Source organism: Dendrobates tinctorius, unplaced genomic scaffold, assembly GCF_039654945.1.
Source record: "Dendrobates tinctorius isolate UK_male_01 unplaced genomic scaffold, ASM3965494v1 ptg000047l, whole genome shotgun sequence".
Taxonomy (NCBI): domain Eukaryota; kingdom Metazoa; phylum Chordata; class Amphibia; order Anura; family Dendrobatidae; genus Dendrobates; species Dendrobates tinctorius.
The window spans coordinates 5,273,002-5,345,090 of record NW_027361715.1 but is presented as its reverse complement, the minus strand read 5'-3'; positions in this window follow the sequence as shown (position 1 = coordinate 5,345,090).

Here is a 72,089-nt window from a genome sequence, read left to right as displayed (position 1 = left end):
AAGCAATATGATATTGATGCATATAGAACAAGCAATTAGATGGTCACATTTTAAGATCACCTAAGGGAACCACAAAATATTGTAAAAGTAAATTAAAAATTAAAGTCTGCTATCTTAAACTTTAAAATTAATTAACCCAATCGTAAATGTCATAGTGAAAAAAAATTAAAAACTACAGAATCCTTTGTATATTGGCCAACTGCAGAAACACAAAAAATGTTATAAGAAATTATCAAAACAGCGTAATTAACCCAAAATGGTATTAATAAAAAGGTCAGACCAGTGCGCAAATCCAAGCCCTCACACGGCGCCATTATCTAAAATTTGAAAACGTTATGGGTCTTGGAAAATGGTGATACATGCCTTTCTTTTTTACTAATTTCTTATTGTATTTTCACCATTTAAAAAAGTTGTGCATGTTTGGTATGGATGTAATTGAACTGACCTGTAGATTCATATATGTCCAGGACATTTTAACAAAAATGTCCTGAACATATACGAATGCAAAAATGGAAAAATTATCAGTCGAAAAGGCGGTTAAGGGCAATGGAAGGCTTTATAACGGTTTTTACTAGTGGTAAATAATATTTTCTGGGAAATTTTGGCCAATATAGCAAATTCGAATTTCAAAAGATTCACTCATCTCTATTAAATCTACACAGGAAAAGTATTCCATCGGGTCAAAAGAGAGGTTTTTTTACCCTATTATGAAAAATTATCCACCTATGATAGGAAATTGTTGCTGATTTCCTTTGTGAATCGAACGTCTAAATATTGATTTTATAGGACGTGTCTTTTTTCAACCTGAATAACTATGCAATGTAAATGTATTCCCACTGTTTTCTACTATGTGGTTGATTCCTTTTTTATTTTTTTCTGTACGCTTTTCCTAAATGAGCATTGGCCTGGAGTAAGTATTTTTACAAGCACGCCTGGTCAATCTAGCCATCAGCCTCCATAAATAAAACAATGATGAAAGATAAGGAGTGTACAGATTAATGGTATAAAAAGGGGTGATAACATGTTTTTCAAATGAGTTTGATCTCGCACACAAAGATAACTGATCTCTTATGGTTAACGGGGTAGAGCCAGTGAAATTCTTCCTCTGTCACTTTAGTGTCAACAGTTTTAACCTCCCTTCCTGTAAGTGTGTCATTAACAGCTGCTCTCTGCCCTTAGGTGCCAAAGAAAAGAAATTTAGAAACCAGACTGGTCAGTTCCATTAAGTGAGCACCTTTATGTTTAACAGTATCTCAAAGGCTTTCGGAGAGGAAATAAAACATTTCCTCCTCTACATATAATCCCTGGATGTGGGGGCAGCTAGGGCCCTCACTGACAGATCTGTTGCTCTGCTCCACAAAGAACTTGTGTTTGATGTACAGGGAAGTAGTTGAATAGGGGGAGTGTAGGATTCTCTTGAAATGTATTGCTATAAAAGAAAAAAAGTATATTACTGATGAAATGAGAAAATCAGACAAAATTTGAATTTGCCTATTCGCATGGATTTTTCCAAGAAAAACAATTTGCAGAGAAGTTATTATGCTCTGGGGGTCACCACAATCATAATTGCTAAATGTTAAAAAGCAAATCCTCAACTCATATAGCTCAGCGTTACCTTGCTGGTCCTCACCATATCTTCTTATTAACGTTACTCACACTAAAAGGCCCAGGAGGGTTCTGCGCAAGCACATGGATGGTCCAGATACTTACTGTCACCCATCCGGTCATCTCCACATCTTCCTATCACTCTCAAGAGCTAAGATATATACTGTATCTTTGTACTGTGTTAGCCAGTAGATAGAAAAATATTTAGAACATTTTTGTCTCCCTGATCACAGGACCATGAACATGAAATTACTTGTATTAAAAGGTAACTTCGACTCTTAGAGAGACAGGAGAGTCTGGGAGTATAAACTCATGACAACCTTTCTTTATTTCTTCTTTATTTTTTTATAGCGCTAACATATTCCGCAGCACTTCACAGTTTGCACACATTATCATCACTGTCCCTGATGGGGCTCACAATCTAAATTCCCTATCAGTATGACTTTGGAATGTGGGAGGAAACCGGAGAACCCGGAGGAAACCCACGCAAACACCTGGAGAACATACAAACTCCTTGCAGATGTTGTCCTTGATGGGATTCAAACCTAACCACTGAGCCACCGTGCAACCTTTGACACACTCAAAAAGGAAAGGAAAAAAGTTTTAATATGAGAGCCCAGATCTGCCACAGATCCAAAAATGGATCGTGACAGTTATCATCTTTTCAGTTAGCAATTAAAAAGCATCAACCACTGAGGACTCTCAATTCTTTATATTTTGCCTCCAGAGCTGAAATTCTTGGACCTCTCTTACTACCTTAAGACTTATAAGTCTGATAAGGCCCAGAAGAAAGGTCATGAGATAATGATGACAAGTAGTGTGGCTTGACTTTGTGCATGCTGCATAGAACTGTGCCAAACCTCATCAGAACTGGAAGACCTGACCTAACGCGAGAGGCCCTAGGATTTAGGAACTCATTGCAGTACTGAAGATGCAACAACCACTGAATTGGTAACTGTGAGGAGAGTAATTTTATTTTTCAATCTTTTGATGGTCCCTTATGTCAGCTATTTTGCTGAATCTGTGTTGAAAAGAATAGAAAAGATACTCACTTTGGCAAATGTGGATTTTTTTAGTACAATTAAGCAAGTGGCACTGTCTATCCTGCCCATGGCTCAGTGCACAGTGAGCATGCGCACATCACTGCTGTGGCCATATTGTAGAAAGGAAAAAAAACACAGTTGCCAGAAAATAAAAACAATGCTGATACAGGTTTATGTAACAAGATGACATAAAAGGGAATGACAAGTTGAGGATCAAGAAAGCACTTCTGAGCAACTGCGCTGCTACAGTGACACGAATTCTTCAGAAATCCATATAAATATTTCAAGTTCTTTATTAAATGTACTAGTACATTTAATAAAGAACTTGAAATATTTATATGGATTTCTGAAGAATTCGTGTCACTGTAGCAGCGCAGTTGCTCAGAAGTGCTTTTCTTGATCCTCAACTTGTGATTCTTAGTGGACGTTTCCACCTGCACGAGCTCTGCAGTAGCTATACAACTTCAAAAAATGTTGTGAGTGGTTGTGTCTGAACACAACCCATAAAGGGTGAGTCCTTCAGAGTACTTTTTTCATTTTCATTGATTTAAACCAGGTGAAGCCCTATGTCTGCGCCCCCTCCCTTGTTTTTCCTTTTTAAAAGGGAATGAGGAATATAGAGAATATAGGTGTTTGTGAAAAGGGAAAGGTGGAGTGGGTGTGAAGTGTGGGAAGGCAAAGTACATGTATGAATAAAATGTTAATGAAAAAAGATGAGGATAAAAAATGCAAAAAATATAAAGTGATGGAGTAGTCACTGGGTGAGTGAACCCTAGTCGTGTCGTTAGCCCACGTCCCATGACATGGAGTGATCAGATGACTTGCGACCTGTAAGTAAAGCACTGCAAATTTGCTAATTCCCCTTATTCATCAAATGTGCCCTGACTTTCTACGTCTCCTCTTTCTTCCCCACCTCACTACTCCCTGAGGAAGGGTTTGTGAAACATATGTGGTAGGGTGAGGTGGAGGACACACAGCCAACATGGAGATTGTTGGTCTGTATTGACTGATCTATTGCACTGTATTGCAGTAACTTTTATAATGATGCATTCTTAACGTAATTATCAATGGTATGATTTTTGGAACAGTGCCCTTTATTAGTAGATTTATATTACCATCTAAGTGTATATATTGCTGCATACTTTATTACTGAGCATTACATTTATTTAGCTTCCCATAGCGTGTCCATAGATGGGTCCCAGTCCTGCTCGACCTTTTTTCACATTGAGGTCATTTTTGACACATGATAAGGTTTTGATACTGGAGGCTAGGACTGTCCCGATTGGTTAAACCTTGGTGCTTTTGTAATTGCTTTTATGCTTTTTTGAGCAGAAACAGTGTTTACTAAGTAGCAAATACTATTTATAAGCAGTATTGATATTTACTTACTTACAGCAGGGTATATGTTCATTTGCTTCTATTTTAGGTTTTGTGCACTTTTCTACATGTATAATAATTGCTACTATCGCCATACCCATTATTCTTGCGCAGTGTTGCTCTGCCTACTATTACTTTAATGTATCTTTTTGTGCTTATTAACTGTCTTGTGCCAGTTCTCTGCTGGCAATAAATTTATGTATTGAATATTCCAAGAGAGCAGCGGATCACGACAAAGGGGCTAGGCAAATGAAAGGTCAAGGCAAATCCAAGGTTGATCAGCACAGATCTGAATACAAGACTAGAGATGAGAAAACTTGTTCAGAAAATGTTCTCCAATCTCAAATTCGGCTTGAACATTATCCATTTGGATTTGTGCTTGCTGCATTTTTCCTAAAAATCGGCAAAAGACGGTCAAAGTATGGTAAATGACCAAGTTCATTAAGGGCTCTTTCAGATTCAGTGCTTCCGATAGCAGCACATACACACCGATGACACACTGATGACATCCCTGTGTCATTAGTGTAACACATACCGGCACAGGATAATAAGCGGTACTGTTCGTGGAATTCCTCGGCACCAGGTGCTGAAGTGAAGACAGCTCATATCAATGTCCCCTGCCTGTGCTGCAATCAGCACCAGCAGGACGCAATGTTAAGAGTTGTATGCAACTGTTAACAGCGAGAGCAGATCGCGACTATGAGAGTATTCCACAGATGCCGCCTGCGCTATAAATAAGTGTAAAAAATGATGTGGAGTTTCCCTGTATTTTTGATAATTAGCCAGGCAAAATTGACAGCTGCAGGCTGCAACTCTCATCTGTCAGCTTCAACAAGTCAGGCTATCAAGAATTGAAGGGTTCCCATGGTTGCTGTCACCTTTGTATTGTCTGGTGACATCAAGCCCACGGGTTAGTAATGGAGAAGCATCTAGAAGACACCTATCCATTACTAATCCTAGTGATATTGTAAATAAACACACAGCCAGTATAAAGTCCTTTAATTGAAAGAATGACAGACTCCTTTAATGAACCTAAATTAATCCATACTCACGTCATCACGCAGTCCACAGAAGCCATGTCTCCTTTAACAGAAATAAAATAGTAAACCAACTTAATTACAACTTTTCCCATGATGCAAGTGCTGACATCAGGGAGTTGAACTGCTTACTCCCATGACCTTTCTGGCTGCACCACGAGAGTGAGAACTTTCTCATGCTCATGGTGACATCAGTCAGGTCATAGAAGTTCACCGCAAGACACTGAGCAGCGGTAGCACATACTGCTCAGTATCTCTGCTGGATAGCAGACTGTATAGTCGCATCATTCAACAATGCAGCCTGCCATCTAGATGTAGTAGAGTTAGACCCTTTGCGGGACAAATGGATTATTATTTTCTCTGTGGACAGATGAGGAATATTGTTGTTTATTATTTTAATTCTGTTACAGGACACCAAGGCTTCCATGGACTGGGCAATGACATCAGTATGGCTTAAAGGGAATCTGTCACTTTTTTTGCACTATGAGCTGCCGGCATCGACATCAGGGGCTTATCTACAGCATTCTGTAATGCTGTATGTAAGCCTCTCATGTAACCTGAAAGATAAGAAAAAAGAGTTAGATTATACTCACCAGGGGGCGGTCTGTTCTTGGTCCGATGGGTGTTGTGGTCCGGCGCATCCCATCTTCATACGATGCCATCCTCTTCTTCCCTTCCTGTCGTGGCTCCGGCGCAGGCACACTGCTCTGCCCTGTTGAGGGCAGAGCAGAATACTGCAGTGCGCAGGTGCCGGACCTCTCTCGGAACCTGTTCACTGCAGAACTCTGCTCTGCCCTCAATAGGGCAGAGCAGTGTGCCTGCGCTGGAGCCACGACAGGAAGGGAAGAAGAGGACAGCATTGTATGAAGATGGGAGGCGCTGGACTGGACGTGACATCCATTGGACCAGACCAGACGCCGGGGTGAGTATGATCTAACTATTTTCTTATCTTTCAGGTTACATCGGAGGCTTACTACAGCATTACAGAATGTTGTAGATAAGCACCTGATGTCGATGCTGGCAGCTCATAGTCCAAAAACAGGGTGACAGATTCCCATTAATTTAGGTTCATTAAGAGAGTCTGTTTCATTCTTTCAATTAAAAGACTTTATTCTGGCTGTGTGTTTATTTACAATATAAATAGGATTGGTAATGGATAGGTGTCTTATAGGTGCATCTCCATTACTAACATGGGCTTGATGTTACCTGACAATACAAAGGTGAAATCTCCCAGGATCACTGGGACCGGAGCGTGGAGAGAGGCAGGATGGCTGAACGCGACGTCAGAAGGTGAGAATAACTATATTTTTTGATTTTTTTCAGCGATGGCCAGCGATGCCGGGCGCTCGGCATCGCTGTGCTGATCGCTGGTGAAGCTGTCTGTGTGACAGCTCACCAGCGATCACATAGCAACTTACTAGCGATCCTGACACCTTGATATCGGTGTCGGGATCGCTGGTATGTCGCTTAGTGTGACGGGGCCTTAAGGCTAAGTGCCAAATTTGGCACATTTAATAGATTCACCATTTCTGTGGTGGCTGAGAGCTGATGTTTTTAGTTTGGGAGGGGGCCAATATCCATGGCCTTTTTCTAGGCTATTAATATCAGCCGGCAGCTGTCTGCCTAGCCTTTTCTGGTTATTAAGTATAGGCGGACCCTACATCATTTTTTGGTGGGATCCTCCATTTTATTAACCAGTAAAGGCTAAGTATTCAGCTGTGAGCTGATATTAATAGCCTGAGTACCTTTATAAATATTGTTTCTTTCCCAGAATGATAACATCAGCCCTCAGCCATCGGTTTTCCCTGTGCTTATTATGAAAATTACAGGGACCCCCAAGCATTTTTTTCAATTAGTTTGTTAATTGTTAACAAAAACAGTAAGGTCACCTGGGTTCATATCAGCTGTTTCTCTTGATTTGTAAGTGCTGGTGCTGAACTGATAAACAGCCGCGAGTCCGGCACTCGGGCATGCAACAGTTTGGCACTGGAGCTACCGTGAGACCCAGGGGCTTGAACTCAAATAAGCTTCCAGCCTACCAGAGTTCAAAGCCACCAGTTCTGCCGGCAGCTGTGAGGCCTGAAAACTTCATGTGAAACTATGAGGGACATGTTATGGTTATTGAAGTTTCTAGCTGCTGGAATACATGAATGCTGTAAATTAAGGTTACCTTGGGTGTGAATTTTACTGTACTTGTTAATGTACTTGCCACTTTTAGTGATGTCGTCCCTAATTTGAGCCCTTTTGGCAGTTTTTTGTCTCCCCCCCGAAAGTGTTTTCTTTGTGTTTCGTTTTGCCACCCATTGAAATCAATGGGGTTCGGATATGTTTGTTGAACTGTTCATTGGTACGTTTGCCAATTGAACCGAACCTTGAAAGGTTCGCTAATCTGTATACAAGACTAGGAGCACCAAGCAAACTCACACCCCTTGAGCAAAGCTATAATTGGCAGCAATCTAAGGTAGAGAGCTGGCTAAATAGCCAAGTAATCATTGCGAACAGGAGACACATTGAAAAGGCCACGGCACAACCTGCTTGGATGGCTAGACTGTCAATCAAGACACTGAGAGCCCAGCATGCCTCAGCATCTAATTGGACATCTGAGCTGTCAATCTCCTTACTGTCAGCTTAGCACGCCCCTGTCCTATGTCTAAGATTCAACGGCAGAACTGTCATTCACTGCATCATGGCACACTCCTAGGAGGAATCATGAGATAACTATTACATTTATGACATTTCTAACGTCTTGTTCACATTTGAATTCTCATGAATATCTGCTACTTTATAGAGATGAGCGACTTTGCCTTTTTTCGGGTCGAGTCGGGTTTCATGAAACCCGACTTTCGCAAAAGTCGAGTCGAACGCAGTCAGCCGATTATCGTGAAAAGTCGAAGGCCGACTGAAACACGAAACCCAATGCAAGTCAATGGGGAAGAAAAGTCGGCAGTGAGTGGAGGACAGGAAACTCACCTACAGTGCCCATTTTAATGCCAAAAAACGTCAATTCTTATTACTTAAGCTTGTCAACCTTAACTTACTTTATAATAATAGTTAGGCATTGAAAACTGGGGCTTATTTGGCTAAAGTTGTGGGGGGGTAGGGCTGGCTCCAGATTTTCGTAGGCCCAGGGCCAAAGAGTGTCACTGGACTCCTTTAACACATGCCACAATTCATGATCCTCTGATACGGCAGAGAAATAGCGGATAGTGCAATGAAAAATGCTTCATTTCTTACATCACATGACTGATATCCATTTTAAATTCTCCAATAGCTCCAAAAACGGACAGTATATTACTCCATACAGTATTATGGCCACCGCATAGTGTGCCATACAGAGTAATGAAGCCTATATATTTCTCCATACAGAATCATTGGTCCCATATAATGTTCGATACAGTATACGATGAGCTCCACATAATGCTACAGTATATGTTGGTCCCCATGGATGAAGCTCTAGTGTCTTATGGGCCCAAATAATGCTCCATATATAATGGACCCCATTTCTAATGCTCCAGTGAATAATGGGCCCTGTAAATGCTGCTCCAGTGTTTGATGTCCCCCCATTTGGAAAGCTCCAGCATATAATGGGCCTCACGGATGATGCTCTAGTGTACGATTGGTCCAAATAATGCTCCATATATAATCTGCCCCATTTACAATGCTCCAGTATATGATGGGCCCCATAGATGATGCTCCAGAGTCTTATGGGCCCAAATAATGCTCCATATATAATGGGCCCCATTTCGACTGCTCCAGTGTATAATGGACCCTGTCAATGCTGCTCCAGTGTCTGATGTCCACCTTTGGAATGCTCCAGTGTATGGTGGGCCCCATATATCATTCTCCAGAGTATAGTGCTCCCCAAAAATTGCTCCCAACCTTTTAAACAATTAAATAAGTCTCCTCGCTAGGGAATCCCTGTACTCTGGACTCCTCGTCGTCCCCATCTTCCATCTCTCTGCCCTTGGACTGTTTAGGCAGAGGGCGTACAGATGTGATGTCATCGTGCTCTCTGACCAGAATGTCACTGTCAGGAAACGCGGAAGACGTCACGGTGGTGGAGCAGGGAGAGGTAAGTATTTCAACTTTGCAAGTGCTGTGATCCTGAGCAAGCAGGGGAGGCCCACTTGTTGGCGACGGCACTGGCACAGGGCCCCTCATAGTACGGCGGTGTGTCTGACGGTGGGTGGGCCCTCCCACTGGCAGAGACACTTTTGCATACTATGAGGGGCCCTGTGCCAGTGCCGTCGCCCATGAGTATGCCCCCCCACCTGCTCAAGGAACCTATACTTTCATCTGCACCTTCCTCTTTGCCATCGTGTAAGGTGGTATAGTATGTGGGAAGGGGAACCTGAGTTTGATCAGGGTCAGATTCTGGCTGTATAGAGTGCGAGGGGAATGTAGTGGTCTGGGTCAATGTACCAGCAGAATCATCTAGCAGTGGCTGGGCATCAGTGCACTTGTGGCGTCCCCAGGAGTATGGTCACCACAGTGGCATTACCTTCCTCCTAGGGAGTGTGATGTCATGCTTGAGAGCAACGAAGGATCTCTCTAGCAGTTAAACCAACACACAACACAGTTCCCACTCCAGGCCAGCAGGGAGAGCTCTGAACCTGACTGCTGAGGAGCTGCTCTCTGTGGTCGGGAAGAGGGAAGTTAGGGCAGTCTGTCAAGGGAAGGGGAAGTGTGTGGACATGAGAAAGGGAACTGGAGGATGAGCAGAGTTAAGGCTCACTCCTAACTGGAGCGCATGGTCCAGATTCCGGTCTCCGAGTTTGTAGGGACACTGACGGTGCATACACATTAACTTACTTTTCTCAGTTCAGATTTGTTTTTTATTCATTTCATTGTGCATTCAGTGCATATATGGGTGTGACCGCCCTCTTTCTGAGCTGGGAAAGCCATCCAGTCTGGCCTAAGCTGTTACAAGTGGTTCAGCCGCTCGACCCTTATTCACATTCACGCCACTTGGCAAGTGAAAAGGTTTTAAATACTAGAGTAGGGACTGTCCCACAAGGGTTGCCGTGACGTGGCGGGATGGCTTGTACATTATTTTGATCAAAATTATGTTTACTAAATACCCTTATTATTATTATTACCTTTATGCATTATTTGCAGTATATTTTTTACTTTTAGTTCAGGATATTTGTCTTTTTTGCTTTTTGTTTTCTCTGGTTAATGGTCATGTGTTATGCACTTACATTGTACATACACATTAACTTACTTTTCTCAGTTCAGATTTGTTTTTTATTCATTTCATTGTGCATTCAGTGCATATATGGGTGTGACCGCCCTCTTTCTGAGCTGGGAAAGCCATCCAGTCTGGCCTAAGCTGTTACAAGTGGTTCAGCCGCTCGACCCTTATTCACATTCACGCCACTTGGCAAGTGAAAAGGTTTTAAATACTAGAGTAGGGACTGTCCCACAAGGGTTGCCGTGACGTGGCGGGATGGCTTGTACATTATTTTGATCAAAATTATGTTTACTAAATACCCTTATTATTATTATTACCTTTATGCATTATTTGCAGTATATTTTTTACTTTTAGTTCAGGATATTTGTCTTTTTTGCTTTTTGTTTTCTCTGGTTAATGGTCATGTGTTATGCACCATAAATTATGCCAACTGCCGATCGGGCGGCGTTATTCCAGCGACCCTCCGAACAGCGTCCATGAAGGCAAAGTGTTTGATTTACGGGGGCAGTATGGTTGCAAAGCTGAACTTTAAAGGAATGTCTAGAAGGGCACCACCACAAGGAGTGGAGCCTGCGGCTTAATTGGACTCCACACGGGCAACCTCAACCATGCCACTCACGGAAAGGATGGACAGATAGCAAGCTTTCTTGATTCTGTGGGTGGTGGTGCATGGCCGTTTTTAGTTGTGCTAGTGATTTGTCAGCTTAATTCCATTAACGAACGAGACTCCGGCATGCCCCCGTGGTCCGTGTCCAGCTTACTAGAGGGACACGCGAGGCTCTGGCACGTGAGATCGAGCAATAACAGGTCTATCATGCCCTTACATGTCCGGGGCTGCACGCGCGCTACACTAAAAAGGACCAGCGTGTGTCGCTTACAGGTGCGGATAACCCGCTGAACCCCGTTAGTGATGGAGATCTGGGATTCCAGTTCTTCCCTGCGAATGAGGATTTTCCAGTAAGTGCAGGGCAACCGGAATTCTGGAATTAGGCCTAACCGGCATTCCAGAAAGAATGTGCAAAAATTAAGTGTCCAAACCACAGGTGCTGTAGCTTGCTTAACAGCTGGGCTCCTCTGCTGAGTAGCACACAGTTCTCACATAAACAGGTGGCATAGCTTGGTTCACAGGTGGGCAACTCTGCTGAGTAGCAGACAGTCCATACATAAACAGGTGGCATAGCTAGGTTCACGGGTGGGCTCCTCTGCTGAGCAGTAGACACAGGTACTAGGCCCAAAGTATTGACTGGGCTAAATGGAGTTAAAAAATGGTTCTTACATAAACAGGCGGCACAGCTTGGTTCAGGAGTTGGCTACTCTGCTGAGTAGCAGACACAGTTACTAGGCCCAAAGTATTAACTGGGCTAAATGCAGTCAAAAACTGGTTCTTTCATAAACGGGTGGCATAGCTAGGTTCATGGGTGGGCTCCTCTGCTGAGTAGCAGACAGTGCTACAAGGCCCAAAAGGATTTTCTGGACAAGATTCGGTAAAAAATTATTAGAAACACACACGGTGTAGATCCTTGACAGGTGTACTACACCGCTGGCTACCAGACACTGCTACAATGCCATGAAACTGTCTATTAACATTGAAAACCATTATTAATGTGAAAATAAAGTTACGCTTTTGGTGAACGAACCGTTCTCGAACGGAACCTCGAAAAGCCGAATTTTAAGCAAAGTGTTCGAGTTCGACGAACGGCTCGAACACCGCCCAAAACAGCTCGAATTTGAATTGGCGAACAGTTTGACTCGAACACCGCTCATCTCTAATCAGGAGAAAACCAAAAGCAAAACATAAAACAAATATCCTGGAATAAAAAAGTAAAAAAAAAATATATTGCAAAAATTGCATGAAGGTAGTAATAATATTAATAATAAGGGTATTTAGTTAACATAATTTTGATCAAAATAATGTAGAAGCCATCCCGCCACGTCACGGCAACCCTTGTGGGACAGTCCTAACTCTTGTATTTAAAACCTTTCCACTTGTCAAGTGACGTAAATGTGAACAAGGACAGAGGGACTGAACCACCAGTAATAGTATAGGCCAGACAGGATGGATTTTCCAACTCAGAAACAGGGCGGTCACACCCTTATATGCACAGAATGCACAATGAAACAAATGAGAAACTGGGTCTGAGCAGAAAAAGTAAATTAATGTGCATGCAAAATGTAATTGCATATGAACACATGACCTTTACACAGAGAAAACCAAAAGCAAAACATAAAACAAATATCCTGGAATAAAAAAGTAAAAAAAAAATATATTGCAAAAATTGCATGAAGGTAGTAATAATAGTAATAATAAGGGTATTTAGTTAACATAATTTTGATCAAAATAATGTAGAAGCCATCCCGCCACGTCACGGCAACCCTTGTGGGACAGTCCTAACTCTTGTATTTAAAACCTTTCCACTTGTCAAGTGACGTAAATGTGAACAAGGACAGAGGGACTGAACCACCAGTAATAGTATAGGCCAGACAGGATGGATTTTCCAACTCAGAAACAGGGCGGTCACACCCTTACATGCACAGAATGCACATTGAAACAAATGAGAAACTGGGTCTGAGCAGAAAAAGTAAATTAATGTGCATGCAAAATGTAATTGCATATGAACACATGACCTTTACACAGAGAAAACCAAAAGCAAAACATAAAACAAATATCCTGGAATAAAAAAGTAAAAAAAAATATATTGCAAAAATTGCATGAAGGTAGTAATAATAGTAATAATAAGGGTATTTAGTTAACATAATTTTGATCAAAATAATGTAGAAGCCATCCCGCCACGTCACGGCAACCCTTGTGGGACAGTCTGTGTAACAGTTTCTCTGTGTAAAGGTCATGTGTTCATATGCAATTACATTTTGCATGCACATTAATTTACTTTTTCTGCTCAGACCCAGTTTCTCATTTGTTTCAATGTGCATTCTGTGCATATAAGGGTGTGACCGCCCTGTTTCTGAGTTGGAAAATCCATCCTGTCTGGCCTATACTATTACTGGTGGTTCAGTCCCTCTGTCCTTGTTCACATTTACGTCACTTGACAAGTGGAAAGGTTTTAAATACAAGAGTTAGGACTGTCCCACAAGGGTTGCCGTGACGTGGCGGGATGGCTTCTACATTATTTTGATCAAAATTATGTTAACTAAATACCCTTATTATTACTATTATTACTACCTTCATGCAATTTTTGCAATATATTTTTTTTTTTTACTTTTTTATTCCAGGATATTTGTTTTATGTTTTGCTTTTGGTTTTCTCTGTGTAAAGGTCATGTGTTCATATGCAATTACATTTTGCATGCACATTAATTTACTTTTTCTGCTCAGACCCAGTTTCTCATCTCTAATCAGGAGGCAGACTCAGACGGTCTCAGGCCCAGTATGGATTCGACAAGATTGTAGAAAGTTGAGAAAGGGTACAGTATCACCCGATACCAGGTATATATAGCATAGTTTACACATTAAAAATCTATGTGTATATATCAGGAGACAGACTCAGACGGTCTCAGGCCCAGTATGTATTCGACAAGATTGTAGAAAGCTGAGAAAGGGTACAGTATCACTGGATAACATGTATATATAGCATAGTTTAAACATTAAACATCTCTGTGTATATTTCCGGAGTCCGACAAAGACACTCACAGCCTCAGTATGGATTAGACAAGAATCTAAAAAGTAGAAAAAGGGTAATGTATTTGAAGCGTACACCAGTATACACTGTTGGGGTATTTTTAAATCTTCATATATATTTCAGTCTCAGTAAGACAGTCCAGACTCTTCGCAAGAGGAAACGAGATGGATACAAGTACAGACGGAAAGTCGAGTGATTGCAGAAATTTTGGAATTACTAATCACGGGAAAAACTCCCGGGAGAATTCTCAGAGGTGATGCTGACCCTCAATTACTTTGTCTGTGGAGACAGCGAAAACAGTTCTTTGTGAAGAAAGGGTTGATGTATCGCAGTACGATGGATCCCATCACCGTTACTCATCTCCATCAAATTGTGATCACAGGGAGAGATGTAGACATGGTCCTCACTGTCTATCATGATCTGTCAGGTAACTTTGGAGTGCAAAAGACAGAAGCCACAGGTCGTAGGCGATTCTATTGGATTGGCATGAGAGGACACATTTAAAAATGTGGGCAGGAATGTCACACATCTGTGAGTAGGAAAACTGTGAAAGCTGATGATAAACCACCACTGCATCTCATTGTGAGTCGACGGCCATAACAAATGGAAGCCATTGATCATCTGAAGATAGAGCCCAGCAGGACAGGGCATAGTTACGTCTTAACCATCATCTATCAAATTTGTAGTGGCAGTCCCAGTGAAGCATTTAACAGCCCAGACTACACAGCGGTGGAGCAGGGAGAGGTAAGTATTGCAAGTGCTGGGGCCCTGAGCAAGCGGGGGGGCCACTCGTGGGCGGCGGTACGGGCACAGGGCCCCTCATAGTACGCCGGTGTGCGGTGTGTCTGACTGCGGGTGTGCACCCCCACCGTCAAAGACACTTGATTTTACTATGAGGGTCCCTTTGCCAGTGCCGTCGCCCAAGAGTGGGCCCACTCACCTGTCCAGGGCAACGGCATTCGCACGGGTGCATGCGCCAGGTGGTGACCCCGGCCCTGGGGGGGGGCAGCCCAGTTAGGGAGATTGAAAAAATGGCATATGTTGATGTTGGACATTCAGCAGCTGCAAATGGAGGAATTGGAGAAGTCCGAGGAAGAGGAGGACAAAAGCGAGCCATTTTTCTGGCAACCTATGTGTCAGCTGGGGAAGGTGGGACAAAATCCTTTGAAACCCATGCATGGTTCATTTTAATGAAGGTTAGATCATCAACATTTTGGGTCGACAGACGGGTCCTTTTTTCTGTCAGGATTGATCCAGCAGCACTGAAGACTCTTTCGGATAGCACACTAGCAGCAGGGCAAGCGAGCTCCGGTAAGGCATATTGTGCCAATTCAGGCCAGGTGTCCAGTTTACAGGCACAATAGTCAAAGGGGAATGACCTGTCAGGGTGAACATCGATATGGGAGAAGAAGTAGTTTGTAACCATAGTTGACAACTGCTGTCTCCTGTCACTTTCAATCGATGCAGTATTACCAGTCGTGTGAGCGGTACTTGAAAAATCAGTCCACAACATGGTCATGAAACCCCTGTCTCCAACACCACTTCAGATGTGTGCACCACAAACACCTCTTCCATGTTGCCCCCTACAGCTTGTGAGAGAACCATCACCGCTGCTAGGTGCTGGGAATGCCTCAAACAAACGGTTTACCAGAGTTGCTTGTTTGTTAGCCAATATTAGCTCTAGGTTCTCCTGTGGCATGATGTTTTGGAATTTGCCTTTATAGCATGGATCCAGTTTGCTGGCCAACCAGTAGTCGTCATCGTTCATCATTTTGGCAATGCGGGGGTCCCTTTTTAGGATCTGCAAGGTGTAATCACACATGTGGACCAATGTTCCAGGTGTCATTGATGCACTGCGAGTGCTGGGTGGAGGAGCACTTTCTGGCAAATCCACATCCCTCCAGTTACGCACAAACCCTGTACCTGACCTTGCCACGCCAACATTTTCTCTTTCCCCCTGAGAAGCATCCTCCTCCCCTAAATAATCATCTCCATCATCCTACTCCTCCTCCTCTTCTTCCTCCACCTTGCCCAGGAGAGTTCCCTGAGCAGACAATGGCTGACTGTCATCACGGCTTCCTTCCTCCTCTTTCTCTTCCTCCTCGGCTGCAGACGCCTGCTCCTTAATGTGCGTCAAAGTTTGCATGAGCAGACGCATAAGTGGGATGCTCATACTTATGATGGCATTGTCTGCGCTTACCAGCCATGTGCATGCCTCAAAACTCTGGAGGACTTTACAGAGGTCTTTCAGCTTCAACCACTGCACACCAGACAACTCCATGTCTGCCCTCAAACCGCCTGCCCGTGTATCCTCCCACAAATGCATTACAGCCACAAAATTATGGCCGTTATCACTAACTACCTTGCCTGCCTCAAGATATAGACTGCCCAGCCATGACTCAGTTTGTCGCTGCATGTAGTCGGCCAGTACCTTCGCGGTGTGTCTGTTGTCGCCCAAACACATCATCTTCAACACAGCCTGCTGCCACTTACAACTAGCTGTTCGATAGTGGGACACCTCGTGTGCAACACTGGCAGCTGCGGATGGACTGTGCTCTGTGGACGAGCTTTCGCTTCTGGAGGAGGAGGCGGAGGGTCGAATGCCTACAGCCAACTGTTTCCTATACCGTTGGATAGGCAGCACTGTCCCACCGCCGCTGTCCCCTGTGGACCTTGCATCCACCACATTAACCCAGTGTGCAGTGATGGACATGTAATGGCCCTGGCCATGCCTACTGGACCATGCATCTGTGGTGAGGTGCACCTTTCCACTCACAGATTGCTTGAGTGCATGGAGAATGCAGTCTTTCACATGCACGTGGAGGGCTGGGATGGTTTTTCGAGAAAAGAAGTGCCGCCTGGGTAGGTCATAGCGTGGTTCTGCGTAGGCCATGAGCTCGCGGAAAGCTTCGCTTTCAACCAACCATTAGGGCATCATCTCTAACGAGATTAGTTTGGCAATGTGGACGTTCAAACCCAGTGTACGCGGACGAGAGGATGAGTACTTTCTTGTCCTACTGAGAGTCTCTGGTAGGGTGAGCTGGACTTGAGAGCTGCATATGGTGGAACTAGCGGTGGACATGGTGGACTGAGAGAGGGTTGGTGATGGTGATGGTGTTGGTGGTCTTGCTGATGGCCTAGATTCAGTCTTTCGTAGCAATAACATTGTGATTCCCTGACTGCTTTGGCTTTGCGACGACACCTCATCATTTGCTGCTGGTGGTGTGCTAACCAGTGGGCTTACAGTGGGGGAAGCAATGTAGCGTTGCTGACTACCTTCATTCGGAGCAGGTGCACATGTGGTACGTGAGGTTGGGTAGTCCGTCCACGCTTGCAAGTACATGGTGGTTAAATGTCTAAGCATGCAACTGGTATTCAAATTTCTCAGATTTTTCCCTCGGCTAAAGGTCTTTGCACACTTCTTACAGGTAACCTTTGCCTGATCATTAGGATTTTGTTCAAAAAAGTGCCACACTGCACTCTTCCTACTATGGAAGACATTTTGAGGCCTTGCACGTTGTGCTAATTTGACCATCTGTCCAAGCTGTCCTGCAACTCTTTTGGTTTTTGTAACACGTTTTTGGACTGCTACAGGCCTGCCAGATAACAGTTGTTGTGATGTCGACGCCTGCTGCGGATCCTCCTCCTCCTCTTCTGAGCTTCCCCGGATGGATGCCAATCTGGTGCAACAACTGGGTCATCCATCACCTCGTCTTCAATTTCATGTGCACCTTCCTCTGTGTCAGTGTGTAAGGTGGTATAGTATGCGGGAAGGGGAACCTGAGTTTCATCAGGGTCATATTCTGGCTCAGTACACTGCGAGGACAATGTAGTGCTCTGAGTGAATGTACCAGAAGAAAAACCTAGTAGTGGCTGTGTATCAGTGCACTCCATGTCAGATTCATCTTGGACTGGGGAATTCACAATTTGACTTGATAACCCAGGTATGGTATGTGAAAAGAGCTCCATGGAGTAATCTGTAGTGTGGTCTGCTGCATCCTTCACTTTTGGTAGGAGTGAAGGACACAAGGAAAGGTGTTGTTCCTGAGCAGGAGCCTCCACTGATGACTCAGTGCTTTTATTTTTTGAAACTTCAGAAGAGGAGGCGATAGAGCTGGAGGTTGTGTCAGCAATGTAAGCCAAAACTTGTTCTTGAAGCTCTGGCTTTAAAAGCGGTTTACCTACTCCCAGAAAAGTGAGCCTTCAAGGCCTTTTGGAGCCAGACGATGACGCAGGCTCAACACCTCCTGCCTTAGGTGCTATTGTGCTTTTGCCACTACCAGCAGATGCACCACCACCAACATCAGTACCAGCTGGCAACCCCCGCCCACGTTCACGGCCTCTTCCACCATACTTCCTCATTTTTGGGAAAATGTACCCAAAATACCACCAGCTATATGGTACTGTAAAACAAGGTACAAGGTGTATATAGTATTGGGGAGAATTTGAATCTCCCTAGAGATTTTTGGAGGCTGAACTATTATCTCAGGCCTACTATAGATTACACCTCAATTTAACAGGCTGAAATTGGCTGGTGTATGACAAAGTACAAGGTGTATATAGTATTGTGGAGAATTTGAATCTCCCTAGAGATTTTAGGAGGCTGAACTATTATCTCAGGCCCACTATAGATTACACCTCAATTTAACAAGCTGAAATAGGCAGGTGTATGACAAAGTACAAGGTGTATATAGTATTGGGGAGAATTTGAATCTCCCTAGATATTTTAGGAGGCTGAACTATTATCTCAGGCCTACTATAGATTACACCTCAATTTAACAGGCTGAAATTGGCTGGTGTATGACAAAGTACAAGGTGTATATAGTATTGTGGAGAATTTGAATCTCCCTAGAGATTTTAGGAGGCTGAACTATTATCTCAGGCCCACTATAGATTACACCTCAATTTAACAAGCTGAAATAGGCAGGTGTATGACAAAGTACAAGGTGTATATAGTATTGGGGAGAATTTGAATCTCCCTAGAGATTTTAGGAGGCTGAACTATTATCTCAGGCCCACTATAGATTACACCTCAATTTAACAGGCTGAAATAGGCAGGTGTATGACAAAGTACAAGGTGTATATAGTATTGGGGAGAATTTGAATCTCACTAGAGATTTTAGGAGGCTGATCTATTATCTCAGGCCCACTATAAATTACACCTCAATTTACAGGCTGAAATAGGCAGGTGTATGACCAGGCACAAGGTGTGTATATAGCACTGGGGAGAATTTGAATCTCCCTAGAGATTTTAATAGGCTCAACTATTATCTCAGGCCCACTATAGATTACACCTCAATTTAACAGGCTGAAATTGGCTGGTGTATGACAAAGTACAAGGTGTATATAGTATTGGGGAGAATTTGAATCTCCCTAGAGATTTTAGGAGGCTGAACTATTATCTCAGCCCACTATAGATTACACCTCAATTTAACAGGCTGAAATAGGCAGGTGTATGACAAAGTACAAGGTGTATATAGTATTGGGGAGAATTTGAATCTCCCTAGAGATTTTAGGAGGCTCAACTATTATCTCAGGCCCACTATAGATTACACCTCAATTTAACAGGCTGAAATAGGCAGGTGTATGACAAAGTACAAGGTGTATATAGTATTGGGGAGAATTTGAATCTCCCTAGAGATTTTAGGAGGCTCAACTATTATCTCAGGCCCACTATAGATTACACCTCAATTTAACAGGCTGAAATAGGCAGGTGTATGACAAAGTACAAGGTGTATATAGTATTGGGGAGAATTTGAATCTCACTAGAGATTTTAGGAGGCTGATCTATTATCTCAGGCCCACTATAAATTACACCTCAATTTACAGGCTGAAATAGGCAGGTGTATGACCAGGCACAAGGTGTGTATATAGCATTGGGGAGAATTTGAATCTCCCTAGAGATTTTAGGAGGCTCAACTATTATCTCAGGCCCACTATAGATTACACCTCAATTTAACAGGCTGAAATTGGCTGGTGCATGACAAAGTACAAGGTGTATATAGTATTGGGGAGAATTTGAATCTCCCTAGAGATTTTAGGAGGCTGAACTATTATCTCAGGCCCACTATAGATTACACCTCAATTTATCAGGTTGAAATAGGCAGGTGTATGACCAGGTACAAGGTGTGTATATAGTATTGGGGAGAATTGGAAGCTCCCTAGAGATTTTAGGAGGCTGACAATGATGCTCTCAGTCCAAGTATGGCAGCAGGCAGCCTAATAAGCAGGACTGCTGCACACAAAAGTGTGGAAAAATGCTTGGTAACTGTGCAGAAAAGAGGAAGAAAAGTATGTTTGCTTTTAAAAAAGCAGTTTGCACAGCAGCAATGCAGCTTTCAGGGAGCCTTATAAGGCAGCCTAATAACCAACAGAGCTGATGCACAAAAAATATAGCCTCCCTGTCACTGCACACAAACTGTTGTGTTGTACAGTGAAAATCGCTAACAGCAGAAGCAGTTTTTTTATTCTTGTTCCCTGCCTAACCCTCTTCCTACAGAATCATCATCAGCAGCAGCTCTCCCTATGCTAAGATCGGCAGAAGTAAGATGGCGGTCGGCGTGCACGCCCTTTTATAGCCCCTATGACGCCACACAAAGCAAGCCAATCACTTGCATGCCCTTCTCAAAGATGGTGGTGACCGCTGCCAATGTCATTACGTTGCCCACAGTGTGCCTCCTCCATCATTGGCTGAAAAAGGGTGCTGGAAGCATCATTTGAGACACGACTTTGGCGCTCTGGTCGCCGACCTCATGGCCGACCTCACGCTATGGTCGGGTTTCATTTCATGAAACCCGACATTAGCGAAAGTCAGCGACTTATGAATTTGACAGACCCGTTTCGCTCAACTCTACTCCTTTACGTTATAGCAATAAACATACAATGCAATAGCAATATTACAATTTTATATCATATCACTTAGACCTTATTATAGGGTTTTGCTGAAAGCCAACTTTTATTAAGTTATCTCCATCAATTAAAAACTGCAGAAATTCCACATCAAACATATTGTTCTGTTCAGCCTTTTCTTTTCTGCAATGCCCCCCCAAGGACAAACATCTGCATTGTGGTATCCTGGCTCACGGGTCCATGCTGGGGAGACATATTACACACAGGTGCAGTTTCTTTCCTAGAGATGATAAACTCCAGCGATCTTAAACCTTTGTCAGAATGTTTAATTGTGGTAAATCTCTGCCAATTTAGCACATGCTGATCATAAACAGAGCCACTACCCTGGAGCCCACGTACCAATTAATTATGGGAGATCCTAAAACATTGCACCTGTGCTGGCAGACATTGGCTTCCTGCAAAAACTCTTTCTACGCCAGGTAAATAGGACTATTACATAACATACGCCGTAGTACAAAGTGCATAAATATCTGACAATAGAAAAAAATAGGATTTTAAAATATAATAGTGATTTTATATGAATATATAGTGTGTACTGTACATATATATAGGATTGGGACTTAAATATAAATCACTGAATTCAGGTTTTTCATTCAGCCCTATTGCCCCCATTGTATAACATCAAGCCCTCTCCATACAGTCTGTCATTGCAAGCATTTGTGAAAGAATGGCTCATTTTACAGAGCTCACCTATACCAGTGTGGTCTTCACGGTTGCCAACTTAAAATTTTATTTTTTCTGGACCGTTTACCAAACCATCATGGACAGACAATATTTTTTACAGACACATTGGAATACCAAAATAACTCATTATGATTGAAAAATACTTGAAAAAAAATCACAGATACTCTAATTTTTTACAGGCAGGTAAAAAAATGGCCTTTTTTATGGACTGTTCTGGAAATTCTGGATGGTTGGCAACTCTGTTGGTCTACAAATAGGATGCCACCATTGCCACAAGTCTTTTCGGAAAATTCTTAGCTCTTTAATATTCCATGCTCAACTGTCAGTAGAATTCTGTAAAAATAGAATCACCGGAAACTCAGACCACATAAAGATTTAGAGCGCGGTCACGGAGGGCTGAGGCTCAATGTACATAAAAGTTGCCAACATATTGCTGACTCAATACCTGCATTGATAAAAATTTCCTCTGGCATTATCATCAGCACAAAAATTGTGCTGTGACAATTTCATGGCATTGGCATTGGGTTTCCAAGCAGCTGTATGCTTGTTTAACATGGCCAAGCTTCAGATGGAGTGATATGAAACACGTAACCTGTCAACTATGGAGCAATGAAAATGTGTTTGAATGGGAAAATCACACTTTTCTATATAGCAGTCTCATGGACAAGTCTTAGTTTGACAAATACCAGGAGAATGTAAAATCCTTATGCCAAATATAATGTTTGGTGGAGGAAGGATAATGTTATAATTTTTTTTTCTTCAGGGGTTGGAAGTCCTTGGAAGGGAAAGCATAATGATTTAGCACAAGACATTTTGGATAATTGGAGCTTCCAACTTTGTGGGAACAGTTTGGAGAAGACCTTTTCCATTTTTAGTTCCACTTCAAAAAGAAAGGCCCATGAAGGTATGGTTGGGTGAGATTTGTGTAGAAGAACATGAGTGGCCACAAAGAACCCTGACCTCAACCCCATAACACACATTTGGGATGAACTAGAATGGAGATTGTGAAGGAAACCCTCTTGTCAAACATCATTGTCTGACTTCACAAGTGCTCTTTTAGAAGAATAAATAAACATTTCTAGACACACTCCAAAATCTTGTAGAAAGTCTTCATCGAAGAGTGGAAACTGTTTTAGCTGCAAAGGAAGATGGTGGGGGGGGAACTAACTCCATATCAATACTGTCATGACAAACCGATTGGCTGCTATGATAAATATCGAGCCAAGTAGTGCAGGTAGATGTCGTTGCAATGGAGGAAGAAGGAGGCTCAGTTAGTCTGGTTCACACTCAGGTTCCTACCAGACTAGTTTCTGACAGTTTTGCTTATGCAAAGTTAGAACAATATTCTTTAATGGAAATTTGCAAAATCACACATGGCACATTGTTTCAATACATTTCTATGAGTGTATTACTTATCATTATAGACATACTACTGTTGATGACAAGGTTTTGATGACAAAGTTCTGATGGTATCAGCTTGTGTTAGGCCATTTCTTGGAATTGGCAGAGATTAGCTTGGACACAACAGGTGTGCTGTAACACCACTAATTTTTTTTCTTCATTGCGCATAAAGAAATTCAAACACAGACATGAGTCTTGATTCTAAGTGTCTAAAATGGCTGCTGAGTTGGAGTAGGCCTGAGGCCTCCTTTGTCAATACCTATTGATTTCTAATGGATTTTCTTAAATGCCTTTGTACTGTAGGTGCAATATGATGGTTTCCTAATATGTTTGTCCATATAGTATTGGAATTTTAGGTATTTTGAAAGGGGTTGTCCCAAAACAATATGATATACCAAACTTCTGCTAAATATGGTCTCACTATTGAGACCATAGATCTAGAATGCACACTCTGCCATGCTTTATCAGGGATTGAAATGTGACTGGTTTATGCCTTTGTTATCCATTTGTAAAAGAGGCGTCCAAAAATTACAAAACCAATGTAATCATGAATTTATTACACCTTCAGAAATTAATGGAAAAATGCCCTCATCTAGAAAATTTATATGACTTAATTAATAGATAAGTCATAATGTGTACATGTACATAGGATGTCATGAAGGTGATAAAATTGTTATATTATGAGTAGCATGAAAAATTCTAAAATATATTTTAACACTATTCCCATTTTGTGATTTATTTATTTTTAGCCTTTTAGGACAATTATTATGCAACATACATGTTCTGTTTGTCCCCAGGCCAAGCTACAGTCTTCCATGCTGAGGCTTCTAACTAGACGATGTTAATGATATCTATGAGGCTTATCATTTCCATAAAAATTTGAGAGCCAAGTGCCTTAATATTACGTAAATCAAAATGGCAATTGAAAATCTTCCATGAAGACAGCTTTCAATAGAACAATACAGGTTAGCACAACGACGTGCACTGCAGAATACATCTTGAAGTTTCTTTTCTTAGCTAACAATCCATTTTGCGATGATTGATACTTCTCTCTGTATTGAATGCAGGCCAAAGACCGTTAAATCTAGAAACATGAAATGAACATTTTGGATGGAAAAATAAAGTTTGACTTAATTACTGTTGTACACGGAGACACATGTCTGTAAATTACTGTCTGTCCATCTGCGGGACAGATGGGTTTTGAGAGAAGCAAAATGAACAGTAATCTCTTTTTAACCCGTCATTTTTCTTTTAAATCAAAAATGCTCCTTTCGAGGGGAGATCAAAATAAATATTGGATCTGTTTTCCTTTACTCTCTGTTCCTACTATTTTAATTATTTGGCTGTTTGTAAAAAGGAGAAATAAAATTTTCTTTGGGTATTTTTTTTATTTTAGACAGGTTTAGATGATTCACGAGGAAATCGAGAATATCTTTGGAAGGTTTTTCCACCTCTGTGAAAAACTTTTTAAAATTATTTTTTACTTGAATACATATTCATTTTGTTCTAAAAAGTAATTTTTGGAAAGCAATTTCATTACAAAATGTTCAATGTTTTCATTTTTCCATCAGCTCTATGTGTCGTCTGTGAAGATAGATCTCATTGGCCTTGCCAAAAAGTTCCATTTTTTTCTCATCTCTCCATAGGACATTCTCCCAGAAACTTTGTGGCTTGTAAATACACTGGGTGCAGAATTATTAGGCAAATTAGTATTTTGAACACGTCATTTTTATGAATGAGTCACCGAGGAGGAAAAAACAAAAAGCAAGCTAAGCCCAGAAAACCGGAGAGGTTGGTAACTAGCGGATTGCAGACCCCTGATCCTATCCAAAACAACTAGCAGTAGCTGTGGAGCGTGCCTACAGTGGTCCTAGACGCCTCGTCATGGCCGGAGAACTAAATAAGCCTAAAGAAAGAAAGGGAAAATCTAAACTGCCCCAGAGCAGACCCCAAAGCAATAGACAGCCCCCAACATGTATTGTTGGTGAAACAAGATGAAAACACAGACACAGGTAGAAAGATAGGCTGAGCAAACGATGGGGCCCTCGCTAACTAGAAAGGACAGGAAAGAAAAGCTGCTGTCTGCAATCACGCAAAAAACCCTGCCAAAAAGAATGTCCAACACGTCTGATAGAAAAAGGCCCTGAAGTCACTAGACTTCAATTCCCTATATCAGCACTCAGGTATATTCTGAAGACAGAGCAAAAGACATCAACTGATCAGAGACAAAATGGGGATTCAGCCCAGTCCCAGTTAGGGCTGGCTGAACACAAAAACTAAGTAAACCAGACAAAAACTCATATGAACAATAGCAGAGAAAACTTAGCTTTAGGAAGGCAGGAACCAAACTGGAAGCCAGGATCCACAGTCAGGAAAAATCACCAGCAAGAAACTAGGGAGTCGGCTGCCTTAAATCCAATCAGAAACTCCTGATGTCCAATCGCAGTCCTCTTCCTCAGGTGGCCGGTCTCTGCCATTTAGATCAGCTTCATTACCTCCCTTCACCAACAGAGGGAGTCCAGATAGAGAACTCACTGCTCCTCTGTCTGCACAGCCAGCTCCATAACCCTCACCAGAAGCCAGAGGTAAACCCGAAAATGAGCTCACAACACATCATCCTTTTTATACATGTTGTCCTATTCCAAGCTGTATAGGTTTGAAAGCCAACTGCCAATTATGTAAATCAGGCGATTTGCATCTCTGTAATGAGGAGGGGTGTGGTCTAATGACATCAACACCATATATAAGGTGTGCTTAATAATTAGGCAACTTCCTTTCCTTTGGCAAAATGGGTCCGAAGAAAGATTTGACGGACTCTGAAAAGTCAAAAATTGTGAGATGTCTTGCAGAGGGATGCAGCAGTCTTGAAATTGCCAAACTTTTGAAGCATGATCACTGAACAATCAAGCGTTTCATGGCAAATATCCAACAGGGTTGCAAGAAGCATGTTGATAAAAAAGGCACAAAATAACTGCCCATGAATTGAAGAAAATCAAGCGTGAAGCTGCAAAGATGCCATTTGCCACCAGTTTTGCCATATTTCAGAGCTGCAACATTACTGGAGTATCAAAAAGCTCAAGGTGTGCCATACTCGGGGACATGGACAAGGTAAGGAAGGCTGGAAAACAACCACCTTTTAACAAGAAACATAAGATAAAACGTCAAGACTGGGCCAAGAATTATCTTAAGACTGATTTTTTTTAAGGTTTTATGGACTGATGAAATGAGAGCGACTCTTGGTTGGCCAGATGAATGGGCCCAAAGCTTGATCAGTAAAGGCCAGAGAGCTCCACTCTGACTCAGATGCCAGCAAGGTGGAGGTGGGGTATTGGTATGGGCTGGTATCATCAAAGATGAACTTGTGGGACCTTTTCGGGTTGAGGATGGAGTGAAGCTCAACTTCCAGACCTACTGACAGTTTCTGGAAGACACCTTCTTCAAGCAGAAATACAGGAAGAAGTCGGTATTGTTCAAGAAAAACATGATTTTCATGCAGGACAATGCTCCATCACATGCATCCAAATACTCCACAGCGTGGCTGGCCAGTAAAGGTCTAAAAGAAGAAAAAATAATGACATTGCCCCCTTGTTCACCTGATCTGAACCCCATAGAGAACCTGTGGTCCCTCATAAAATGTGAGATCTACAGGGAGTAAAAACAGTGCACCTCTCCGAACAGTGTCTGGGAGGCTGTGGTGGCTGCGGCATGCAATGTTGATCGTAAACAGATCAAGCAACTGACAGAATCTATGGATGCTTTTGAGTGTCATCGTAAAGAAAGGTGGCTATATTGGTCAATGATTTTTTTTATTTTGTTTTTGAATGTCAGAAATGTTTCTTTCTAAATTTTGTGTTGCTCTAATGCTTTACCTGGTGAAAATAAACAAGTGAGATGGGTATATATTTGGTTTTTATTAAGTTGCCTAATAATTCTGCACTGTAATAGTTACCTGCACAAACAGATATCCTCCTCCTAAGATAGCCAAATCTAAAAAAAAACCACTCCAACTTCCAAAAATATTAAGCTTTGATATTTATGAGTCTTTTGGCTGATTGAGAACATAATTGTTTTTCAATAATAAAAAGAATCCTCTCAAATACAACTTCCATAATAATTCTGCACACGGTGTATGTAGTTTGGCAAATTCCAGTCTGTCTTTTTTATGATTTTTTTCAACAATCGTGTCCTCCTTGGTCATCTCCCATGAAGTTCACTTTGGCTCATACAATGACTGATGGTGCGATCTGACACTGATGTTCCTTGAGCTTGACGTTCACCTTTAATCTATTTAGAAGTTTTTCGGGGCTCTTTTGTTACCATTCGTATTACCCGTCTCTTTGATTTGTCATCAATTTTCCTCCTGTGGCCACATCCAGGGAGGTTGGCTACAGTTCTATGGAGCTTAAATCTCTGAATAATATGTGCAACTGTAGTCACAGGAACATCAAGCTGCTTAGAGATGGTCTTATAACTTTTACCTTTAACATGTTTGTCTATAATTTTCTTTCTAATCTCCTGAGACAACTCTTTCCTTCGCTTCCTCTGGTCCATGTTGAGTGTGATACACACCATGTCACCAAACAGCACAGTGAGTATCTGTAGCCCTCTATGCAGGCCTCTCACTGATTCCAAGATTGTAGACACCTGTGATGCTAATTAGTGGACACACCACGATTTAACATGTCCCTTTTGTCACATTATTTTCAGAGGTACAATCATTTCTGTCCAGACCTATTTCATGAGTTTTATTTTTGTTTAATTCTGTGGAAGCATGGTTGAAAAGCAATGTCTGACTTTTATTTGTTCATTTTCATAGATTCTTGATTTATTATTACGCTTGTTAGATCCAAGTTATTTCTGTCACCATTGTAGATTTTTCTGTCATTAAACGAGGGGTACCAACAATTTTGACCAAAAGGGGACCTTGGACAGCTGATTTTTGGGAGAGATATTAGTCAGGCATGTCCTACTTTCAGTGGCGTATCCAGGGGGGGGCAGCCGGGGCAGTTGCCCCGGGCGCAGGCAGCAGGGGGGAGCAGTCGGGCCGCCCGGCCGCCTAATGCAGCAGTCGGCAGTGTCTCTCCCCCTGCGGCTGCGTTCTGCCGCCCCCCGTCCTGTGTGTCGGCGGTTCTCTGTGTCGGCTGTCAAGCTGACAGCCGACGCAGAGAAGGAGGCCGCGCCGACTCCCAGGCAGCAATTGTACTGGCGTCTATACAGACGCCAGTACAATTGAAGCTCTGACCGCCGGGCCAGAGCGACGTCAGCAGAGTGATCAGGTCATGTGATCACGCTGCTGACGTCACTCCCCGGCGCCCAGAGAGAACCCTGGTGGTAAGTGTGCTCCACTGTGGAGCTGAAGAACCACCGAAGATGGGAGATGGAGGTTAATGAGTGGATATGGGGCTTAATGTGGGGATGGGGGTTAATGTGGGGATCGGGGTTAATGAGTGGAGATGGGGGTTAATGAGTGGGGGGTTAATGGGTGGAGATGGGGGTGTTCATGAGTGGAGATGGGGCTTAATGTGGGGATGGGGGTTAATGAGTGGATATGGGGCTTAATGTGGGGAAGGGGGTTAATGTGGGCATGGGGGTTAATGAGTGGAGATGGGGGTGTTCATGAGTGGAGATGGGGGTTAATGAGTGGATATGGGGCTTAATGTGGGGATGGGGGTTAATGAGTGGATATGGGGCTTAATGTGGGGAAGGGGGTTAATGAGTGGAGATGGGGGTTAATGAGTGGAGATGGGGGTTAATGGGTGGAGATGGGGGTTAATGTGGGGATGGGGGTTAATGAGTGGGGGGTTAATGAGTGGAGATGGGGGTTAATGTGTGGGGGTTAATGAGTGGAGATGGGGGTTAATGTGGGGATGGGGGTTAATGAGTGGGGGGTTAATGAGTGGAGATGGGATTAATGTGGGGATGGGGGTTAATGTGTGGAGATGGGATTAATGTGGGGATGGGGGTTAATGAGTGGAGATGGGATTAATGTGGTGATGGGGGTTAATGTGGGGGGTTAATGAGTGGAGATGGGGGTTAATGTGGGGATGGGGGTTAATGATTGGGGGGTTAATGAGTGGAGATGGGGTTAATGACTGTGGGGGTTAATGAGTGGAGATGGGGGTTGGATGGGGGTTAATGAGTGGGGGGATTAATGAGTGGGGATGGGGGTTAATGAGTGGGGATGGGGGTTAATGTGTGGGGGGATTTGGAGTCGGGGTACATAATGTGTGGGGAGATTTGGAGTGGGGGTACATAATGTGTGGGGGGATTTGGGAGTAGGGATGAGGGGTTATTGAGTGGGGATGGGGGGTACTTAATGTGTGTGGGGGATTAGTGATGGGGGATTTGGAGTGGGGATGGTATTTAATGTGTGTGGGGAGATTTGAGGACACAAAATGAAGAGTATGAGGAAACAGTATGGGGGATGGGTGCAGACAGTAAGGGGTGCGAACGGGTGAATGTATGTGGACACAGTATGGGGAGTCGGGGATATGTGTGAGCAGACAGTATAGAGAGTGAGGGGGTAAATATATGAGGAGGGAGGGGAATAGAGTGAGGTGACAGTATATTGCAGATATTTTTATTCAGGAGCATTATAATGACACTTCTATCTTTAAGGGCATCGTGTGGGGATTTGCTGCAGAAGACCGGAGAAGTTGGAAGTCTACAGAGATGGCTGTGGATGAGAAAACTCATCAAGGGTTCTGGACAAGAAGAAGAAAAGGAGAACGACTGCAGAGACGACGACATCTATAAGGTACCTGGATGTAAATGTTATTTGTGACACTGACTAAGTCTCATGTTTTTATTTGTTAGGAGCATTAAAGGGATTGTCCAGGTTTGCGCTGAGTCTGCAGACATTGTATGTGACTGCAGACTTCTGAATTCTCACAGTGCTCACTGAACGCTGTCAGGATTCTCTCGTGCCGGTAATTTACATACATGCAGTCACATGCTGACTAGACATGTGTGGCCTCACTCCATGAAAATGAACGGAGCGAGGCCGGACACGTCTAGTCGGAATGTGGTCAGAAGTATATAAATCACATACTTGTGCTGACATGACTGTACATCGACAAGGGAGAATCCTAAAAGTGTGCAGTGCATTCGTTGTGAGAACTCAGAAGCTGCAATGTCAGGATTCAGCTCTGCAGGTTCCAGTGCCATCACATAGACACTTCACTCATATGCGATTTTCATACTTATGGTCCTGTGACAACGAGCTTCTCTTCCTGCTTTCAGTTTTTTACTGAACATTGAGAGCATTAGGGAGAGCAGCTCGTGGGTACATGGCTAAGTGTGCAAGTCGCATATGTACTTGGGGGGGGGGGGGGGGGCGCCGAACCAAATTCTTGCCCCGGGTGCCAGAAAGCCTAGATACGCCTCTGCCTACTTTGCTCTCCCAGAATCAGATCAGATCAGGAGACATACTTGACCACTGTTTTTCTTTAGAAAAGGAAATAGTGTGTTTGGATCACTGTCATGTTGGAAAAGTGCACCACTAGCAGCAACCAAAAATTTATCTTGGTCTCATTACTCCAGAGTATATAATCCCATTAGTATTCATATTTTTCAGCATCGTCTAGGGCTTTGGGAGAGCCTTCTTTCATTGATGACACCCATGCATACCATTCCTCTGTAGCGCATGCTGTTGTGTGCAAAAGGAAACACTCAATCAAGTTTGGCTTTCTACTTCTTTAGCTACCTGCAGTGAACTTCCATGTTGATTTTCTTCAACTGTTCTTATGAGAAGATGCTCCTTTTTAGGAGTTAAGTTCTGTGGTCAGGCTGGATGTCTCTGTGAGATGCTACAGTTTCATCACTGTTACATTTTTGTATCCCTTTTCCACTGTATTCTGACTGATAAGTAAAACTTTTCTAATCTTTTTGAAGCCTTAATTTTTCTTGTGTAAAGAAATTATTTTATATCTCAAGTCTTGTGACATTTCTCCTCCATATGGTACCATTGCTGACAGCTAAAGATGAGAGAACCCAAATTTAAAAGTAAGAGGCTTGTACCAGTGTCCAGTACTAAATGACAATCTGCTGCTGGAAGTCGGATGCAATGTTTTGAGTTCCGGGGGAAGTTCCGGAGCAGAGAGAGAGAAAGAATTAAAATTTTCAAGCACAAAAGCTCGAGTCAATGTTGTTTTCAATGGAGCTCTGATTCTGGTTCAAGTTCCAGGAGAGTTCTGGTACCCAAACCGAACTTAGGAATAAAGTTTTGGATTGGGTACCATAACATGAACTTCCATGGGTCCGATCATCCCTACTAACAGCATGAAATGGGAACAGGTTTTCTTTATTTTATAGTCCCGTTTAAAGTAATCTGTCTGCTGGACACCTGTTTAATGAATAATTAGACTTACCTGTGTTTGAATTCTTTTTAAATAGAATTTTGTTGCCAACAATATGCAAACTCTACTGAGACCAAATGATAAAGCCAATTGATCATCAGAATACAAAATAAAATTTGCATCAGCCTGTGTAAAAGCTATTAAAATGGTTGTCCACTACTAGGGCAACCCCTTCTTGATTAAAAGGTTTGGCCCCCATAAAATAATAAAGCCTATACTCACCTATCATCCTAGCACTCACTCTCCCTGGAGCTCTCATGCAATGTAGTGACTCATGGTGCCGACTCTCAATCAAAGCTGGTGTCACCATCCCCGCCTTATGACAAATCAAAACTGAAGAAAAAGTCCAGGCTGCAGCTGATCTCGGACTTCCTCTTCTTGCTCAATTCGAAAAGAGGTGGGGAGAGTGATGTCAGCACTGATTTGGTGCTGGCATCACATGACACAACAGCAGCATGAGAGCCCTGGGAGACAGAGTGCCATCTGTTGTGAATTCTCTTTCTGGGCTCCCTTTGGTGGTTACTGAAGGTAGTGGAGCTGGTCAGATTGACAGAGGTGTTGCGAGTTCTCTTTCTGGGCTCCCTCTGGTGGTATCTGGATGATATTTTGATCTTTTCCAGTGATTGGGATTCTCATGTGGAACATGCCCGGACTGTGTTCCGGATTTTGAGGGAAAATTCTCTATATGTTAAGGGATCAAAGTGTCTCTTTGATGTACAGAGGATTTCATTTTTGGGATTCATTTTGTCCCCCACTACTATTGAAATGGACCCTGCCAAGGTGCAGGCCATTTATGATTGGGTTCAGCCCACTTCTTTGAAGGCTCTCCAGAAGTTTTGGGGTTTTGCTAATTTCTACCGTAAATTTATAAGTAAATTTTATGTTATTTTTAAACCACTGACTGATTTGACCAAAAAGGGTGCTAATGTGGTGAATTGGTCTCCAGAGGCAGCCTCAGCATTTCAGGAGCTTAAGCGGAGATTCACTTCTGCTCCGGTCCTACGGCAACCTGATGTCTCACTCCCATTTCAGGTGGAGGTAGATGCTTCTGAGATTGGTGCAGGAGCCATTTTGTCCCAAAGAGATCCGGTGTCTTCTAAGATGAATCCCTGTGCTTTCTTATCTCGAAAATTTTCCCCATCTGAAAGTAACTATGACGTGGGGAATCGGGAAATGTTGGCCATGAAATGGGAATTTGAAGAGTGGAGACATTGGTTGGAGGGAGCTAGACATCAAGTTGTGGTACTCACCGACCACAAGAATTTGATTTATCTTGGATCAGCTAAACGCTTGAATCCTAGACAGGCTAGGTGGGCCTTGTTTTTCATGCTTTTTAATTTTGTGGTCTCTTTTCTTCCGGGCACTAAGAATGTTAAGGCAGACACCCTTTCTAGGAGTTTCTTTCCGGATTCTCTTGATGTGACCAAGCCTACTACCATTCTAAATGAGGGTGTAGTTCTTTCCACCATCTCACCCGATTTGAGATGTGCCCTGGAGGAATTTCAGGAGGACAAACCTGAACTTTGCCCTATGGGAAAATTGTATGTCCCTGACCAGTGGAGGAAAAGAGTAATGTCTGAAATTCATTGCTCCACGTTGGCTGGTCATCCAGGTATTTTTGGTACCAGAGATTTGGTGAGTCAGTCTTTTTGGTGGCCTGCCTTATCTCGTGATGTCAGGAATTTTGTGCAGTCCTGTGGGACTTGTTCTTGGTCCAAGCCCTGTTCTCGTTCTAGTGGTTTGCTGATGCACCTGCCGGTGCCCAGGAGGCCATGGACCCATATCTCAATGGATTTTATTTCTGATCTTCCTGTCTCTTAGAGAATGACTTTTATCTGGGTGATCTGTGATAGATTTTCTACGATAGTCCATCTTGTACCACTCTAAAAGTTGCCATCTTCTTCTGAGTTGGTGCCCTTGTTTTACAACAGGTGGTTCGTTTGCACGGGATTCCTGAGAACATTGTGTCGGACAGAGGAGTCCAGTTTGTTTCCAGATTTTGGAGAGCTTTTTGTTCCAAACTGGGAATTCAGTTATCCTTCTCCTCTGCATTTCATCCTCAGACCAATGGGCAGTCTGAGAGAACAAACCAGACTTTGGAATCCTATTTGAGATGTTTCATATCTGCTGATCAGGATGACTGGGTCTCATTTTTGCCTCTGGTCGACTTTGCGCTAAACAATAGGGCTAGTTCTGCCACTTTGATGTCGCCTTTTTTCTGTAACTTTGGGTTTCATCCTCGATTTTCTTCAGGGCAGGTGGAATCTTCGGCCTGCCCAAGTGTGAATTCTGTGGTAGAGAGAATGCAGCAGATTTGGGACCAAGTAGTGGATAAGTTGTCTCACTCTCAGGAAAAGGCCCAACGGTTTTCCAAACGGCATAGGACCATTGGTCCCCGGTTTAAAGTGGGTGATATGGTTTGGTTGTCTTCAAAAAATATTCCTATGAAGGTTGCGTCTCCAAAATTCAAGCCAAGATTCATTGGACCTTATAAGATTTTGGAAACCCTTAACCCTGTTTCTTTCCATTTGGCATTTCCAGTTACGCTTAAGATTCATAACGTTTTTCATAAATCTTTGTTGAAGAGGTTTGTGGAGCCAGTAGTTCCAATGGTGGCGCCTCCTGACCCTGTATTGGTTAAAGGTAATTTGGAGCATGAGGTAGAGAAGATATTGGATTCTTGTTTGGCTAGACAGAGACTCCAGTACTTGGTCAAGTGGAAGGGTTATGGCCAGGAGGATAATTCTTGGGTCTCTGCTTCTGACATTCATGCTGAAAGTTTGGTTCGTGCTTTTCATCGGGCCCATCCTGACTGGCCTGGTGACGTGGATAAGGGTTCGGTGACCCACTGTTGTGAATTCTCTTTCTGGGCTCCCTCTGGTGGTTACTAGAGGTAGTGGAGCTGGTCAGATTGACAGAGGCTTGCCACCTGATAATGATGATGACGATTGGAGATCTGGGGTTTCTGACTGGTGTATGTAAGACAGCTGACAACCTTCAATCCCTGCTGGTGATTTTCTTCCTGTGCCTTCTGAGGTCTGATGTCTGTCTCCTGCTCTGTTCCTGCATGGTTCAGCTAAGTGGTTCATTTGCTAATCTTTTTGCATTTGATCTGGTTTTGTCTATCTCTGCTTTGTGCGGGTCAGCTTGCTCCTGGTGGGGCTGTGCTGGATCACCGCCCATATGTTACTGCTTATGTCAGTTTTTTCTGTCCCCTGTTAGATTCGACTCCTTTTGCTTTGCTTTCAGTATATACCTGAGTGCTGATATAGTAAGGGCGAAGTCGTGTGACTTCAGTGTTTTTTGTGCATCAGACGTGTTGGATTTTTCAGGGTTTTTGCGTGATTGCAGACAGTGTCTTTCCTTTGCATTCCTGTCTAGTCATTTTGGGCCCCATCATTTGCTCAGTCTATTTTTCTGCCTGTGTTTTTGTGTTTTCATCTTGTCTCACCGACGATATATGTTTGAGGGCTGTCTATTCCTTTGGGATCTGCTCTGGGGCAGTTTAGATTTCACCTTTCTTGCTTTAGGCTGAGTTAGTTCTCCGGCTGTGCCGAGGCGTCAAGGGCATCGTAGGTACACTCCATGGCTACTGCTAGTTGCGTGGATAGGATCAGGGGTCTGCAATCCACTTAGTTACCAACCTCTCTGGTTTTCTGGTGGCTTAGCCTGGTCCTGCTATACTCCTCGGTGACCCATTCATAACAGCCATCACCGCGGGAATGGCGCCAGCAAGGGAGGTGAGTATAAGCTTTATTATTTTATAAGGGCCCAGCGAAGGGTATGAAAAGAAGTTGTCCAAGTAGTGGACAACTTCTATATATATAATTGCCTTAAATTGTCCATCATCCACTTCCATCTGGATGTCCCTGTATCCCACAATCCACTACGCTGCACTGGAAGTGCGCCAAGTGATGGGTATTCCAATATGGCACCCGCTGGTGGTACCAGACCCTTTCACAATCCATAGTACCACCAGCGGGACACCGCCAGGACCCCCCTGTGCTGCCGCTGCTGGACTCGCCGCTGCCGGAACCACCCGCCAGACTCTCTGCTGCCTGCCCACCCACCTCCTTCACAGCTGGCAGGAAAGACCCTCTGATGGCGCCGCACCCCATATCCAGCACAGGTCGCAAGCTGTGGTCTTTCCTGCCACCGCTGAACGCCCCCGCCGCTGCTGGACCCGATGCTGCTGGCCAAGCTGCTGGATCCCCCCGCCTGCCTGCCCACCATGTACATTCACACACACGTACATACACACACATGTACGTACACACACATGTACACACACATACACACACATACACACACACGTACACACACATGTACTCACATACACACACACACGTACTCACATACACACACGTACTCACATACACACACACCTACTCACATACACACACACACATACTCACATATACACACATACACACGTACTCACATACACACACATGTACTCACATACACACCCACACATGTACTCACATATACACACACATACTCACATATACACACACATACTCACATATAAACACACACGTACTCACATATACACACATGTACTCAAATACTCACATATGCACACACACGTACTCACATATAAACACACGTACTCACATATACACACCTACTCACATACACACACACACGTACTCACATACACACACGTACTCACATATACACACACGTACTGACATATACACACACACGTACTCACATATACACACACGCACATACTCACATACACACACAAACTCACATACACACATGTACTCACATATACACACACGTACTCACATACACACACACGTACTCACATATACACACACGCACATACTCACATACACACACAAACTCACATACACACATGTACTCACATATACACACACGTACTCACATACACACACACGTACTCGCATACACACACACGCACTCACATACAAACACACACACGTACTCACAAACCACCCTCTTTCCTGCCAACTGTGACTGCATGGAGGTGGGTGGGCAGGCAGCTGCGGGACACACACACGCTTACACACACATGTACTCACACACACACGTACACACACATACTCACACGCACACCACACACACAATTCCCTCCCGATACGATAAGATCATGCACACCTCTAGTCTTTGAATAAATGGAGATTGAATTGTTTCAACTTTAACTTTGCTCCTAAGAGTACCGTCACACTTAGCGATGCACCAGCGATCCCGACAGTGAGGCGACCTGGTAGGGATCGCTGGTGCGTCGCTACGAAGTCGCTGGTGAGATGTCAAACAGTCAGATCTCAACAGCGATGCAGCAATGATACGGAACGATACGACAGTCATTGGAACCCTGTCTCTCAGACCTGTAGTATTGAGGTCGTTCATCATTGTCCCTGTCAAACACAGCGATGTATGCTGACCAGCGGGACATCAGCGATCAAAAAATGTCCCAGGACATTCGAGCACGATCAGCGACATTGCAGTGGGGGCCCAGCCGCCACTATGTGTCACACAGCGAGATCGCAGGCGAGATCGCTGTTGCGTCACAAAGTCGGTGAATCAACAGCGATCTTGCTAGCGATCTCGCTATGTGAGACGGGGGCTTAAGACTTTCGTTTTTCAAAATAGTCTTGAATAAATTTGTTAGGAAAATTCCTTTTTTTGGGTGTGCAAAATAACAAATTGTGCTGGCAATCAACGAAGAACACTTCTGGTTGTATTTTGTAGTATGATATCTCAGAGAAAATATTGATTCTGAAGGGAAACTAAAGGTTTTTTGACAAATATTTATGGGTGTTCTCATTTATACTGGGCACTGTATCTAGGGGTTTGTCTGTTATTTTAAAAGAAATGTATTTTTTTCTGGAAAGAATACCACATTTGTTTATAGGCTGTGTCTGTAACATTTCCCCTTTCAAATAAATGAGCCAAAGGTGTTGCTCTAAGGACAAGCTAAGACCAAGTTCACATGAGTGTAGTAAAAAAATCTATTTTTCACCAGGAAAAATGGGCAACTTTTAATTTGCAATGTGATCTGTACATTATGCCATCCTGATGCTATCCATATGGCATTAGATTTGATACATCAGCACTTAATATAATGTTAAGAATTACAATGTATCATTAAAACTTGGATGATATATGAATGATCAATATGGAATCTGGTTTCTTTTTTTTGTGCATCCATAGACTTGAATAAGTGAGTCTCATCCGAACTAGGGAAAAGACAATTGTTTTTCTCCTGGACTTTCAGTCCATGCTAAAAACCAGGGCTCAGCACCCTTATTTGAACATCCTTCCCACACATGGATTTAATAACGTGTTGCGTACCTGATTTCCTTTGACTTCTTAGCTTAGATGAGGCCTGGTTGGCACATGGAGAGGTAAGATATTAGTGATTGGGACTAGTGATGAGCGAGTATACTCGTTGCTTGGGTCTCCCCGAGCATGCTTAGGTGGTCTCCGAGTATTTTGGCGTGCTCGGAGATTTAGTTTTCATCATCTTAGCTACTGTACATGATTTGCGACTGCTAGACAACTTGAATACATGTGTGGATTGCCAGTTTGTTAGGGAATTCCCACATGTATTCAGCCTGTCTACAAGTTGCAAATCATGCAGCTGAGATGACAAAACTAAATCTCCGAGCAAGCCAAAATACTCAGAGACCACCCGAGCAAGCTTGGGGAGACCGGAGCAACAATGCTACTCGCCCATCACTAATCGGGATCATTCATATTTAGGTTCACCTTGACGTGGTTGGATGGCTTTTGTACTTCTTAATGAAAAAACATTAACCAAGTAACTTACATTTTTAACTTTTTCAGCAATAGTGGAATTCATGTATTCATTATTCGCCGAGTGCTGATGCAAATTGTCTGTAAGCGTTCTTACAATAGCAACAGAGCGTATTTGTGCATCTGTGCATTAATTTAATGCTAAAGTTGTGTGGACCTATTCTTTTTCATATTATATGAGAAGCTCAATTGAATAACATTGGTCTGAATGTTGCCCGTTTGAGATATGTTTTTCTTTACGGCCTGCACTCCGACCAAGAATACCCTATTGACCAAGAGAAAAAAAAGGCATTTTTTTTAGTTCATGGACAACCTGTTTAATGCAAAATATTGTTGAAAAGAAATAGGCAAGTAAAACTAGTCCCCTCATCTTAATTCTTCCCCCCCTATAGCCATTCAAATGGTTTATTATGGCCGACTAGAGAAGCCATCTGTGCGAATGCAGCATTGATTCAAAGAGCTTTATGTGGATCACACACAGATGCTCCCATTGTCTTTTCTTTGGAAATTGTAAATACTTAAAATATTTAGTGAGTGACACTAAAGCAATAGAATTTTATTATTTACACCTTTTCATAGAGGTGAAAATGGAGGTGTCCATTAAATGTGATGGATTAGATTTCTAAACAGCTATTAAGGTCATTAAACTTTACTTGTCAGCCCTCCTTTTGTGTTCACATCCTACTAAGCTGACCAGTCATCCATGCAAAAGATAGAGGGCTAAGAATGTGTAAAACCAATTTCTGAGTGGTATTATCTTGTGATTGGCCATTAGAGTTGCAACAGAAGACTTTCTATGGCTTCTATCGCTCCTTATGTGTCTACTGTTTAATGTCAACTTAGAAAGCAACATTTACCAAAAAAGTGTTCTCTTTACAATAGGAAACTGTTGGAATCATACACTTTCTACATGTTTACTTACATTATTTTATTAGTTTATATGCATGTGCAATATATTCATTTTGTTTATTTTTATGTATTTTGTGCATGTTCTTTTTTTGGATAACACCAATATACAGGATTCCATTGTAATGTGCATTGGTTTGAATTATTCTGACCCTAATTCTAGGTTAGACTCAATTTGGCAAAGTGGTGTGTCTCAGACTCAGAAAAAAATAGCTCCTATTATGAAAAAAAACCTATAGGGGGCGATTCAGCTAAGCTTTTAAAAAAAAAATTTGAGAAATCACAATTTTTCTGCAAATGTGAGGTGTGCTCACGCCATTCTCGCCCAAGCTCCAACAAAGTGGAAATTCATGACAAACGGCGGCATTCACTATGCCACAAATTGTACTCCAGAAGGGGCTAGAATAATATTAGTGGTGAGGTGTAAAGCCCCCATCTCACATAGCGAGATCGCTAGCGAGATCGCTGTTGTGTCACCGATTTTGTGACGCAACAGGGATCTCGCCTGCAATCTGGCTATGTGTGACACATAGCGGCGATCGGGCCCCCGCTGCAATGTCGCTGATCGTGCTCGAATGTCCTGGGCCATTTTTTGATCGCTGGTGTCCCGCTGGCCAGCACGCATTACTGTGTTTGACATGGACATCAACAAACGACCTCAAAACTACAGGTCTGAGAGACAGGGTCCCAACGACCATCGTATCGTTCCATATCATTGCTGCAGCGCTGGTGAGATCTGACAGTTTGACTTCTCACCAGCGACCACGTAGCAACGCACCAGCGATCCCTAATAGGTCATATCATTGTTGGGATCGCTGGTGCATTGCCAAGTGTGACGGTACCCTAAGTCTCGAAAAGGGAATCTGTTGTGAGTTCATTTTCTGGTCTACCAGTTGTGAGTACTCCTTCCAGGCTCCCTCTGGTGGTAACAGGAGGTAGTGAGGCTGATTTAATCAGTAGAGATCTGCCACCTGATAATGAGGATGACGATTGGACCTCAGGAATCTCAGATTGGATTTAAGACAGCCGACGCCCTACTCTGGTGCTGGTGATTCCTTCTGCTTGTCAGGTCTTGGTTCTCAGCTCTGTTCCAGTCAGCTAAAGCTAAGTTTTTCTGCTAATGTTCACACTTGATTTTGTTGTTCTATTCAGTTTTTTGTGTGGTCAGCCAGCCCCGTCTGGGGCTGTGCTGAATATCCACTCTTATTTATCTGTATTTGCCAATTTGCTTTTTGTCCCTTATTAGATTGGCCTCTTTTTGCTCTGTCTCAGAATATTTCAGAGTGCTGATATAGTGGGAGAAGTCTAGTGACTTCAGGGTTAATTTTGTTATCAGAAGTGTTGGACATTTTTTGTAGGGTTTTGGGCAGATTGCAGACAGTGTCTTTTCTTTCCTCTCCTTTCTTGTTAGTTTGGGCCCCATCATTTGCTCAGCCTATTTTCCTGCCTGCGTTTGTGTTTTCATCTTGTTTCACCGTCAATACATGTGTGGGGGCTGTCTATTCCTTTGGAGTCTGCTCTGGGACAGTTTTCCCCTTTTCTTGCTTTAGGCTTATTTAGTCCTCCGGCTGTGAAGAGGCGTCTAGGTTAATTGTAGGTATGCTCCATGGCTACTGCTAGTTGTGTGGTTAGGATCAGGGATCTGCAATCTGCATAGTTACCAACCTCTCTGGTTTTTCTGGGGCTTAGCTTGTTTTAGGTTTTTTCTTCCTCAGTGACCCATTCATAACAGGAATCTGTCAGCAAGAAGTTTTCACTATGCAATCTGAAGACAACACGAGATAGTGGCTGAAAGATAGATTTCAAAGATGTATCATTTATTAAGTGCTGTTGTTTACTTACAATGAAGATTTTAACACTAAGAGATTATCTCTGCCTTGATCACAGTGCACAGGAGCCCTGGCCCAACCATGCCCCTCCTCTTATAAGCAACTCACTGTCAATAGACAATGTACTGTATATAGAAAGCTGTGGTGTGGGTGACCTTAGTTTTATGAGCTTTGCTTCATGGTACATCTAAAAACTCTGATGTGTGACAACAGCTGCACCCAGGAACCTAAGTGATAATTAGAGTTGAGTGAAACGGGTCGAAAAATTTCAAAAGTCGCCGACTTTTAGCAAAGTCGGGTTTCATGAAACGAAACCCGACCCTAGGATGAGGTCGGCCACGAGGTCGGCGACTTACGCGCCAAAGTCGCGTTTCAAAAGTTTGTTTTGCACTCTTTTTCAGCCAATCAGGATCCACGGACACTGTGGGCAACGTGATGACATAGGCAGGGGTCACCACCATCTTCCAGAAGGGCATGCAAGTGATTGGCTTGCTTTGGTGGGCGTCACAGGGGTTATAAAAGGGCATGCACGCCGACCGCCATCTTACTTCTGCTGATCTTAGCATAGGGAGAGGTTGCTGCTGCTGATTCTGTAGGGAGAGCGTTAGGCAAGGAAGAAGTAAAAAAAACTGCTTCTGCTGCTAGCGATTTTGCCTGTACAACACACCAGTCACTGTGTGTGCAGTGCAAGGGGAGGCTATATTGTGGTGGATCAGCGGTGTTGGTTGTTAGGCTGCCTTCTAAGGCTTCTTAACAGCTGCATTGCTGTTTACCCACTGCTCTGCAAACTGCTTTTTTAAAAGCAATCCCAATTTTTTTTTGTTCTGCTGAGGTACTGAGCGTGCATTTTTTCACACCATACAGCGGTGTATGCTCCTCACACAGTACCGTGTAACAGCTGTTATCACAGCCACAGTGAAGCTATCTGTGTGTCACTCTGTGAGAATAAGTCGAGGACATGTTCCGTTCTTACAGACCTGCACCTACTAGTTTTGTCTAGCTTTCAAACAGTTAAATATATTTGCTGTTTGATCACATTCAAAACTATAGAGAGACAGCGTGTGTCAGTCCGTATACTTAAAAAACACGGAGCTTGACAATTTTACGTACACCGGACAGCCGTGTACGTGCACGTTCCTCTCAGTACCGTGTAACGGCTGTTATCACGGCCACAGTGAAGCTATCTGTGTGTCACTGTGGAAGGATAAGTGGAGGACTTGTTCCGTTCTTACAGACCTACACTCTAGGGAGATTCCTATTCTGCCCAATTCTACATACACCTTGTAGTTTGTGATACACTAGCCAATTTCTGCCTGTGACATAGCGCTCTGATATTCAGTGGGCCTCACACAATCCAAAAGTGTCCAGTGTCCACTAGTGTGTGCAGAAATTCAAAATCTCCCTTATCCTGTAGTCACTTTTTTCACACCTGTGAAATCGAACCTGTGACATAGCGCTGTGATATTCAGTGGGCCTCACACAATCCATAAGTGTCCAGTGTCCACAAGTGTGTGCAGAAATTCAAAATCTCCCTTATCCTGTAGTCACTTTTTTCACACCTGTGCCATCGAGCCTGTGACATAGTGCTCTGATATTCAGTGGGCCTCACACAATCCAAAAGTGTTCAGTGTCCACTAGTGTGTGCAGAAATTCAAAATCTCCCTTATCCTGTAGTCACTTTTTTCACACCTGTGCCATCGAGCCTGTGACATAGTGCTGTGATATTCAGTGGGCCTCACACAATCCATAAGTATCCAGTGTCCACAAGTGTGTGCAGAAATTCAAAATCTCTGTGATCCTGTAGTCACTTTTTTCACACCTGTGCCATCGAGCCTGTGACATAGCGCTCTGATATTCAGTGGGCCTCACACAATCCAAAAGTGTCCAGTGTCCACTAGTGTGTGCAGAAATTCAAAATCTCCCTTATCCTGTAGTCACTTTTTTCACACCTGTGCATCGAGCCTGTGACATAGCGCTGTGATATTCAGTGGGCCTCACACAATCCATAAGTGTCCAGTGTCCACAAGTGTGTGCAGAAATTCAAAATCTCTGTGATCCTGTAGTCACTTTTTTCACACCTGTGCCATCGAGCCTGTAACATAGCGCTCTGATATTCAGTGGGCCTCACACAATCCAAAAGTGTCCAGTGTCCACTAGTGTGTGCAGAAATTCAAAATCTCCCTTATCCTGTAGTCACTTTTTTCACACCTGTGCCATCGAGCCTGTGACATAGTGCTGTGATATTCAGTGGGCCTCACACAATCCATAAGTGTCCAGTGTCCACAAGTGTGTGCAGAAATTCAAAATCTCTGTGATCCTGTAGTCACTTTTTTCACACCTGTGCCATCGAGCCTGTGACATAGCGCTCTGATATTCAGTGGGCCTCACACAATCCAAAAGTGTCCAGTGTCCACTAGTGTGTGCAGAAATTCAAAATCTCCCTTATCCTGTAGTCACTTTTTTCACACCTGTGCCATCGAGCCTGTCACAGAGCGCTCAGATATCAGTGGGCCTCACACAATCCAAAAGTGTCCAGTGTCCACAAGTGTCTGCAGAAATTCAAAATCTCCCTTATCCTCTCGTCACTTTTGTCACAGCTGTGCCATCGAGCCTGTCACATAGCGCTCAGATATCAGTGGGCCTCACACAATCCAAAAGTGTCCAGTGTCCACAAGTGTCTGCAGAAATTCAAAATCTCCCCTGTCCTATAGACACCTTGTACCTTGTTTTACATTACTATATAGTTTGTTGGATTTTGTCTACATTTCTACCAAAAATGAGGAAGGCTGGTGGAAGAGGCCGTGGAATTGGGCGGGGGTTGGCAGCTGGTAATGATGGTGTTGGTGGTGGATCTGATGGTAGTGGCAAGAGCAAAATAGGACCTAATGCAGGAGGTGTTGAGCCTGCGTCATCGTCTGGCTCCATAAGGCTTCGAAGGCTTAGTTTTCTAGGAGTTGGCAAACCGCTTTTAAAGGCAGAGCATCAGGAAAAAATTTTGTCTTACATTGCTGACTCAGCCTCCAGCTCTATCGCCTCCTCTTCTTCAGTTGTAAAAAGTAAAAGCATTGAGTCGTCATTGGAGGCTCATGTTCATGAACCACACCTTTCCTTGTGTCCTTCACCCCAACCAAGATTGAAGGATGACGCAGGCCATACTACTGATTACTCCATGGAGCTGTTTTCACATACCATGCCTGGATTATCAAGTGAAATGGTGAATTACCCAGGCCAAGATGAAACTGACATGGAGTGCACTGATGCACAGCCGCTGATAGATGATTCTGCTGGTACATTCACTCAGAGCACTACATTGTCCTCGCAGTGTACAGAGCCAGATTCTGACCCTGATGAGACTCAGGTGCCCCTTCCCGCACACTATACCACCATACACGGTGACACAGAGGAAGGTGCACATGACATTGAAGAGGAGGTGATGGATGACCCAGTTGATGACCCAGATTGGCATCCATTGGGGGAAGAGGGTGCTGCTTCCAATAGCTCAGATGAGGAGCATCCACAGCAGACATCGACATCGCAACAGCTGTTATCTGGCAGGCCTGGAGCACTCCAAAGACAGGTTCCAAAAATCAAAAGAGTTGCTGGACAGCTTGTCCAGAGGGTCAAAAGATCACAGCGTGCTAGGCCGCAAAATGTCTGCCAAAGTAGGAAGAGTGCAGTGTGGCACTTTTTTGAACAAAATCCTCATGATCAGGCCAAGGTTATCTGTAAGAAGTGCGCAAAGACCTTTAGCCGAGGGAAAAATCTGAAAAATTTGAATACCAGTTGCATGCTTAGACATTTAACCACCATGCACTTGCAAGCGTGGACACAACACCAAACATCAAGTGCCACATGTGCAACTGATCACAAAGAAGGTAGTCAGCAACGCTACATTGTTTCCCCCACTGTAAGCCCACCGGTTAGCACAGCAGCAAATGTTGAGGTGTCGTTGCAAGGCCACAGCAGTCAGGGAATCCCACTGTTATATCAACGAAATACTGAATCTAGGCCATCAGAAAGAACACCAACTCCATCACCATCATCAACCCTCTCTCAGTCCGCCCTGTCCACCGCTACTTCCACCACATGCAGCTCTCAAGTCCAGCTCACCCTCCCAGACACTATGAGTAGGTCAAGAAAGTACTCAGTCTCTCATCCCCGCACACACTGGGTTTGAACGCCCACATTGCCAAACTAATCTCGTTTGAGATGATGCCCTATCGGTTGGTGGAAAGCGCAGCTTTCCGCAAACTCATGGCCTATGCAGTACCACGCTATGACCTACCCTGTCGCCACTTCTTCTCTCGCAAAGCCATCCCAGCCCTCCACCATCATGTAAAAGACCGCATTGTCCATGCACTCAAGCAGTCAGTGAGTGGAAAGGTGTACCTCACAACTGATGCATGGTCCAGTCGGCATGGCCAGGGCCGTTACGTGTCCATCACTGCGCACTGGGTTAATGTGGTGGATGCAGGGTCCACAGGGGACAGCGGTGGTGGGACAGTGCTGCCTAGTCCACGGTATAGGAAACAGTTGGCTGTAGGCGTTCGACCCTCCTCCTCCTCCTCCTCCAAAAGTGAAAGCTCGTCCACAGAGCGCAGTCGTACGAGCACTCCATCTGCAGCTGCCACTGTTGCACACGAGGTGTCCCCCTATCGAGCAGCTAGTGGAAAGCATCAGCAGGCTGTGTTGCAGATGATGTGTTTGGGCGACAGACACACCGCCGAGGTGCTGGCCGAGTACTTGAAGCGACAAACTGAGTCATGGCTGGGCAGTGTACATCTTGAGGCAGGCAAGGTAGTTAGTGATAACGGCCGTAATTTTGTGGCAGCCATAGCCCTTTCAAAACTCAGCCACATACCTTGCTTGGCTCACACCTTGAACCTGGTGGTGCAGTGCTTCCTCAAAAATTATCCGGAGTTAACAGCCCTGCTCCAGAAGGTGCGAAGAATGTGCGCGCACATCCGCCGGTCGCCTGTACACTCCGTTCGTATGCAGAAGCTGCAGCGATTGCTCCACCTTCCCAAGCACCGCCTAATTATCGACATTGCAACAAGGTGGAACTCCACCCTGCACATGGTCGAGAGGCTGTGCGAACAGAGGCAGGCTATAATGCATTTGTGGGAGGATACACGGGCAGGTAGTTTGATGGCAGACATGGAGTTGTCTGGTGTGCAGTGGTCGAAGCTGAAAGACCTCTGTAAAGTCCTTCAGAGTTTTGAGGAATGCACGCGGCTGGTAAGCGCAGACGATGCCATCATAAGCATGAGCATTCCACTTATGTGTCTGCTCATGCAAACGTTGACACACATTAAGGAGCAGGTGTTTGCAGCCGAGGAGGAAGAGGAGGAGGGAAGCCTTGATGACAGTCAGCCATTGTCTGCTCAGGGAACTCTCCTGGACGAGGTAGAGGAAGAGGAGAAGGAGGAGGATGATGGGGATGATTATTTATGGGAGGAGGATGCTTCTCAGGGGGCAAGAGAAAATGTTGGCGTGCAAGGTCAGGTACAGGGTTTGTGCGTGACTGGAGGGATGTGGATTTGCCAGAAAGTGCTCCTCCGCCCAGCACTCGCAGTGCATCATTGACACCTGGAACATTGGCCCACATGTGTGATTATGCCTTGCAGATCCTAAAAAGGGACCCCCGCATTGCCAAAATGATGAACGATGACGACTACTGGTTGGCCAGCATCCTGGATCCACGCTATAAAGGCAAATTCCAAAACATCATGCCACAGGAGAACCTGGAGCTAATATTGGCTAACAAACAAGCAACTCTGGTAAACCATTTGTTTGAGGCATTCCCAGCACACAGCAGCGGTGATGGTTCTCACACGAGCCGTACGGGCCGGGGGCAGCTTGGCAGAGGTGTTCATGGTGCACACAGCAGAAGTGGCGTTGGAGACAGGGGTTTCATGACTATGTTGTGGACTGATTTTTCAAGTACCGCTCACACAACTGGTAATACTGCATCGATGGAAAGTGACAGGAGACAGCAGTTGTCAACTATGGTTACAAACTACTTTTCCTCCCATATTGATGTTCTCCCACACAGGTCTGTCAGAGACACCGCACTGAACTTGCTCACTGAGCCAGTGCGCGTGTCCTGAGTAAAGCGAACAGTGCTCAAAGCTACCTGTGGAGCGGGCAGCAACCGAATAGATGTGTACTTCAGAGCCGCAGGACCTGAAGCACGTGACTGCTAGAGGCGTGGCCTAAACTCCACAGAGCTAGGAGCTGCAAGACAATTCCTAGCAGAGTAACTGCGAGACAAAGTTACCAAGGGGCATAGACAGTGAGAATAGTCAGGACGTAGCCAATGAGTCACACACAGAGATAGCTGCAAGGTACCAAAGGGGGCGAGCAGAGAGTAGTCAGGTCACAGAATCGGGTCAGAACCATATAAACAAGCTATAGCAACAAACAGGCACACGGGGGTCAGCACACTAGGCCAAAGGCGAAAGTATAACTGGCAGGGATTGAAGCTACCCAGGGGTTTATGAAGCTCTCCCAGAACCAGAAAGAGGCCACAATCATTAACCCCAAGTGTGCAGGTCAAAACCTGCACAGAGCTCCAGACATTAACCCCCTGTGTGCAGCTCAGAAACCTGCACTGGGATCATGACAAGGTCATTCCCCTTTGACTATTGGGCCGCTAAACTGGACACCTGGCCTGAATTGGCACAATATGCCTTACAGGAGCTCGCTTGCCCAGCTGCAAGTGTGCTATCGGAAAGAGTCTTCAGTGCAGCTGGATCAATCCTGACAGAAAAAAGGACCCGTCTGTCAACCCAAAATGTGGATGATCTAACCTTCATTAAAATGAACCATGCATGGGTTTCCAAGGATTTTGTCCCACCTTCCCCTGATGACACATAGGGTGACAGAAAAATGGCTTGCTTTGGTCTACCTCTTCCTGGGACTTGACCTATTTCGCCTTTTGCATCAGCTGAATGTCCAACATCAACATATGCCACTTTCTAAAACTCCCTAACTGTGCTGCCTCCCCCCCCATGGCCGGAGTCACCACCTAGCGCACGACACCGTGCGAGTGCCGTTGCCCTGGACAGGTGGGTAGGCCGACTCTTGGGCGCGGGCACTGGCACAGGGTCCCTCATAGTGCAATCAAGTGTCTCTGACGGTGGTGGTGCACACCCGCCGTCAGACACACCGCCGTACTATGAGGGGCCCAGTGCCAGTACCGACGCCCACGAGTGGGCCCCCCTTGCTTGGGCAGGGCCCCAGCATTTGCAATCTTTACCTCTCCCTGCTCCTCCGCTGTGTAGTCTGGGCCGTCAAATCCATACTGTGCCTGACACCGTCTGAGCCTGCCTCCTGATGTATAGACATATATTTTGAATGTGTACGCTATCCATACATGTTATCCGGGGATATGGTACCCTTTCTCACCTTTGTGCAATCACGTGTAATCCATACTGGGTGTGAGAACCTGTGGTTTGCACACGTAAGTTTTTCATTTTTTCAGGAATGACGGTTAGGCCTAATTCCGGAACTGCGGTTGACCTGCACTTACTGGGAAATCATCGTTCGCGGGTAATAATTGTAATCAGTGATCCCCATCACTAACGTTGTTCAGCGGGTTATCTGCACCTGTAAGCGACAAACGCTGGCCTTTTCAGTGTAGCGCACATGCAGCCACGGACATGTAAGGGCATGACACACCAGTTATTGGCCAATCTCATGTGCCAGAGCCTCACGTGTCCCTCTAGTAAGCCGGACTCGGACCGCGGGGCATGACGGAGTCTCGTTCGTTAACGGAATTAAGCTTGCAATGTGTGCATCTTTTCTGTAGCTGGCATGGTTGAGGTTTCCCAGGTGGAGTCGAATTTAACCGTAGGCTCCACTCCTGGTGGTGCCCTTCTGGACATTCCTTTAAGGTTCAGCTTTGCAACCATACTGCCCACGTAAAACAAACACTTTGCCTTCATGAACGCTGTTTGGAGGGTCATGACTCGTGGGAATAATGCCGCCCAATCAGTTAACCTGCTAGAGAGATCCTTCGTTGCTCCCAAGCATGACATCACTCTCCCTAGGAGGAAGGTAATGCCACTGTGGCGACCGTACTCCTGGGGGCGACACAAGTGCACTGATGCCCAGCCACTGCTCGATGCATCTGCTGGTACATTGACCCAGACCACTACATTCCCCTCACACGCTACACGGCCTGAATCTGACCCTGATGAAACTCAGGTTACCCTTCCCATATACAGTTCCATCTTACACGGTGACAAAGAGGAAGCTGCAGATGAAAGTGCAGGTTCTGCCCACCCGCCATCAGACACACCACCGTACTATCAGGGGCCCTGTGCCAGTGCCGTCGCCAACGAGTGGGCCCCCCCTGCTTGCTCAGGATCACAGCACTTGCAAGGTTGAAATACTGTGCAGTGAGATGGAAGATGGGGACGAGGAGGAGTCCAGACTTGTACAGGGATTCCCTAGCGAGGAGACTTATTTGATTGTTTTCAATGTTGGGACAGCAATTTTTGGAGAGCACTATACTCTGGAGAATGATAGATGGGGCCCACCATACACTGGAACATTTCAAAGGTGGACATCAGACACTGGAGCAGCATTTACAGGGCCCATTATACACTAGAGCATTAGAAATGGGGCCCATTATGTTTGGAGCATTATTTGGGCCCATAAGACAGTGGAGCTTCATCCATGGGGACCAACATATACTGTAGCATTATGTGGAGCTCATCATATACTGTTTCAAACATTATATGGGACCAATGATTCTGTATGGAGAAATAGATGGGCCTCGTCATGAGATGTAAAAAGTGAAGTATTTTTCATTGTACTATACCGCTATTTATCTGCCGTATCGGAGCATGATGAGTTGTGGTATGTGTTAAAGGGGCGCTCTTTCGCCCAGGGCACATGAAAACCTGGAGCCAGCCCTACCCCCCCACAACTTTAGCCAAATAACCCCCATTTTTCAGTGCGTAACTTGTATTATGAAGTTAATTAAGGTTGACAAGCTTAAGTAAGAAGAATTGATGCTTTTGGCATTCAAATGGGCACTGTAGGTGTGTTTCCTGTCCTCCTCTCACTGCCGACTTTTATTCCCCATTGACTTACATTGGGTTTCGTGTTTCGGGACGACCCCGACTTTTCCCTATAATCGGCCGATCTTGCTCGACCCGACTTTTGGAAAAGTCGGGTTTCACGAAACGAAACTCGACCCTAAAAAAACAAAAGTCGCTCAACTCTAGTGATAATCATTGGAATCAGAGTCTCTTATCCTACATTATTCTGCTCCCAGATGAAGTAGCAAAAACCTGATGATTCCTTTTAACGAATTAGGAACGTCTGCTTGAAAACGCCCCCCTCATCAAGACCTGCAAGAAAATCACTGGCCTTGATGAATCACCCCCCTAATGTCTATCTGAAAAGAAAGTAAAAATATACAACCTTCCAACAGATAATAGTATATATAGTAAGTACACCCATGTCCACAATATCTACAGAATCATCACCAAGCCTTACAAATGCCATATGGATTTCTGTTATTTTACATATTATAAACTATCAGGTTGTTCAGTACTCAGATAGCCCCTTCTCATAATATCCCCCTTAATAATAATAATAATAATAATAATAATAATAATAATAATCTTTATTTATATAGCGCCAACATATTCCGCAGTGCTTTACAGTTTAACAGTTTCAAAACACAAGTCATAAGTAACAACGTTAACAATAAATTAATTAAAGCAAAGGCTGGTTTCACATTTGCGTTTTATCGCGCAGCGCATTGTGCGCTATCGGTCGCACGCGCATTTGTCCCCTATATTTAAAATGGTGTGCGCAGTGTCTAGCGACTGCACGCAGGCCTCAGCTTTTCAGTGCGCTGCGCATTTTCCATGTCTGCGATCAGATGCTCCGGACGCTACATGTTGCATTTTTTGGTCCGCCCAACGCCGTTAAAAATGCGCATGCGCACGTCAGTGCACGCAATGCACAAAAAAATAGTATTACAGTCTATTTGCGCTCTGACGTGCGCTGTATAGTGCGCATGTCAGCGCTAAGCGAGCGCGTGCGATTTCAGGGTAAACAATGTCTAGACACTGTCTAAATCCAGCCCCTCAACAAGAAACATTGTTTGGGAGCTTGGGAGGTAAAAGAAGGGCCTTGTAGTGCCACCTCATCACTCTCCAGACATACTGCAAGAAGAAAAGACACCCACCCAGCCAGAGATCATATTTTGGATCACAGCAGCTTAATGTGAGCATAATTTTTCTGTGAGCCTGTGCTTTCAAATATATAATGTGTACTAATGTAAAGAGATCTGCTTGCAGTAAACACACATGTGTCCTCAGGTTCAATAGTGAATGCATTTTTATTTGAATTATTGGTGATTCAGCATTGATGACAACTCAGGTGTGTGTAGTAATACAGATACCATCATTGTGTTGTCCAACCTAATTTTGTTGTTGGACAGCCGTGACTAGCAGTACAAGGACATTGTGGTGACCCGGCTGCTATGGAATGAAGTGGCTGCAGCATTGATGGAGGGCTGGGACAGCGCCTCTGCAACTGTCAAAAAGGCATTCAGTAAGTATTTCTCTGTTGTGTGATGCTGCATTGACTCTTGAGCCTGATGAAACATTTGTGTTTACTGCAAGAGATCTGCTTGCAGTAAACACACATGTGTCCTCAGGTTCAATAGTGTACGCATTGTGTCTTGAATGCTGTGTCTTTTTTATGGTTCACTCTTAATCCTGATGATACATGTGTGTTTACTGCAAGATATCTGCTTGCAGTAAACACACATGTGTCCTCAGGTTCAATAGTGTACGCATTGTGTATTGAATGCTGTGTCTTTTTTATGGTTCACTCTTGATCCTGATGATGCATGTGGGTTTACTGCAAGAGATCTGCTTGCAGTAAACACACATGTGTCCTCAGGTTCAATAGTGAATGCATTTTTATTTGAATTATTGGTGATTCAGCATTGATGACAACTCAGGTGTGTGTGGTAATACAGATACCATCATTGTGTTGTCCAACCTAATTTTGTTTTTCTTTTCCATTGTTTCAATGGTGAGCAAAGTCCACGCACGTTGGCACTCGATGAAGGACTGTTTCAACACTGATGTTCATGCTGAGGGATAGGTTCACAGTGGCTCTTCTGCAAGGACAAGAACAAGTATCGGTATCATCGCGCCTTGGAATTCTTACGACTAGAGTTGAGCGAAACGGGTCGAAAAAATTCAAAAGTCGCCGACTTTTGGCAAAGTCGGGTTTCATGAAACGAAACCCGACCCTAGGATGAGGTCGGCCACGAGGTCGGCGACTTACGCGCCAAAGTCGCGTTTCAAAAGTTTGTTTTGCGCTCTTTTTCAGCCAATCAGGATCCACGGACACTGTGGGCAACGTGATGACCTAGGCACGGGTCACCACCATCTTTCAGAAGGGCATGCAAGTGATTGGCTTGCTTTGGTGGGCGTCACAGGGGGTATAAAAGGGCGTGCACGCCGACCGCCATCTTACTTCTGCCGATCTTAGTATAGGGAGAGGTTGCTGCTGATTCTGTAGGGAGAGCGTTAGGCAGGGAAGAAGACAAAAAAACTGCTTCTGCTGCTAGCGATTTGGCCTGCACAACACACAAGTCACTGTGTGTGCAGTGCAAGGGGAGGCTATATTGTGGTGTATCAGTGGTGTTGGTTGTTGGGCTGCATTTTAAGGCTTCCTGACACGCTGGCATTGCTGTTTACCCACTGCTCCGCAAACTGCTTTTTTAAAAGCAATCCAATCTCCCTTATCCTCTAGTCACTTTTGTCACAGCTGTGCCATCGAGCCTGTCACATAGCGCTCAGATATCAGTGGGCCTCACACAATCCACAAGTGTCCAGTGTCCAAAAGTGTGCGCAGAGATTCAAAATCTCCATTATCCTCTCGTCACTTTGGTCACAGGCAGCTGTGCCATCGAGCGTGTCACATAGCGCTCAGATATCAGTGGGCCTCACACAATCCACAAGTGTCCAGTGTCCAAAAGTGTGCGCAGAGATTCAAAATCTCCATTATCCTCTCGTCACTTTGGTCACAGACAGCTGTGCCATCGAGCGTGTCACATAGCGCTCAGATATCAGTGGGCCTCACACAATCCACAAGTGTCCAGTGTCCAAAAGTGTGCGCAGAGATTCAAAATCTCCATTATCCTCTCGTCACTTTGGTCACAGGCAGCTGTGCCATCGAGCCTGTCACATAGCGCTCAGATATCAGTGGGCCTCACACAATCCACAAGTGTCCAGTGTCCAAAAGTGTGAGCAGAGATTCAAAATCTCCATTATCCTCTCGTCACTTTGGTCACAGGCAGCTGTGCCATCGAGCCTGTCACATAGCGCTCAGATATCAGTGGGCCTCACACAATCCACAAGTGTCCAGTGTCCAAAAGTGTGCGCAGAGATTCAAAATCTCCATTATCCTCTCGTCACTTTGGTCACAGGCAGCTGTGCCATCGAGCCTGTCACATAGCGCTCAGATATCAGTGGGCCTCACACAATCCACAAGTGTCCAGTGTCCAAAAGTGTGCGCAGAGATTCAAAATCTCCATTATCCTCTCGTCACTTTGGTCACAGGCAGCTGTGCCATCGAGCGTGTCACATAGCGCTCAGATATCAGTGGGCCTCACACAATCCACAAGTGTCCAGTGTCCAAAAGTGTGCGCAGAGATTCAAAATCTCCATTATCCTCTCGTCACTTTGGTCACAGGCAGCTGTGCCATCGAGCGTGTCACATAGCGCTCAGATATCAGTGGGCCTCACACAATCCACAAGTGTCCAGTGTCCAAAAGTGTGCGCAGAGATTCAAAATCTCCATTATCCTCTCGTCACTTTGGTCACAGGCAGCTGTGCCATCGAGCCTGTCACATAGCGCTCAGATATCAGTGGGCCTCACACAATCCACAAGTGTCCAGTGTCCAAAAGTGTGCGCAGAGATTCAAAATCTCCATTATCCTCTCGTCACTTTGGTCACAGGCAGCTGTGCCATCGAGCCTGTCACATAGCGCTCAGATATCAGTGGGCCTCACACAATCCACAAGTGTCCAGTGTCCAAAAGTGTGCGCAGAGATTCAAAATCTCCATTATCCTCTCGTCACTTTGGTCACAGGCAGCTGTGCCATCGAGCGTGTCACATAGCGCTTAGATATCAGTGGGCCTCACACAATCCACAAGTGTCCAGTGTCCAAAAGTGTGCGCAGAGATTCAAAATCTCCATTATCCTCTCGTCACTTTGGTCACAGGCAGCTGTGCCATCGAGCGTGTCACATAGCGCTCAGATATCAGTGGGCCTCACACAATCCACAAGTGTGCAGTGTCCAAAAGTGTGTGCAGAGATTCAAAATCTCCATTATCCTCTCGTCACTTTGGTCACAGGCAGCTGTGCCATCGAGCCTGTCACATAGCACTCAGATATCAGTGGGCCTCACACAATCCACAAGTGTCCAGTGTCCAAAAGTGTGCGCAGAGATTCAAAATCTCCATTATCCTCTCGTCACTTTGGTCACAGGCAGCTGTGCCATCGAGCCTGTCACATAGCGCTCAGATATCAGTGGGCCTCACACAATCCACAAGTGTCCAGTGTCCAAAAGTGTGCGCAGAGATTCAAAATCTCCATTATCCTCTCGTCACTTTGGTCACAGGCAGCTGTGCCATCGAGCCTGTCACATAGCGTTCAGATATCAGTGGGCCTCACACAATCCACAAGTGTCCAGTGTCCAAAAGTGTGCGCAGAGATTCAAAATCTCCATTATCCTCTCGTCACTTTGGTCACAGGCAGCTGTGCCATTGAGCGTGTCACATAGCGCTCAGATATCAGTGGGCCTCACACAATCCACAAGTGTCCAGTGTCCAAAAGTGTGCGCAGAGATTCAAAATCTCCATTATCCTCTCGTCACTTTGGTCACAGGCAGCTGTGCCATTGAGCGTGTCACATAGCGCTCAGATATCAGTGGGCCTCACACAATCCACAAGTGTCCAGTGTCCAAAAGTGTGCGCAGAGATTCAAAATCTCCATTATCCTCTCGTCACTTTGGTCACAGGCAGCTGTGCCATCGAGCCTGTCACATAGCGCTCAGATATCAGTGGGCCTCACACAATCCACAAGTGTCCAGTGTCCAAAAGTGTGCGCAGAGATTCAAAATCTCCATTATCTTCTCGTCACTTTGGTCACAGGCAGCTGTGCCATCGAGCCTGTCACATAGCGCTCAGATATCAGTGGGCCTCACACAATCCAAAAGTGTCCAGTGTCCACAAGTGTCTGCAGAAATTCAAAATCTCCCCTGTCCTATAGACACCTTGTACCTTGTTTTACATTACTATATAGTTTGTTGGATTTTGTCTACATTTCTACCAAAAATGAGGAAGGCTGGTGGAAGAGGCCGTGGAATTGGGCGGGGGTTGGCAGCTGGTAATGATGGTGTTGGTGGTGGATCTGATGGTAGTGGCAAGAGCAAAATAGGACCGAATGCAGGAGGTGCTGACCCTGCGTCATCGTCTGGCTACATAAGGCCTCGAACGCTTAGTTTTCTAGGAGTTGGCAAACCGCTTTTAAAGGCAGAGCATCAGGAAAAAGTTTTGTCTTACATTGCTGACTCAGCCTCCAGCTCTATCGCCTCCTCTTCTTCAGTTGAAAAAATTAAAAGCACTGAGTCGTCATTGGAGGCTCATGTTCATGAACCACACCTTTCCTTGTGTCCTTCACCCCAACCAAGATTGAAGGATGACGCAGGCCATACTACTGATTACTCCATGGAGCTGTTTTCACATACCATGCCTGGATTATCAAGTGAAATGGTGAATTACCCAGGCCAAGATGAATCTGACATGGAGTGCACTGATGCACAGCCGCTGATAGATGATTCTGCTGGTACATTCACTCAGAGCACTACATTGTCCTCGCAGTGTACAGAGCCAGATTTTGACCCTGATGAGACTCAGGTGCCCCTTCCCGCACACTATACCACCATACACGGTGACACAGAGAAAGGTACACATGACATAGAAGAGGAGGTGATGGATGACCCAGTTGTTGACCCAGATTGGCATCCATTGGGGGAAGAGAGTGCTGCTTCCAATAGCTCAGATGAGGAGCATCCACAGCAGACATCGACATCGCAACAGCTGTTATCTGGCAGGCCCGGAGCACTCCAAAGACAGGTTCCAAACATCAAAATAGTTGCTGGATAGCTTGTCCAGAGGGTCAAAAGATCACAGCGTGCTAGGCCGCAAAATGTCTGCCAAAGTAGGAAGAGTGCAGTGTGCACTTTTTTGAACAAAATCCTCATGATCAGGCCAAGGTTATCTGTAAGAAGTGCGCAAAGACCTTTAGCCGAGGGAAAAATCTGAAAAATTTGAATACCAGTTGCATGCTTAGACATTTAACCAGCATGCACTTGCAAGCGTGGACACAACACCAAACCTCAAGTGCCACATGTGCAACTGATCACAACGAAGGTAGTCAGCAACGCTACATTGTTTCCCCCACTGTAAGCCCACCGGTTAGCACAGCAGCAAATGTTGAGGTGTCGTTGCAAGACCACAGCAGTCAGGGAATCCCACTGTTATATCAACGAAAGACTGATTCTAGGCCATCAGAAAGAACACCAACTCCATCACCATCATCAACCCTCTCTCAGTCCGCCCTGTCCACCGCTACTTCCACCATATGCAGCTCTCAAGTCCAGCTCACCCTCCCAGACACTATGAGTAGGTCAAGAAAGTACTCAGTCTCTCATCCGCGTACACTGGGTTTGAACGCCCACATTGCCAAACTAATCTCGTTTGAGATGATGCCCTTTCGGTTGGTGGAAAGCACAGCTTTCCGCGAACTCATGGCCTATGCAGTACCACGCTATGACCTACCCAGTTGCCACTTCTTCTCTCGCAAAGCCATCCCAGCCCTCCACCATCATGTGAAAGACCGCATTGTCCATGCACTCAAGCAGTCAGTGAGCGGAAAGGTGCACCTCACAACTGATGCATGGTCCAGTCGGCATGACCAGGGCCGTTACGTGTCCATCACTGCGCACTGGGTTAATGTGGTGGATGCAGGGTCCACAGGGGACAGCGGTGGTGGGACAGTGCTGCCTAGCCCACGGTATAGGAAACAGTTGGCTGTAGGTGTTCCACCCTCCTCCTCCTCCTCCTCCTCCAGAAGCGAAAGCTCGTCCACAGAGCGCAGTCGTACGAGCACTCCATCTGCAGCTGCGACTGTTGCACACGATGTGTCCCCCTATCGAGCAGCTAGTGGAAAGCGTCAGCAGGCTGTGTTGCAGATGATGTGTTTGGGCGACAGACACACCGCCGAGGTGCTGGCCGAGTACTTGAAGCGACAAACTGAGTCATGGCTGGGCAGTGTACATCTTGAGGCAGGCAAGGTAGTTAGTGATAACGGCTGTAATTTTGTGGCAGCCATAGCCCTTTCAAAACTCAGCCACATACCTTGCTTGGCTCACACCTTGAACCTGGTGGTGAGGTGCTTCCTCAAAAATTATCCGGAGTTAACAGCCCTGCTCCAGAAGGTGCGAAGACTGTGCGCGCACATCCGCCGGTCGCCTGTACACTCCGTTCGTATGCAGAAGCTGCAGCGATTGCTCCACCTTCCCAACCACCGCCTCATTATCGACATTGCAACAAGGTGGAAGTCCACTCTGCACATGGTGGAGCGGCTGTGCGAGCAGAGGCAGGCCATAATGCATTTGTGGGAGGATACACGGCCAGGCACTTTGAGAGCAGACATGGAGTTGACAGGCGTGCAGTGGTCGAAGCTGAAAGACCTTTGTAAAGTCCTTCAGTGTTTTGAGGAATGCACACGGCTGGTAAGCGCAGACGACGCCATCCTAAGCATGAGCATCCCACTTATGCGTCTGCTCATGCAAACTTTGACGCACCTTAAGGAGCAGGCGTCTGCAGCCAATGTTGATGAGGAGGAAGAGGAGGAGGGAATCCTTGATGACATTCAGCCATTGTCTGCTCAGGGACCTCTCCTGGACGAGGTGGAGGAAGAAGAGGAGGAGGAGGAGGATGATGGGGATGATTACTTAGGGGAGGAGGATGCATCTCGTGGGGCAAGTGAAAATGTTGGCGTGGCAAGGTCTGGTACAGGGTTTGTGCGTGACTGGAGGGATGTGGATTTGCCAGAAAGTGCTCCTCCACCCAGCACTCGCAGTGCATCATTGACACCGGGAATATTGGCCCACATGTCAGATTATGCCTTGCGGATCCTAAAAAGGGACCCCCGCATTGCCAAAATGATGAACGATGACGACTACTGGTTGGCCAGCATCCTGGATCCACGCTATAAAGGCAAATTACAAAACATCATGCCACAGGAGAACCTTGACCTAATATTGGCTAATAAACAAGCAACTCTGGTAAATCGGTTGCTTGAGGCATTCCCAGCACACAGCAGCGGTGATGGTTCTCACACGAGCCGTACGGGCCGGGGGCAGCTTGGCAGAGGTATTCGTGGTGCACACAGCAGAAGTGGCGTTGGAGACAGGGGTTTCATGACAATGTTGTGGACTGATTTTTCAAATACCGCTCACACAACTGGTAATACTGCATCGATGGAAAGTGACAGGAGACAGCAGTTGTCAACTATGGTTACAAACTACTTTTCCTCCCATATCGATGTTCTCCCACACAGGTCATTCCCCTTTGACTATTGGGCCGCTAAACTGGACACCTGGCCTGAATTGGCCGAATATGCCTTACAGGAGCTCGCTTGCCCAGCTGCAAGTGTGCTATCGGAAAGAGTCTTCAGTGCAGCTGGATCAATCCTGACAGAAAAAAGGACCCGTCTGTCAACCCAAAATGTGGATGATCTAACCTTCATTAAAATGAACCACGTATGGGTTTCCAAGGATTTTGTCCCACCTTCCCCCGATGACACATAGGGTGACAGAAAAATGGCTTGCTTTGGTCCACCTCTTCCTGGTACTTCACCTATTTCGCCTTTTGCATCAGCTGAATGTCCAACATCAACATATGCCACTTTCTAAAACTCCCTAACTGTGCTGCCTCCCCCCCCATGGCCGGGGTCACCACCTACCGCACGACACCGTGCGAGTGCCGTTGCCCTGGACAGGTGGGTAGGCCGACTCTTGGGCGCGGGCACTGGCACAGGGTCCCTCATAGTGCAATCAAGTGTCTCTGACGGTGGTGGTGCACACCCGCCGTCAGACACACCGCTGTACTATGAGGGGCCCAGTGCCAGTACCGACGCCCACGAGTGGGCCCCCCTTGCTTGGTCAGGGCCCCAGCATTTGCAATCTTTACCTCTCCCTGCTCCTCCGCTGTGTAATCTGGGCCGTCAAATCCATACTGTGCCTGACACCGTCTGAGCCTGCCTCCTGATGTATAGACATATATTTTGAATGTGTACGCTATCCATACATGTTATCCGGGGATACGGTACCCTTTCTAACCTTTGTGCAATCACGTGCAATCCATACTGGGCCTAACACCGTCTGAGCCTGCCTCCTGAGACATATATTTTGAATGTGTACGCTATCCATACATGTTATCCGGGGATACAGTACCCTTTCTAACCTTTGTGCAATCACGTGCGATCCATACTGGGCCTAACACCGTCTGAGCCTGCCTCCTGAGACATATATTTTGAATGTGTACGCTATCCATACATGTTATCCGGGGATACGGTACCCTTTCTAACCTTTGTGCAATCACGTGCAATCCATACTGTGCCTGACACCGTCTGAGCCTGCCTCCTGAGACATATATTTTGAATGTGTACGCTATCCATACATGTTATCCGGGGATACGGTACCCTTTCTAACCTTTGTGCAATCACGTGCAATCCATACTGTGCCTGACACCGTCTGAGCCTGCCTCCTGAGACATATATTTTGAATGTGTACTCTATCCATACATGTTATCCAGGGATACGGTACCCTTTCTAACCTTTGTGCAATCACGTGCAATCCATACTGGGCGTGAGAACGGCTGGCGAGCTGTTAAGCAAGCTACAGCACCTGTCCAGACAAGTACAGGGATTCCCTAGCGAGGTGACTTATTTGATTGTTTTCAATGTTGGGACAGCAATTTTTGGGGAGCACTATACTCTGGAGAATGATAGATGGGGCCCACAATACACTGGAACATTCCAAAGGTGGACATCAGACACTGGAGCAGCATTTACAGGGCCCATTATACACTAGAGCATTAGAAATGGGGCCCATTATGTTTGGAGCATTATTTGGGCCCATAAGACAGTGGAGCTTCATCCATGGGGACCAACATATACTGTAGCATTATGTGGAGCTCATCATATACTGTTTCAAACATTATATGGGACCAATGATTCTGTATGGAGAAATAGATGGGCCTCGTCATGAGATGTAAAAAGTGAGGTATTTTTCATTGTACTATACCGCTATTTATCTGCCGTATCGGAGCATGATGAGTTGTGGTATGTGTTAAAGGGGCGCTCTTTCGCCCAGGGCACATGAAAACCTGCAGCCAGCCCTCCCCCCCACAGCTTTAGCCAAATAACCCCCATTTTTCAGTGCGTAACTTGTATTATGAAGTTAATTAAGGTTGACAAGCTTAAGTAAGAAGAATTGATGCTTTTGGCATTCAAATGGGCACTGTAGGTGTGTTTCCTGTCCTCCTCTCACTGCCGACTTTTATTCCCCATTGACTTACATTGGGTTTCGTGTTTCGGGACGACCCCGACTTTTCCCTATAATCGGACGATCTTGCTCGACCCGACTTTTGGAAAAGTCGGGTTTCACGAAACGCAACGCGACCCTTAAAAAAACAAAAGTCGCTCAACTCTACTTACGACCAGTACTTGCCACCAGAGCGTAAGTTTTTTTTTTTTTGGCTTATTAACCCTAATTTATATTCCACAGCTGATCCATCTTGTTAATGCTGGATACTAATGTTTACCTTTTTTTTCCACAGAACCTGGAGCAGCACCCTGCAACCTGTCCCGGGAGCGGTTCTTCATCGATCGACCTCAGACCCGTCCCAGCCATCCGACAGCCAGGAAGCAAGTTGCAGGTCAGCAACACAGACAGCTGGTCTGATTGGCCAGGAAGCTGGTCAATCAGGTGTTCCCCTGTCCCAGGCCTCTGCCACTGGTTATGCGGGCACTACCCGCCAGCGGCAGAGGGCCTCGGACAGGCCTGTCTTGCCCGAGTTCATGTACTTGAGCGAGGCCTTTCATGCCAGTCTCAAGACGCTGTCCGAAAGAGTGGAAAGTAGATTTTCTCTAATGGAATGTGGTTTTAACTACATGGAACACCTCTTCCACTCTTCCGCACAGCGCCTTGACTGGCTGGAGGCCAACTTCAATAGACCAGCGCACCATTTCTTTAGTAAAATTGAACGGGGCATGTCGGATCACCTTAGTCCTGAGCAACAGCTGATTGTCTTACACACCTGCAACATTGCTTACTTGCAGGCTATGCAGCAGAATCAGTACGTGCAGCAGTCAGTGATATCATTCCCACCTGTGCCACCACTGACTCGCTTCACCACAGTACCGACTTCTGCTGCATATCACTGCACAGCCACCTGCATTCCTAGCCAAGCTGGGCACCACTACACCACACCAATGTCGACTGCTGCTGGACACTCCACCCCCGCCGCCACCACCATGTCATGCGCTGCTCCTGTCTGGAGCACCAGCACTGCCACCGTTACCACATCTTGGCGCACCTCCAGCGCTAAATCTCATTGGGCCACCACCTCTTCACCTGTTCGCACAGAAAGAACATCTCCGGATCAGAGCACCGCCACTTCTCCAATGCATGAGAGCACCACCACAACTCCGCACCATACAAGGAGCACCCCATCCACCACTCTTCAGAGGACCACCACCACCACCACATCTCCTCATAGGAGCACCGCCACCACTACTCTGCAGAGGATCACCGCCAACACTTCGCCTCCTCATGGCACCTCCAAAACTCAACATCAGAGTAGCACCACCACCACTTCACCAGATCGGAGCACTGCCCACACTTCTCCCACCAGAAGCACCGGGTGTAATTCACCTTCCATGAGCACCGTCACCACCATTTCACCTACAAGGAGCACCGACAGCGCCACCACCAAGCACCCTAGGGGAGACCCTCATTCTGTTTTTTATTCACATCATCCATGGACCAGCAGCTCTAGGTGGTCAAGCCATGGAAGGCGGTCACACGTTGGTAGTCGGTCCAGACAGGTGACTACTGCCCCAAAGAAGAAAAAACAAGACTTTGTTACTCAATCCCCCCTCTCCTTCCAATGTTTCACAACCTTCCTCCTTTATCATGCCTGACCTCACTTCCCCCAGTAATTTAGTAGCACCTTCAGCTAGAACCCCTTCCTCAGTTTCCAGCCATTCATCCTCTCTCCACACCCCCAAAGTATCCAACACTTCTCCCAAACGTCGTTCAAAGTGAAAATAATTTTATTTAAAAAAAAAAATAAACATTGAATATTTTTTGTTCAAATAATGTTTGGTTAATGTGTCTTTCGCCATCTACACACTGCGCCGTACACACACTGCGCTGTGCACTTTTCTTTTTTGTGTACACATAGCTTCAGAAATGACACATGTTTCGTGTGTCAATTTTGGAGATATGTATCTGCAAACAAGAAAAACTCAATATACGTTCATTTTTCACATGGCCTCAGTGTCTTTGCTCAGGTAACGTAATAGATGATGGTGTTGATTGCAAGGACTATCTATTGTTACCTTGATGAGTATCCTTATCAGCTAATCTACTATGGTGTTTTGTAACATCATTTTACTGTTTGGAATACAATCCAAGGTTATTATAGATAGACCTTGTAAATCAGGGTTCCCCAACTCCAGTCCTCAAGGCCCACCAACAGATCATGTTTTCAGGATTTCCCTAATATTGCTCACGTGATAATTGCATCACCTGTGCAATACAAAGGGAATCCTGAAAACATGATCTGTTGGTGTAGCTTGAGGACTGGAGTTGGTGAACCAAGTTCTAAGCAACCTCATACTCTATTTAATGTGTGTTTACAAAGTGAGGAGATGATGTTGAAAATACAAGTCATATGGTCATGAACCTGGCTTTGTATCATACTTTGAAGAAAAAACCATACAGGTTTAAACACAGGCGTTTTATTAATATACACAACACATAAAAATTAGGTTACACCATTTGCTCTTGCCAGGCCACTCGTCCAACATCAGAGGTGAAGTAGGTCGCAAATTGGTCCCTCATTTGCCCTACTTCAACAGATGACAGTAGAGGGTGCTGATTAAATTCTGGCAAGGGGTTAGGAGAGGAATCATCTAGTTCAAAACTAGGGTGCTCTCTATTCATCACAAAATTGTGTAGAACAACCCAGGCCTTCACCACCTCATCCACAGTTTCTAGTTTAAGATTAATGGCTGTGTAGAGAATTCGCCATCTGGATACTAGTATACCAAAGGCACACTCTACAGTTCTTCTGGCCCTGGTCAACCTGTAATTAAAAATTCTTTTAGGGTGGTCCAAGGCCCGGCTGGAGTATGGTTTGAGCAGGTGTTGGCACATCTGGAATGCCTCATCCCCAACCATTACAAAGGGCTGTGGTGGACCTTCGGTTTTGGGAAGAGGCGATGGCATGGGGAAATTGAACTGGTTGCCATACAACCTCCGTCCCATGTCTGAGTTCTTAAAAGCCTGGGAGTCATTTCCACGCCCAAATGCACCAATGTCCACTGCAACAAACTTACAGTCTGCATCAGAAATGGCCATTAGTACTGTAGAGAAGTACTTTTTATAGTTGTAGTACTCTGATCCAGTTCTCTTGGGTTTTATAATCCTGATGTGTTTCCCATCCACCGAACCCAAACAATTAGGGAAATTTCAGACTGTCCAAAATCTTTCTACATTTTCAAGCCACTTTTCGACGGTGAGCAGGGGCATAAATTCTGGACAGAGAACGTCCCACAAAGCCCGGCAGGTGTCTGCAACTATTCCAGACAAGGTGGATATTCCAAGACGGAACTGGAAGTGCAGAGAAGAGAGGGTCTCTCCAGTAGCCAGGAATCTGGGACACAAAGAAACAACAAGAATTTATATTTGTGTTTAGGGATTTTTAACACATTAAAAAAAAAACAAAAAAAAAAGGGCACACCAATAAATAAATATGCATCCTTTTCTTTAAAAAAATGCCTCAAACCAATACAGCATAATTTTAGTAAATGGCAGATTAAGAATTCTGCCATAATATACTGCTACATCAAAGAACCAATACTATCATGCAGTCAGTGGTTACGTACCGTAATGTGACCAGGAGCCGTTCCTCGGGAGGAATCGCACGACGGAGCTGTGTGTCCTGTCTACGGATGACATCTTGTACACGACCAAGTAAATACATGAAGCTTTGTTGGGACATCCGTGTGTAATCCATAAATTTATCCGGGTTTGTCTGCAGCTCGCTGAAGAGGGTGTGGTACGCTCCACGGTTCTCCCGGAGTTCAACAATAGGATGAATCCACAAATGCCGCCGCTGCCATCTTCGCTGTCTCTCTCTCTCTTTGTTCATGGTAAGCAACTGCGTAAGCTTGAGCCATCCTAATTTCCAGATCCAAGTTGAAGTGAAAGCTTTTCCAGCGCAGATCCATATCTTCATCAAAAACTGCTAGCAACTGGGAAGAATAGCTGTAAACTGGGTCTAGATAAGGAATTCCAATAACACATGACCACTGCTGTCCAATTGGTGGAGTATGAGTCTTAATTGGTCAATGATTTGAATCCTGTGATTGTGACATTATGCGCAATAATCATGCAAACGCATGCAAAACGTTTACAAACGCATATAATCGCTGCGGTTTTTTGGCTTACCGCGTATGATTATGTCCCAAAAAAACGCTGCGTTTACAAGCGTTTGTAAGCATTTTTGTATGCGCTTGATGTGCGCTCCAAACGCAGCACAAAAAAACGCTAGTGTGAAACTAGCCAAAATAAGACGACCCTGCTCGTGAGAGCTTACAATCTACAATGAGGTGAGGGAGATACAAAGCACAGGTGTGAATTTACAATTGTGTATTTACAATGAAGGTCCAGCCATTTTGAGGGAGTGAGGGATGGATGGAGATTGTGAATGGGCTACACAAGCACACTTACACATAGAATGACTTTGATTAGTGAACGTGATAGGCCGCTCTGAACAAATGTGTTTTGAGGGAGCGCCTAAAACTATGCAAATTGTGGTTAGTCCTAATTTCTTGGGGTAGAGCATTCCAGAGGATAGGAGCAGCACATGAGAAGTCTTGGAGTGGGAGTGGGAGGTATGGATTAGTGCAGAGGTTAGTCGAAAGTCGTTTGCAGAGCGCAGCGATCGGCTAGGCCGATAGACAGAAATGTGGGAGGAGATGTAGGGGGGTGCCACACTGTGGAGAGCTTTGTGGGTGAGAACAAGTACTTTGAATTGGATCCTATAATGAATGGGCAGCCAGTGTAATGACTGACGAAGAGCGGACACGTCCGAGTACCGATTAGCCAGATGGACGACCCTGGCCGCTGCATTAAGTATGGACTGGAGAGGGGATAGTCGAGTGACGGGGAGGCCAATTAATAGAGCGTTGCAGTAATCCAGGCGGGAGTGGATCAATGCTACAGTGAGGGTTTTTGTTGTTTCCATGGTGCGAAAAGGGCGGATTCTAGAGATGTTCTTTAGGTGTAAGCAGCAAGAGATTGTATATGGGATGTGAAGGAGAGATCTGGCATGCATTCCTGGGTTTCTCCCGAAGGTAGTGAGACAAGATGACTCAGCTGTACTGAATCTACCCAAAAGCAGTAAATCACTTATCCTGGATCTGTCCTGGAACTAATGTGAAGACAGATGGGACCGACTGGCATGCTGTCTAAACAGTGTCCGAACTTGACCCCGGACCCAGAACACCATAAAAGTCAATTGAGACCCGAACTTCAGTGCTGTCAAATGGCTGGAAAATGGTCCAAGTAAGGCTGGGATCACACTACCATGTGTGCTGTGAGAAACTCGCACGAGTCTCTCACATCAACACCCGGCGCTACCTCCAGCACTCGGGACTGGAGCTGCGGCTGCATGGAAATACATACAGCCACAGCTCCGATCCTGAGTGCTGGCAGCAGTGCCGGGTGATGATGCGAGAGACTCGTGCGAGTTTCTGACATCACATACGGTATTGTGATCCTGGCCTAAGGGTTAGGGGGCTGCAAAAGGAAGTAAAATATGGGTAAGAACAGGGGTACCATTACACATAGCGACGCTCTAGCGATCCCAACAACGATACGACTTGGTAAGGATCGCTGGTGCATCGCTACATGATTGCTAGTAAGCTGTCAAACAGGCAGATCTACTCAATGATGCATCAATGATGGGGTGATCCGTATAACGACCTCGGTGGTTGTTGGGACCTTGTTACACGGCAGCTATTCTGACGACTCATACCTCGATAGGCGTGAGTTCTGAGTCGCCAACGTGGTCGCTCGTCGTTGTTATGGTGCCACACACAGCGATGCATGCTGGCCAGCGGGACACCAATGATCAAAAAATGGCCCAGGGCATTCAAGCATGATCGGCGATATTGCAGCGGGGGCCGGTCACCGCTATGTGTCACATGTAGCGAGATCGCTGGCGAGGTCGCTGTTGCATCATAAAATCTGTGACGTTTCAGTGATCTCGCTAATGATCTCGCTATGTGTGACGGGACCTTAGGACAATTACCCTGCACACAAAGGTGGATAGGGAAAAGACTTAAAGGGGTTCTGTTACCACTATAATCATGGTAAGAAGGGAAGTAAACGAAAAACATAAACATTTTAACAGTGCTCCCACAAAGACTAAGGCTTGCTACCAGCAATCCAGTTAAAAATTTCACCCACAGTTCACAGTTCCCAATTCCCCTACAGAGCCAAACTTTTACCTTTAGTAGCCCACAGAAGAACAGCTGCAGATAAAAAGCTCATAGTTTGATTCTGGATAAAGCTGGTGGTCAGTTGCAAGGCTTGCTACTGGCAGTCCCAGCCCCTTGGATTTTGAACACCTCCCCAATGTTGTTGCCTAAGGGTTCCAGGGGTTTACTTTAAAAAAAATTATTGCTCAAAGCAGGCAACCATGCCTGAATACTCCAGATAGGGATAATGTAATTGTACACCATTTCTTTTCACTTGTTTGTCGGAACTGGAGCCATGATTAAGACGGGACGTGGTGTAACACAAAGTGAAGGAACTGGGGATACTCTTAGCCATCCAATTTCAAACTCTCTTTACTTGTTCTGCCACTCACTATTAGTACAGCAGTTCTTGGGCCTACAAAATTAAGCCCCCGCTACACACTGCGATATTGCTAGCAATATCACTGTAAAGTCACCGATTTTGTGATGTTGCAGCGATATAGCTAGCGATATCGCTGCATGTGATACTTACCTCTGACCGGCTCCCCCGCTGGTTATCGCTGATCGCGCGAGAAGCTCCTGGACCATTCCTCGTCAGTCACTTCCTGCGGCGCCGACGAGTGACGTGTGGAGCCGGGCGGGAGGACGCAGGATCGCCGCGTCTGACAGGTAAGTAGCGATCCCCGTCCCCAGCGATGTCGCTGGTGAGATCTGCCTGTGTGGCAGCTCACTAGCCACCACCTAGCGATGCAGCAGCGATCCTGACCGCGTCATATCGCTAGTCGGGATCGCTGGTGCATCGCTAGGTGTAACGGTACCCTTACTCAGAACATAAAGATTGCACAGTACACAAAAGATTTTATCCACAACAATAACATAGGGCCGCGTAATCCCACATAAGCTAATTAGAAAAATCACCCCCTGACAATGAGGGACAGTACCCTCACAGAAGCGTATTACAAATGTTAGCCACAGAGCATGTTTTCTCATTTCCCCCACAGATCCCAAATTTCAATTACAGTAGGGTATATTACAGCAGCCGCCGATAAAAAGCTGGTAGCATGATCTTGTATCTAGTTGACAGTATGTCACAAGGCTTGTTTCTGGCAGACACAGGCCTTTTGCCTTCGGATGAATCCCCAATGTTGTTGCCGACGAGTCCAGGGGCTCGAAGTATTTATCTTGAAAAAATTATTGTTCAAAGCAAGGTGGCTAACTGTGGTATAAGGTGGAGAAATCCAGGCTATCGTGGGAGAGAACGGCGCCTGAGGGAGCGAAAATATTCTCCGCCCATTGAAGGTTTGATCCAGAAGATGGAATGTGCTGAAGTCAAGGTTTGGCCCAGAATGGGTACCTTGGACAGTCTGCAGTGATGCTCACAGAGAGCAGAATTGTGATCACGTAACAGTAAAATCAACAGTTATCATGGTTTCCAGCGATGCAGATAAGCGAGCACTGAGCAATGCTATGCCACAGGAGACAATGGCCATGAACTGCAAATTACATGGAGAAATGGAGAAAAGAGCAGGAAAGAGAGAAGTCCCACAGAAGAGACTGGCGCTTCCATGAAATAAACTAATGGGAGGAGAATGAGAGGCGACGGTTCAGCCCTGGACTGCAACCTGGTACAGGGAGGCAGCAGAAGTATATTGGAGAAAAGGCATGGTGCTTGCCAATTAATTTCACTCACTGCATTAGGAAATGAACAAAAATAGAACTGACAGAGCTATAGCATAAAGGTTTAACTTTAACAAATGATGAAAAAATGGAAACAAATTTTAAATCCAACTGTAATCAGTATCTAGTATTAATGCCATGTGCAGAAATCCCTACACTGTGAAATGTTGGCTTCTATCACTAAGGTTTTTTGGTCGTCTGAGAAAAGTTCTGCAACATTGAATGCACGTGAGCACACAAGTCATTAAGAACCGCTGCTAGCAGCTTCCATCACAATTGCCAGCCAATGTCATCCTATAAGTTCTCTTGGAGAAGCAAGTCAAGGGACGTTACAGACCATGGTGAAATGTTTAGGTCATACAAGCTCACAGTAGCATGAGAAAAATGTAGCCTGGTTTAGTCATGTTGAAAAATGGCTCTGGGGACACTTTGGAGAAATGGTCATATTAATGGTTCAACAATTGATCTATTCTATAGTCGAGGTAAAATTGATTGTCACATACTAAGTCTAAGGTATCAAAAAGTGTCTACACAAATTATCAGAAGGTACAGTGGGAAAAAAAAGTATTTAGTCAGCCACCAATTGTGCCACTTAAAAAGATGAGAGAGGCCTGTAATTGACCTCATAGGTAGACCACAACTATGAGTCATATCTTTAGCTGCTTTAACCACCCCTCTCAGTTTTACTGCCGTCCTTGTGGAGTGCAAGTGTTACCTCCATGGCCTCTCAGTCTCATTGCTCCTGAACTCATCTCACTTTTGAAGGTTTGTACTCTCTGGGGGCTTTTTCAAAACAATGGTTTATTTTTCTGGAATCTGAGTAAACTCGACTCCTGTAGCGTTTAAGTGTCTTATAATAAGGTTTTTTACCTACTTTTAATGTTTCAAAGCACATCAAAGAAGCAGGAGACTGCACTGCGATGAAACTAAATTTTTGACCCATAGAAGCGCTAGTGTAGCGCAAAGCAGCCGTCGTCTCCTTCACTCCTGCTCTCATCCTCCCGACGTCGATGTTTTAAAAAGTTGGGATAAAAAGTGACTTTTACTGGTGACTGCCATCCGTCTTCTTCTATTTTTTGGAACTAATTTTAATGTTTAGTAATAGTTATGTCCTGAAAACTTTAGGCTATTTGGTGGTGGCTGTGAAGTTTGGATACTTTTTGATTTATTATTTTTATGGTTATTAAATGAGATTTTTTTATCTGATTTCGTATACTCTCTTTTAAAACATCCATATGAAAGTCACTGATTACTTTTAGAGCCCTGGAATTAAGATAACTAAATATTAAAGGCAATTTCCTAACCTGTGCCTGTTAGGCGCTTTGCGCCCCAAACTCTGGTGCGCGAGAGATGCACCTGACACAGGGTTAGTGTGACACCCCAGAGTCCGGTTGTCACAGTGACATTGCCTCCCTCTAAGGGATAAGGTCATGCCTGGAGGCAGGAGGGGGGCCCCATGCCAGGTAACATAGATTACATGACAATTTCTGTTGCAGGTCAGAAAGGGGAGCTTCCTTATAAATTCTGGCCTGCAGATGGGGTTAGTGAGTCAGCAAGAAATCAGCTGAGAGAGAGTGAACAGGGGAGTTGTCATGGAAACGAGAGCAGCCTGAGCTCATGACAGGACAGTTAGTCAGTTGGTGACGGGGAGCCGATCTGTGAAGAGGGAAAGTACAGGAGCGGAGACAAGAGTCTCTGGGGAAGCTGAAATTGCATATAGCTGACCCCAGAGCGAAGTGCTGATATAGAAAAAGGATGCCAGAGTCCTAGGCTGAACAGGAGCTGTATGCCCTGATTGCCGGATATGGAAGTACAGGGGACTGCAAGTTCTTTAGCGACATTGAACACCCGAAGGCACGGCAGCAGATCAAGGGCCCGGGGCTGACAGTGAAAAGTACAGTACCCGTGATATAGGCTCATGCTGTCAGCCATACAGGTTAGAAACCATCATACAAGAGAGAGGGTCGCAGCTTAGTTACAAACAGCAGGGGCCCAAAAACAAAGCACAGAAAGAAGGTCCCAAACCCCACCTGGCAGGGTGGATCCCCTGAATGCCTCCAGGCAAGCCGGATTCAATCCATCACCTGTATGTGGTACCCCGGATTGCAACAACTTGAAGTAAAAGGTAAAGAAACCTGCAACTTTCTGTGTCCTTCTATTATTTCTTTGCACCCCAGCGTTCACCACCATCTGAACCATTAATCAAATATCTTTTCCCAAGGGCCCCCGCTCTACCTGTGAGGAGCTGAACCATTCTTTGCTGCGTCACCATCAGCCCCAGAGGACCAAAACCGCAGCATCGGCCATTCATTGCCGAACACCACGTGTGGTGTCACACTGCAACATCACACAACTTTCCTCAATTTTATTACTGGAAGCCAAGGGCCACGGACCGGGTCACCGACATCGTGACATCCCCCACTGAAGTTAACGGGCCCGGTACCGAGTAACCTAAGGCCCTGCGGGGCGCTCCATTAGAAAATAAATCTAGATATTTTCAAACTTGTATTTACATTTATTTTTAGTTTTCAATTTTATTTACATCCCGTGATTTCCATAACTTTTCCTTCTTGACATTGCAATTTCAACGTTGAAGAGTGTATATAGTTATATAGTATTTTATATGTGTGTGATCCCAGAAATGCATTTCCCAGATTTCCTAACTTGGATGCAAATTCTTTATCTGAACTTAAAGGAAAAAAAATTCATCCTGTAGAAATGAATTGTCTGTAAAGTGTCAATTTCAAGGGGCTTTTAAAATGCTCAATTTTCAGCCTGCAAACAAATTCTCAATTTGTTCTAACAACACCCACTGGATGCATTAAACACCCACTGATAAATAAAAGTAACAATTGTGTGGCCACTGAGAGACATACTACAGAAGTGTTATAGTTCCCTAATTGATTCTACAGACCTGTAAGTGAAAAGTTGTTATTGTTGGTCTTACTGGTTCATGTGAGAATCGTCCTGATTTGTTTGTACATCTGGTGTTTAATATTGAGCAAGTTAATAGAAATCTACAATTTTCCAAGCCTTTGCGACAATCACAAAAACACAATAAAACATTATAAATAGATTTTTGCCCATGAAAATTAATCCCATACCAAATATATAAAATACCTGGTATCCATTCACGGCAATTTCAAAGAATATTGCACTAAATTCCACCCTAATAATTCCATATATTTTCTACCTTTTTGAACAGAATCTCTGCACTAGGAGTTCATATTTTTACTTTTTTTTTCTGAAAAGAATATTCTGCATAATTTGCTGAATAAATCTAAACTTATGATGAGATTGCTCAAAGGCAGAAAATTACAACCAAATTGACTTTAAATCTCACACTCACATTCAGTTTTGCGAATAGTCAATTTCAATTGTTAATGGTTTTGTACTTTTACTAATTTTCAATATTATTGCTCTATTATCAAAAAATATATTTCCATATTCTAATCTGATTATAGTAAAATTATACATAAAATAAATATTACTTGAAAAATAAAGCAATATTCTTTTGATGCAGTTGAAATGATTGGTATACCCCACGGCCTGCTGTTTTTTATGTTGCCCCTGAAGAACTCAAGTACTTGACAATTAGAAATGTTCGGATCTTTTGAAATTTAGACTTGCTAACTTTAACAAATTTTCTCCAAAAATTTAATTCACATAAAAAAATTTACATGACTACCAGTACTGGAAAGCTGGTAATTACTAGGAGAATAAGTCTCCTTATCTTGGCATG